At 37.0% G+C, this 60,948-nt stretch overlaps 5 protein-coding genes, 1 long non-coding RNA gene and 1 pseudogene across 12 annotated transcripts; 2 read left to right on the top strand and 5 right to left on the bottom strand.

Moving 5' to 3' along the window:
- Positions 1-632: 632 nt before the first annotated feature.
- LOC113360735 (MATH domain and coiled-coil domain-containing protein At3g58370-like) lies at positions 633-6,649 on the bottom strand. Its single transcript, XM_026604208.1, has 15 exons — positions 6,646-6,649; positions 6,397-6,415; positions 6,141-6,176; positions 5,956-6,057; positions 5,740-5,871; positions 5,494-5,633; positions 5,221-5,387; positions 4,980-5,092; positions 4,421-4,752; positions 3,961-4,237; positions 3,236-3,373; positions 2,356-3,112; positions 1,638-2,275; positions 1,432-1,536; positions 633-1,280 (listed from the first exon to the last, which is right to left on the bottom strand). Exons 1-10 carry the CDS (start codon positions 6,647-6,649, stop codon positions 4,203-4,205), a joined length of 1,080 nt encoding a protein of 359 aa, XP_026459993.1. The 3' UTR covers positions 633-1,280; positions 1,432-1,536; positions 1,638-2,275; positions 2,356-3,112; positions 3,236-3,373; positions 3,961-4,202.
- Positions 6,650-7,362: 713 nt separating this feature from the next.
- On the top strand, positions 7,363-9,646 carry LOC113316593. Its single transcript, XR_003343001.1, has 4 exons — positions 7,363-7,501; positions 8,906-8,994; positions 9,098-9,146; positions 9,270-9,646. It is a non-coding gene; the product is annotated as an uncharacterized LOC113316593 (long non-coding RNA).
- A 192-nt stretch (positions 9,647-9,838) lies between these two features.
- LOC113316566 lies at positions 9,839-14,416 on the bottom strand. Of its 3 annotated transcripts, none has more exons than XM_026564729.1 (12): positions 14,259-14,416; positions 14,010-14,075; positions 13,852-13,934; positions 13,615-13,756; positions 13,304-13,446; positions 13,063-13,223; positions 12,851-12,954; positions 11,576-12,416; positions 11,372-11,491; positions 11,074-11,292; positions 10,756-10,951; positions 9,839-10,243 (listed from the first exon to the last, which is right to left on the bottom strand). In XM_026564729.1, the coding sequence occupies exons 3-12, from the start codon at positions 13,856-13,858 to the stop codon at positions 10,110-10,112; spliced, it is 2,067 nt and encodes a 688-aa protein (XP_026420514.1). In that variant the 5' UTR covers positions 13,859-13,934; positions 14,010-14,075; positions 14,259-14,416; the 3' UTR covers positions 9,839-10,109. The 3 variants fall into 3 exon arrangements, with proteins under 3 accessions (XP_026420514.1, XP_026420509.1, XP_026420522.1); XM_026564724.1 differs by having other exon boundaries at positions 14,263-14,416; XM_026564737.1 differs by having other exon boundaries at positions 13,852-13,910; positions 14,263-14,416.
- Positions 14,417-16,166: 1,750 nt separating this feature from the next.
- LOC113316581 (BRCA1-associated RING domain protein 1-like) lies at positions 16,167-19,861 on the bottom strand. 2 transcript variants are annotated; one of them, XM_026564746.1, is made up of 13 exons: positions 19,737-19,861; positions 19,498-19,595; positions 19,288-19,420; positions 19,050-19,195; positions 18,792-18,958; positions 18,560-18,691; positions 18,248-18,348; positions 17,974-18,160; positions 17,741-17,847; positions 17,355-17,430; positions 17,091-17,256; positions 16,845-16,963; positions 16,167-16,653 (listed from the first exon to the last, which is right to left on the bottom strand). In XM_026564746.1, exons 2-13 carry the CDS (start codon positions 19,502-19,504, stop codon positions 16,321-16,323), a joined length of 1,674 nt encoding a protein of 557 aa, XP_026420531.1. In that variant the 5' UTR covers positions 19,505-19,595; positions 19,737-19,861; the 3' UTR covers positions 16,167-16,320. The 2 variants fall into 2 exon arrangements, with proteins under 2 accessions (XP_026420531.1, XP_026420536.1); XM_026564751.1 differs by having other exon boundaries at positions 19,288-19,417.
- A 420-nt stretch (positions 19,862-20,281) lies between these two features.
- Positions 20,282-25,038, bottom strand: LOC113316548. Of its 4 annotated transcripts, none has more exons than XM_026564714.1 (11): positions 24,617-25,038; positions 24,413-24,453; positions 24,258-24,330; positions 24,027-24,156; positions 23,782-23,921; positions 23,535-23,701; positions 23,307-23,425; positions 22,141-23,066; positions 21,100-21,809; positions 20,867-20,995; positions 20,282-20,782 (listed from the first exon to the last, which is right to left on the bottom strand). In XM_026564714.1, the coding sequence occupies exons 3-11, from the start codon at positions 24,262-24,264 to the stop codon at positions 20,399-20,401; spliced, it is 2,712 nt and encodes a 903-aa protein (XP_026420499.1). In that variant the 5' UTR covers positions 24,265-24,330; positions 24,413-24,453; positions 24,617-25,038; the 3' UTR covers positions 20,282-20,398. The 4 variants fall into 4 exon arrangements, with proteins under 4 accessions (XP_026420499.1, XP_026420506.1, XP_026420494.1 ...); XM_026564721.1 differs by lacking the exon at positions 24,413-24,453 and adding an exon at positions 24,498-24,582 and having other exon boundaries at positions 24,669-25,038; XM_026564709.1 differs by having other exon boundaries at positions 24,669-25,038.
- Positions 25,039-30,963: 5,925 nt separating this feature from the next.
- On the top strand, positions 30,964-32,419 carry LOC113360728. The gene is made up of 2 exons (XM_026604199.1): positions 30,964-31,424; positions 31,795-32,419. The coding sequence occupies exons 1-2, from the start codon at positions 30,964-30,966 to the stop codon at positions 32,417-32,419; spliced, it is 1,086 nt and encodes a 361-aa protein (XP_026459984.1).
- A 22,610-nt stretch (positions 32,420-55,029) lies between these two features.
- Positions 55,030-60,948, bottom strand: part of LOC113337227 — a 9,470-nt pseudogene continuing 3,551 nt past the window's right edge.

The following is a 60,948-nucleotide window of genomic DNA, read 5'->3' as shown; positions in this document are numbered from 1 at the left end:
GGCTATTGTTTTTGCTTTTTTTATTGTGTGTTAGTTCCCATATGGAAGACAAGTCAAAGGGGAAAAATAAACTGATTTCCTCAGGCCATAGCTTAGAGAGGTTCAAGAACCTACAAAATGTGTAATATTTCATCCAAATCATTATACCCCCGGTACTTACGCACGAGGTAGAGTTGCAGGATCTACACAAGGAAAAGGGCATCCATGGACAAGAGAGGCATCATTATCCCAGATGATTCAGCTAAGTAATTACTCAAAGCAAAATCCCATGCTCTACTCCGCATTATCCTTGAACTGCGATTTCATGATATCCATCACGTAATTAATTACACTTCAGAATATTTTCGATACTGAAATTAAAATAAAAATTAGTGACCATTCAAATGGGTATTAATTAATTGTAATTAAAAGAAAATATGATTCTATATTCATATTGAGTTTATTATTTAGATCTCTTACTTTTTTTTTACCATCAACCATGTATATAAAATGTCGCAAGCTGATTGAAATATGTGTTTCCTTCTTCTTCTTCTTTCTTGTCATGTTCAAGATGGATCATTTCAAACCTTACGATCAAAAGTTATTATGAAGACATGTGAAAGTGCATCAATTGGCAGAATGAAGACTAGAGGTAGATGTTAATTTGTACCTTTTATTAACGTGTTTTGGTTAATAGTTTCATCTTCACAAACTGCAAATTCTTACATTCAACAACATAAACCGAGAATGATAAGTAAGCAAAATTCTTTTTTGTCCCTTTTCTTTTGAAGTGAAAAGTTTAGATCGACAATGAAAAGGAAAAAAGAAACTGGAAGAGATTACGCCTAGGCGTACAAGGGGGGGAGGCGGAAGCTCATGCAACTTGATTGATCGACGTTTACTCAAAATTTGTGATTCCTATCTTTCAATCCCAGCCAACATTCCCAGCATTTGTGTGCGATTGTGGATGGCGGTTAACAAAAAGACAGTACTTTGCACGAGAATCTCAATAAGGAATCATAAAGGTATCCATGAATAAGTGAGGTATCATCATCAATAACGTTTGAACTTTTCACCTGGCTTCATCATCCCTGAAGATTCAGCTAGGTCAAAGGCTTGGTTTACTTGATCCTTCGCCCACTTACCGTAATATTGCTTGGCCCGCTTGAGCTGCGATTTCAGACTCTCGACATTACCTTCCAGCTGAAACTGCACATCCGCATGTTGTAGGGCTTGAGCCTGGTTCAAACTTTCAACCTCTTGAATATGGGCATTCGCAACGGCCAGCTGTTCTCGGATACCTACAGAAAGTTAGAGGGGAAGTAAAGGTCGATAAAAGGATAATTGGGGAAAGGGCGACTATCAGCGGAACCAAAATACCTACCACAAAAATCAAACTTGCTGAACTTATCATTTTGGTTCTATATATAATAATATACTCAACATCATTACCTTCCAGTTGAAGCTGCAAATCCGCCTGTTGTCGGGCTTTATCTTGGTTCAAACTTTCAAGCTCTTGAATGCGGGTGATCGGGGAGGTCAGCTGCTCTTGAACACCTGCAAAGGAAGAGGGGGAGCAAAGATTGATAAGAACGATAAACAGAGACAGGGCGACTATTCAGCACAACCAAACTACCTTCCGCACAAATCAAACTTACTGAAGTCATCCTTGAAGGCTCTATGTGTAATATACTGAGCAATTCTCCATAAGTTTCGCTGGACCCATGCTCGGTGTGCAGGGATCGATAGTCCTCACCAAACCTCATACATAATGCTTGAAGGTTCTTGAATTTTAAATGATTCATTTTTCTGTGCCAAGCTTAGACTTTTCCGCCCTGAGGATGTCAGGGGCAGCGGTAGTATTCTTTACCATAGTGTATTGGCTTTTCTAGACTGGCCCTAAGCGTATAAATAGTAGCCATAGCATTGCCATTAAAACATCTTCTAAGATCCACTAACTGGGACACAAGTTCTTGGGAATGTTTGTACGTACTGACATACAGTTTGGATTGAGTTTTGCTGCACAAGGGCTCGCACAAATTGAGTGATCCTGTTCTTAGCGAAAGCAAGGATTGTTTGGACTGGTTGACTTCGCGTTACAGGAAAAATGATGGAGGTGTACCCCCGATGACCACCAGAAGCATGACTTCATCAACCCACAAAACAGAGTGAGCAGTCTAGAAACACTTACCATTAGTGGCTTCGATTTGTTTAGCCAGCGCAGCGTCTGCACGATACTTGGATTCGGTGTGGTAAAACAGGTATAACTTATGAAGTGCTCCACAAACTTAGCATGCTGGGGTAGGAAAATAAAGGTTAGACGTAGAGGTAGGCGATGATCAACCTAAAAAGCGGCATAAATTCAGGATCACTTACGGAAGACAAGGCTGACTCGTTATCATATTCACGAACGTAGGACTCCATGTCAGCTAAACATGGGGGAGGAGCGCAACCTATGGTTGAGTGGAGCCCGTCACTTGCTTCAGAATCAAGAATGCTGGAATTCACAAAAGGAGTAGTGGGAGCAGTAGTCTCTTCTATAACCCTTGTGGCATCACCCTCAGGCAAGGACGCAACACTCGTAGCAACAGGTGGGTTGGCTGAACAATGAACGGGAGGAATGAATGCATCCCCCTTCGCAGGATTCACAATATCCTTCTCATTCAAACCCATGTCACCGCTGGTGGTTGAGGTGTCAAGATTTTGCAGAGCATCGTCAACATTTGGGATCTCCACATCTTCAGTATCCTCACTAGAAGACCCCACACCCAATGTATCAGGCTGAGACCTTTTTGCACTTGTATGCTGCGACAAGGCAATTCCTAAACATGTTTAGACACAAAAAAGGGGGGAACGTATATATAATACTTCAAAAAATAATTCTTTATTGACATTCTCCCTCATTTTCCTTCCAATATGAGTGGTAGTTGTGACCCACATCTGTTACTCAGTCATCTCTTTGAACCTTCGTTTGTACCTCGTCCTGAACTTCCTGCTCAACAACATCATTTTGTTGAGGCTGACCTTGTTCTGCTTCACACAGTAGTTGATCCTGTTCTTGTAGCTGCGTTCTCAAGATATTCAGTATTTGTTTTTCTGCTTCCGAGTATGCTTGACAGAAACTCTCAGATATCTGCAAACATGGGCATGCATATGTAAGTTGAATTGCAACGTCCTCTAAACTATCCAGTGCACTTGAGATACACTTTAGTTAAAACCCAAAAAGCATTAACTAAGTTGTGTCTATTATTTTTACCTCAAAATCCGTAAGACCCATGAAATCTGTCTCTATGGCAGAGGAAATATCATGGAGGTTCCACCTAGCAAGTCTAGGAAGTCCCTCGACTATCGGCGTCTTCTCAATGCCGCTCTTAATATGTTCAGCAAACCAGATCTGAAAATACAATATAAGTTGGTCAGTTTTTGTTATGATAATTTCATGATACCAATAATTCAATCTTTTTTCTAAGAATAAAAATAACACCAATAGATATATTACGCATCCAGTAACTTGTGACGTATCTTTATCTTTATGCTCGTTTATGCTTGCCATCAAGTGATCATGAATTAAATCTGGCCATGATAAGCTGTTTGTCTTCTTGGGACTATCAAAAAGTTTAAGATATTTCTCATTCAACCTACTCGCTTCACGAGCTGTGAAGAACAAGGTTTTACACATAAATAGTTCAATCAACTTTACTAGATCTTCATTTTTCTCACCAGATTTCACTAGCCTAACAATGTTATTTTCCAACAATACTTTCCTGATTACTCCTGAAGAACCAAAGTAAGTAATGTAAAATTCACTTCGTGAGTACGTTTTATCCAATTTTGTTAGGTGTTCCTCCTTTCCTCTTCCTTCCATTTGCGGCATTCCAAATATCACAGCAAGTTGTTCCGATGTTGATCTCAATTTATATTCCTTCCCTCTATAGTGAAACACAAAATAATGCTCATTCATTCCGGGGTCCTTTCACGTACCATTTTAGCATTTTGTTGCAAGCATCTGCCGACTTGGACCAGTGACTTCTAGAATGGGTTTTGCAAGGATTTCCGTCAGTTTCTCTAGCTTCATGGAATGCCATAAAAATATTCCCAAACGGAGAATCCTGTATCATTTCCAACTGTTGTTTACTGAAACTCAACTTTTCTTTTTTATAAATTCTCTTTATCAGTGACCATAGGGGAGTGAAAGCTGCTCTAAAAGGTTTCTTGACTTTCATTTACGGTGATATTAGTATTACCACTCTTGTTTCCCCTGAATCAAAAACAAAATATAAGAGAGCAGTTAAATTGAAAGTCTACCCATAAGTTTAATACACAAGTGCAATTCTGTGTGCCCAAGAATTAACACCACGAAATTCATTTTCAAACATGAAGGTAGGTAACTACGTGAAATGAAATAATTGAAAGTCTTCATAACAAGAAAAGAGAAATGCACCTTCATTTGCTTTAGAAGCTTTTTTCTTTAGAGTCATTTTTGCTTTTTTGGCAGGTTGGTTCTCGAAGTTACTTTTTTCTGATGATGGGCACCCATCTACAATATTATTCTTATTCTCCTTGCCATTTTCTGCAACTCTTTTTCCATCTAAGACTTTTCCACTTCCTGCAGCATTTATTCCTTCTGCTGCAGCTCTTTTCCTTTTACTATAACTTTGGACTGCTCCCTGCCACTTTTCTATAACTTGTTTTCCATGTTGGGTTGCTTCCTCGCCACTTTCTATAACTTGTTCCCCTTCTTTCTTCTTAGTTCTATCAATAGACGGCCGCTTTCTACAACGAACAAATAATTACATTAAAATTACAACGGTTTTCTTCCAAATTGAATGTTTATAGCTGAAATTTTAGTTTGCAGTTTTAAGTCGAGAACATCTGAAATACTACATGGCCATTGCGCCTTTATAAGATACACAATTTTATTAAAATATATCACAACTCACAAGATCTTAAATCTTTGGAATCAAAATATTTCAGTGGAAGCCAGTAGTATGAAACAATACCTTAGAACAGATGAAGAATTGTCCTCCTCCAGCTCCTTTCTCTTCTTGGTTTTCTCATGTGGAGACTTCGTACCAGAATGGCCGGATTCCATGAGTTCCATGGGCACCGACTCCTGAATCACAAATCAGCAAATGCAATAGTAAATTAAGGCGCAATTTAGAGATATATGCTTTGATAGAATTATGGAGGCTAGCTAATTTATGTCATAATTATTGGTTTTGGGAACTACAAGCTACCAACCTCGATAGAATCTTGTTTTGGAAACGAACACAATTCGACTTCAATGATGCAAGCATCATTAACAATGTACCCATTAATAGGATCGGAAAGTTCATTGAACCGTATAAACTCATCAAAACCCCAATCATTTTCCTCTTTTGTGAATTGGAGAATCTGTCCTTCTGTATCTATATAAGAATACCCGAGGACAAAAACTTAGAACCTATACATAGATGTTATCCATCTGTATCTATATATACGAATAAGAATACACACAGACTAAAATTGATGTACCTTTTTTTAGTGTGTTATTGGTTTGACCAACAAGAGCCAAACTGAATTTTGCATATCGGGAGTTCGTACAGTCGACAGCAACCACATAGACTGATAAGTAATCATCCGCATTGCTTCCCCTACGAAAAGCTAGCAATCTCCTACCACAACATGATATCAAGATTAGTATCCATCAAAGCAGAAATTGTAACATAGAAATAGTAGTACTGCAGAAAAGGGGTTTGGCCACAAAGTTGTTTGATATACCATTTACGACGACCTACGGTGAATGTAGGCGAGAAATGATCTTCCTGGTTCAATTCAGAAACTTTCTCAATCACCCATTTGAATTTGGAAGATGAAGGGAAGTTGTTCTTCACTGCATATGCCCATTTGAGACTGCAACACAAACAATTAAGAATCAACTAAAACACCAAGTTTACAAAACCAGCAAATTTGCAAAAGAAAAAGGCTAAATTCTACCTTCCATTGAAGTCGCCCAAAAGTAGAACCTCAATGGGGACTGGGGAGAAGTGCAATTTCACACTAGATACCACCAAGGCTGACCTGAATACCGCCAATAAACTGGTAATCAGGACAACAAATTAACAACAGAGATGAAAATTTGCAAGTAACAAAAAGAAAAAAAAAAAAAAAAACTTTTATACCTTTGATCCCACTTGATTGCAATATCTTGAAGAACCCTAGCTAGAAACAAAAGTAAACACATAAAAGAAGAGATTTATAAGAAACCCACTCTTGAGAAGATGATGAAAAAGGATAAATCTTTGTTTCTGGCTCAAAATAGAATTGGGGCAATTTCATTCACAGGACAAATCAAACTGCAACAAAAATGATCTCTTAGAAAACCAGCATTAGCTCCTCCTGATGATTATCTTAAAAAGAATGTACCTTCTTACTCACCTTAAAGTTGAACGATATTCTTAGTTTCCATCGTCACTGAGAAGAAGAAAAATCAAAAGAACTCTTATTAACTACTCAATAATAACTACAGATAGGGACAGAAGCTGGTAAGATGTCACTGCTCAATAACCAAAGCGTTTGAGAAGAAATGAGAAGGCGGAATGGACAATGCCACAAAGGTTTTGGTTTGAGGGTACTTCTTTTTCTTAAGGATGCTAATAAGGGGTACAAATTTGCTCGGGGGCATACCCATCCTTCACCGATGGTTCTTTTTATCTTTTATAACTCCAATTGGCACCCCCACTATTAGTAATCTTGCATTTTAATGTGTATAAAAAAACGAAAAGGTCACATAAATTTTTATAATCCGGTGGATACCACTTAAGAAAAATTATTTTCCCGATTGAAAACGAATAAGACAGAAGTTAATTCGAATTAAATGTTTTTACATCTTTTGAGATTGACTTTTATATAAACATTCTACTATTAACCAATTAACCAGACTTTAAAGGAATAGATATTTACACTAAAAAGACAAGCACCCATACTAGTAGCCATGGAATGCACCAAAATTTCTCACCAAGCAAAATGGCACCCTATTAAGAAACAAATTAGCTAGTAGCTAGCAACACGAATATGAAGACGTGAAGTTATATTTGCATGCCGTATCGCTGGTCTCTAAATATCTCTAGCTACCACATGATTTTTTCCATTAATTTGAGTATCAAAAATTATAAGTATATCTAGCTAGTGCAATGAAAAAGAGCTTTGACAAAATAATTCAGAAAATGGGCTATATAGCCAAAAAAGTGAGTTTTCTGGGCCATATAGACAGTTAGAATTCGGCCTGGATCAAATAGCCAATGAAATCTTTTTAGTGTGGAGAGACTAAACTACCCTTTCTATCACTGCTACGTAACATTTTTTCTCGTCTTCTCCGCCTCCACATAACCAGAACTAAAAAAACCATTACCATCTCTCTCTCCATCAGCGTCTGCAACGTATCCTTCTTCTTCATTCTTCACAGAAACACCACCACAACCAATTCACAGCGACACCATGACCACTCGACGTCTTTGTTTATTTTGGAAACTAACAACAAGAGGTAATTCATCTGATTTTGGTAAAGGCGGTATAGCATTAGGGTTCTTATGTTTGATTTGAATTCGTTAAACGAGAATTGACTACTTGTTAATTGCATGTTTGATTTAGGATTTTTTATTTTCTGAAAACTCCCGGTGTTGTATGAACTTTTCTCAATTCAATCTCTTCTGGTTGAATCCCCTTGGAAAAGATGTTAAAAGACTTTACCCTAAGAAACCCTAATCATCAATACCTATTTATCTTTGAATTCTGGATATAATTTCTGATTGTTTCTGTCATGATGAGTTTCAACGGCGCCTCCTTTGGAAGTAAATTTCTTTATCGATATTCTATTTCTCATCTTCACTTTATGCTGGTAGGATGGGGTAATGTTGAAATCAGCAAAGATGTGATGTGATTGGGGAATTTTTGGTTGGATTAAAATCAGTTGAAATGCCATTAATCAATTGTTAAATTTCTTAACCTTAATTGTGTTTTTGATTGTAATTGATTTCAAATTTGGTGTAACTGGATTTTAGTTGGTTATTGTAATGAATTTAAAGTTTATGTTGTGGATGAAAATGGTTTGCATCTGGTTATGTGTATTGTATGGTTTGCATCTGGTTATCGAAGTCATGCCGCAACAAGTGTTTGTAAGAAATGCCCAAGTGTGTTTTTATGGCTAAATGCTTAAGGATGTAACTGGTTTTCATCTAGAACTAAGATAGGATGTAACTGGTTTTCATATGATACATGCATATTTGAAGTTTTAATAAAGATGATAATAAGGAGGATGTAACTGGTTTTCATCTAGCATAAAAATAGGATGTAACTGGTTTTCGTGTTATTTTATTTTGTTATTTGTTCGCGCCCTAGTTTTCATGTTATTTGACGTAATTAAGTATCTTTATACTAGGATGAAAACCAGTTTCATCCAGGTTTAATTTGTGGTGTATATTTTTCAGCATCTTTATACTAGGATGAAAACCAGTTTCATCCAGGTTTAATATAATATAAACTAGGATGAAACCAGTTTCATTTAGATTTAATTTGTGTTGTATATAATTTCAGCATGTTTAAAGTAAGATGAAAATGGTTTTCATCCAGGTTTAGTATAGTAAAAACTAGAATGATATCAGTTCTATTTAGGTTTAATTTTTGGTGTATATTATTTCAGCACTTTTAAACTAGGATGAAACTGGTTTCATCCAGGTTTAATGTGTGAGTACGTGTTTAAGTAGTAGTAGTGTGTTTACTAACCAACAATCTCATTTTATAGTGCAGCAGTTTCATAGTGCTAGTCTTAGTGCATCTGAACTTGTACATATCAGGTTCTTGACATCTTTTAGTTTTGTTTCAATCCCAATTTATACCTTATGCTTATCAATCGGTTACTTATAGATTTTAGTGCAACATATTAAAACAGCACTTCCAAAGTTGAAGTCACGCATAAATTCTTCACCAATGGTCGTGGCGAAGGAGCATGCTAGCTATGGGGAAATAACAGAATCAAAAGTATGTATTAAATTTCCTTTTGAATCGGCTGCATTTTAAATGTCTTGCAATTTGATCAAATCCGAGTAGTTCCACTGACCGTTGATTCACTAATTATCTGCAGGCTGGCCAGGGAGCACTTTTACTAAAAATTCTTTCAAAATTTTTTGAGGGTAAAATATATGTTTCCATAACCTTTTATCTTGTTATCAGAAAGCTAATTTCATATGTATCCTAATCATATCAGGTCAACCACAGGAGTGATTAACTGTGTATGAACTCCTTTTTTTTTCCAGTATATTTGAAGAATCGATTAGAGGAGATGATTTAAGTGTATAACCATGTATCTGGAAGTGATTATGGGTATCTGGAAGTGTATAACAATCGTCGTAGTTTTCATGTTAGCTTGTTGTACAAGCTCTGTTTTGCTTGTACAACAAAATAGAGCAAAAACAGAGCAATTAACTCTGTTTTTTACTCTTTTTTATGTACTCTGTTTTATGTGTGTATCTGTGTTACATACTCTATTTTTTCCTTTGTTTTATGTACTCTGTTTTTTGCTCTGATTTAGTACTCTGTTTTTTGCTCTGATTTAGTAATCTGTTTTGCTTGCAATTAACTCGTAAAACAGAGCAAAAACAGAGCAATTAATTATTATTATTATTTTTTTGTACTCTGTTTTTTTGTTTTTTGTTGTTGTACTATGTTCTTAAACAACCCAGTAAACATTTGTAGAAGATAGGGACATATTGGTCTGTTCCAATTAATTAATAAAAAAATTCTGGGTGAAATATCCATTTTGGCTAAATGAACAGTATTTTTCTGTTTTTTGGCTAAATGAACAGTATCTAAACCTAAGAATATATTTCACCCAAGGATTTGTTGCAATTGGTCTTTTTGACCAATTTTGTGCAAAATAATTAGTTGATTCCCCAGAGTAAAGTGGGAGGATGCCCAAGTCCTGGTGCCCAACTGAACGCTGACCAGATCAGAACCTACAAGATATGGAATATTTCATCCAAAATCATTTCGAATGTGATTAACAAAAGGACGACTGCTTTGGACAAGATAGAGGAGGGGTTACTCAAAAAAAAAAGATCAGGTCCTCAACAACGTTTTGCACTTTTCACCAGGCTTCATAATCCCTCAGCCAGCTTGATAATTTCCTGGGCCCTCTCCGCTTTAGTGGCGAGCTGTAGGGATTGAGCGCGGTTTAGGCTTTCCAGCTCTTGAATCCTAGCATTCGCAATGGCCAGATGCTCTTGGACACCTACACAAACAAAAGGGCAAGTAAAAGAATGATAGTTTAGCGCAACCAAACTGCCTTGCACGCAAATCGAAGTTACTGAACTCATCCTTCGAGGTTCTATATAAAATTATACAGTACTATCTACATTTCTTAGTTAGTTTCCAAGTACCTATGCTCTGTACGCAATGATTGGTACTAGTCCTCGCCAAGCCTAATATGAATGTTCTGGATTTTCTTCAAAATGATTTGTTTTTCTGTGGCACTCTTAGATGTTGCGGCATTGGTAGTATTCTTTGTTATAGTGTTGGCCTTTTCTAGACTGGCCCTATGTGTATAAATAATAGCCTCAGCGTTGTCACTAAAACGTCTCTTAAGATCACTTAAGGAATTTTCCACACGGGGAATTTAGTACAGACTATCATGAAGGTTTCTAATTGAGTGATTTTGCTCTATAGGCAAAATCAAGGATTGTTCGGACTCGCATTGACTTCATCAACTCACAAAAGAAAAGTGAGCAATCTAGAAACACTTACTACTATTAGCGGCTTCAATTTGTTTAGCCAGCGCAGCATCTGCCTCCTCACGAGTGACCAATCCCTGCATCCGCGACTTAAGATCGTGAACCTCTGACACCAGCAAATCCTTCTCCCTCTCAAGATCCTTGGATTTGTTACGGTAAAGCAGGTACAAGTCGTACAACTTAGGGCAATGCTCCAAAAATTTAGCAACCTGTGAAAAAAAAGAACTAGTCAAAGGTAGAGGTTGCGGTGCTCAACATAAAACGAAGCATAAACTCTGAGCAAATTCCTGAGTTTATGGCAATGCTCAACTTAGGGAAATGCTCCACTTACAGATGAGAAGGTAGACTCCTGAGCAAATTCCTGAAAGAAAGCCTCTATCTCGGCTAAACCCATGGTCGTCGAACAGAAGTCATCCCTGGCTTCAGAATCAAGAACACCTGAGTTCACAAGAGGAGCGTCGACAACATTTGGGATCTCCAGATCTTCAGAATCCTTACTAGAAGACTGGACATCCAATCTATCAGGACAAGACCTTTTCACACTTGTATCCTGCGACAAGGAAGTTTCAATACATGTTTAGGTAACAAACAGGGGATCATATATACTACGTGAAAATATTATTCTTTACCTCAACATTCTGGTCACCAGGGGCAGGCTTTCGCTTCATATGAACAAGAGGAGTCGTCCAAGCGGGATCATCACCATCTGTGTCAGTCCCATCAGTATCATCCGGAACAGTTACAGAAGTCTACGCAGAGCAGCAAACAAGCAAAACAGTCACAAGAAGGAAGCATGAGCGGATTACAAAGGGTAACAAAAGGGACGAACCTACCACTTCACCACTAGCAACCATGTTTAGAGTCCATGGCTCGTAAGGAGGATAGAATTTCTCAAAGCTGGTGCGGGGATCTCCAGAAGTTAACCAGCCCATCACCCAAGGACCCTTAATACGCAAGGGAGTGCGGAACCACTTTTCGTCATGATCAAGTCGCACCATACCAAACCGCTTTTTCCTCTTGTACTCAGGAAGGAGCTCGGCTTTACCGGAGAAATCCTGATCCTGGCTATATGGGATGCGGCGAGGGCCGACACACCAAGGAAACCGGCTCCTCCCCGTTGTGTTATCAGCCCAAGTCCAGTTGAAGTTGGTAGCCGTGTAATCCTCGCGACGAAACTTCGGAACTTTAGATGTTATCCCAGTGCAGCCCTTACTACGTTTGCGGCATTCCCGTAGAAAGCGAAAGAAATTGCCGTTGTACTGAAAAATGCCCCTCTTATCAGCACGTTGACTCAACACCTCGTAATAAAAAGGATTTTCCGGGTTGTACAGAGGTAAACGTAGACCCGCCTCCAACTGACCGACCGCAATCAATAGGTTGTCTTTGTTGCAAGGAAAATTCTTGACAAGTGCGTCAGTCAGCTTATCTTCTCCTTCGATGAACTCCACCTCGAATCTTTCATCAAGATGATACCTCTCTTTAATTTCACTAATGGAATACTTCCGGTAACCATCTGATTCCTTGAACGTCTTGGGTGTAACTGAAACTGCAGCAGAAACAAGAGGACTCGGCTTGGGTGTAACAGGAACTGCAGTAGAAACATGAGGAATTGGCTGACCGTCGATTCTAGACTCGGAAGATTCTGGAACACCTCCATTTTTATCCCAGTTAGACCTGGAAGGAGATGAAGAAATATTAGAAGTGAAAAGGGTAGAAAGGTTACGGAAGGAGTAAACAGATAAGGAGGGTGACGGACACATTGAAACATTTTTTCTAACTCCTAGAGGTAAATTTAACCTTTTAATGCACGGGATCGTCCTAGCATTCACAAGTACAAATAGATCACTACTTACTGTAAATTGAGTGTATGTAGAGTCTAACCTTCATAAACGAATGTTCTAGAAATAGATCACTAATTATTGTTCTACAAACGTATTTAAAACTGAAAAATGTATAGTTGTTAGTGGACGTGCAACAAAGAAGAAAAGGTAACACCACGGTACATATAACGCCAAGAGCAAATACTGATATTTGGAGTACTTAGCCTTGAAATCAAAATCTGATAAACATGGTATACTAATGGGAAAGCCAGTAGTGTGAAACATTACCTTTGAACAGCTGAAGAATTTCCCTTCACTAGCATCTTTCCATTCTCGGTTTCCTCGTGTGCAAACTTCATACCAGAATGGCCGGATTCCATGGGCAACAACTCCTGAATCAAAAAATCAACCAAGACAACAGTAAATTTATTTGTTCACAATATATCGAGGCTAGCTAATTTATATCATAACTATAGATTTGGGAACAACAGGCTACCAACCTTAACATAATCTTGTTTCGAAAACGAACACAATTCTACTTCAATAGTGCAAGCATCATTAACCATGTACCCATTGCTAGGGTCGGTAAGTTCGTTGAACCGTATAAACTCATCAAACCCCCAATTATTTTCCTCTTTTGTGAAATGGACCATCCAGCCTTCTGATAAGAATACATACAAACTAAAATCTTAGAACCTATACATAGAAGTTATCCACCCATCTGATAATAACACTGCTTACCTTTTTTGAATGTGTTATTGGTTTGATCACCAACAACAGCCAAACTACATTTTGTATATCGGGAATTTGTACACTCGACCGCAACCACGTAGACCGATATGTAATCATCCACATTGCTTCCCTTACGAAAAGCCGCCAATTGCCTAATTAACACAATAGTATCCATCACCAACAACAGCCAAACTGCATTTTGTATATCGGGAATTTGTACACTCGACCGCAACCACATAGACCATTGCTTCCCTTACACAAAATGTGCTTAACATAGAAATAGAAAATTAGGGGTTTAGTCACAAAGTTGATTGGTATACCATTTACAAGGACCTACGGCGAATGTAGGCGAGAAATGATTGCCCTGGTTAAATTCAGAAACATTTTGTATCCTCCAAATGAATTTGGAAGATGAAGGTACCCATGAAGGGAATTCATTCTTAACTGCATGCCCATTTTGTTCTGCAACACAAACAAACAATGAAGAAATATAACTAAAATGCTGAATTGACAAAACAAAACCAGCATATTTGCACAAGAAAAAGACTAAATTCTACCTTCCATTAGTAGAAGAACCTCAATGGGGAAAACTGCAATTCCACACTAGCAACCAAGGCTGAATTGAAACGCCACCAATTAACTGGTAATCAGGACAAGAAATTAACAAATGGGTGTAACAAATTTGAAAAAAAAAAAAAAGAAAAAAAAATTATACCTTTGATCCCCACACTTACTGCAATATCTTGAAGAACCCTAGCTAGCAGAGTTTCTGGAATGGGTACTGCGGAAAGAATGAAAAACACAAAAAAAAATAAAAAAAGAATTATAATAATCACATTTCAAAAACAACCCAGTCTTGAGAAGATGATCAAAAAGGATAAATCTTTGTTTTTGGCTGAAAACAGAATTGGGGCAAATTCATTCAAACTGCAACAAAATAATCTGCAGAGGGATCTCTTCTTACTCACACTGAAGCTGTAAAATATCAAGCAAGATGGAATTTCAGTAGAAACACCTAATGAAACTCTCTAGTCTCTAAAATTCAAATGAACTCTGAACTACTCAGTAAATACAGAGACAGAGGTTGGAAAGATGGTTTCACACTTCGAGAGTTTGACAGCTCAAAAGTAATTTTTCAACTCTGCTTGAGAACTGTTTGGATGGACATATAAAAGTATTTTTTCTGCTTTAACAAGTTAAAAAATCAAAAATTAGGGTGGAAATAAAAATTTATTTCTGACTTCTAGAATTGAATGGTGTTTAATTTTTCACCTCTGGTTGAGAAGTGTTTGGACTTTGGATGCACGTTTAAAAGTAATTTTTCTACTTCAACAACTTAAGAAATCAAAATTTTCTACTTCGACAAGTTAAGAAATCAAAAGTTAGGTTAAAAATAAAATTTTATTTCCGATTTCTAGGATTGGGTGGTGCTTAATAAAAATATTTGTTCCGCGTTATTTACATGGAAACAATGTAGCTAAGATGCCATAGTGAGGTTGTCGTGACACCGACATCTTTTAGCTTCAAATAAGTTATAGCTAACGGAAATGACACATTATAGTGCTTAGCCTTATGATATCCAACACCCTCCGACTCCTTTTATCCAGATATCACTTAAGACGTAATTTTTCGGCTTTTATAGATGCACGTTGAAAAGATAGTTTTATAATTTTTAGAAGTTAAATTGGTAAATATTATTTCAAAACGACTTTTAGAAACATAAAATTTAGTTTTTGTGAAGAAAATATTTTTGTTTCTGAGTTCTGAAACTAAATTCTGCTTTTGGAGAAGCAGAAATACTACTACTACCAACTCCCGAACAGAGAAAAAGTTAATATAGGTACAAAATTTCATATTGATTTCTAAACAAAAAAAAAAAATTAACATTTTATGAAGCGAATTAGTTTTGCTTCTGACTTTTATGATTAGTTTCTACTTCTAGAAAAAGCAAAAACACTTCTTCTTTCGGCACTTTTTGATAGATACTACAGACCATGGATAGGCTTCTAACTGTGCTTATGAGGATGCCAATTTGTTAGGTAGTGTACTAAAATCTATAAAAGACAAAACATCTCTCACCAATAAGTTGGTACCCTTCCAAGAAAATCAATAGCATTACCATATATTTTGTTTTGTTATCCCAAACCCATGTATACACAAGAATGAGATCACGAAAATATAAAGTAATGTATCTATTTTCCACGTGTATTCATGGTTATCCAAATAGCACTAGAACATGACCGCGTAGCCACTACACAACCATTATCACCAATTTGACATATACTCTGGCTAATTTGGGTATACCCCGACCGCACCAGTATCAACACGACAATAACCATCAAATATTTGCAGTTTTGCAATTAGATACATGCATTAGTGCTCTTATTTATAAATAAGAAAATTATTCTGTTAAATAGCGCGTCTAGATCCAAGGACTAAAAGTTAGAAACAGAATTATTCTAAATAAAAAATTGACTTATCTGATTTGAAACTGACTTTTAACTTTTCCTACTTTCAAAAATCAAACAGTAACTTATGTGCACACATCCAAACACTGGTCACGGGTCTTTGTATAGAGTTCAAGACTATAATTATTCATCGTAGAATCACATTAATGGGGGATACCAAAGTAATCAGCATGATGCAACTGAGCGAAGTGACCGAAGAGAAATAGAGAGAGATCTGACAGTAAATCCATTAACCAAGATTACACTCCAAAAAGTGATCATTTTAAGACTAAAAAAAAGTACCATGACTAGGCCATAGGGGGAGGGCTAGGCCTAGATGCAATAAAAAAAAAAAAAAAAAAAAAACACAGTTGGGGACGGCAATATTCAAGACTCCTGTAAATGGACCAGAGAAACCCCCATGGTAGACTGCAAACCAACAGAACTATGCGCATAAACCAGGAAGAGATATATTACCATTTTACGACAGCATACAGTAAGTAAAATGAGAAAAATAACAGCTTCCGTAAAATTTTCCTGTAATTTTTTTTACACTACCAACATTCATCAATTTACAGGTCATGTCAGTCGAGGAAGTGGTTCTAACTTTAATGCTGCTAGTGATTCTAATATCCATGTATGCCCGATAACAACAGATCTAGATTGCTTGGCAAGATCTTCTGCTTCTCTGCGCTTTTCCAGAAGAACCGTAAATGACACTTCCTCATCAAAGTCGTAAACAATCAAGGTCGTTGAAGAACAATCTCCTTCATCATCACTCCGTGAGAGTAAAGAATTTTTTGTCAATACTCTAGCTCCGGCATAAACGACTAGTCCTTCAAGGGTTTTTTTATATAAAGGAACAAACTCGCCAGTGAAATAGAAGTGTAGGCCATTGAACAGTTTTGGCGCCTGCACAAAAAATATCAACCTTCACAGAATGCTCGTGGTCAAGTTACCATAAGTAAGGGAGGATGAACCAGAATGCCATAATTTTTAATATGTTTCAATTGGCTGCGATTTTTGTTTTGACCTATGAACCCGTAACTAGAACAGAAAAAATTTCAGAAATCTCTTTATGGTCTGAGTAAGAAATTAGTTACCCCTTTACTGGCTCGAAGTCTACCATTCCGTGGCCCATCACGACATCCATCAATATCAAGTTCAACTTCATAAGGCTCTTCATCGACAAGATCCATATCTTCTGTGCATGCTTTGATCCCTGTATAGCAACACAAATTGCATCCACACAACGGAATAAAAAATGTGGAAAAAGTAAAATTATGCATGCTTCATTGTTAAACTGGCATTAATATAGTAAGGACAAGAATGTAACTAGGAGAACTTACAATCTATGTTGAGAACCCATTTCCCATCTAAGATGGCCTTGAGGAATCTAAAAGTGCGGCGGCAAGCACCCTTCTCATCAGTAGATGCAATCAAATGGGTCACATCTGGCTTCATGTTTTCAGAAATGGTTACACCGGATATTTTAGCAAAGTTGGCCAACAGATGCTGTATGATCATGAAAAGAACATCAAAAGCAGTTTTAAGAATGTCAACCATGGGGAAATTTGGATGGGGATGAAACACCAAATTGTGTATATATGCACCTTCTCTTCTGCTGAAAGGGAAGACCCGCAGAGAACCAGTTTACTAGTAGCACTAGCTGTTGCTTGCCAACTCTTTCTGTAAATCAACAGATCATATAATCTCAGTAAACAATAGATAAGCCACCACATCGAATTTGCAACAAACAAAAAAAGTGAATTCGCCAACTCTTATCTATTTAATTCACTTTCTGTTTTCAGAACATATGCACTCTAATGTCTTTTTTGTAGATAAATTAGTCTAACAAAAGTTCAATTTGACAAGCATGAGTGTACCAACTCGAGATAAAGTGATTGAATCTTATTACTAGATCACAAGATCTTAACCTTTGGAATCAAAATTCGATAAACATGGTATACTAGTGGAAGCTGATAATATGAAACTATACCTGTGAACTGCTGAAGAATTGTCCTGTGCTAGCTTGTTTCCCTTTTTTGTTTTCTCATGTGGAAATTTCATATCAGAATGGCTGGGACATAAAATTAGATAACCTTCCTGTTACCAGGCAATGCCACATAAAAGAAGTTAGCTTCGTGCCTAGGAAAGGCATAATCAAGTAGTTTAATTACTTCACACGAGGAAAAAATTGGCGCACAAATCAATATAAGGATGCATGCTTACATTATACCACCGGCAATCGGAAGTCCCGAATGCACAAGGAAAATGATATGTATTCTTGCAGGACTGCTCGAAGCATCCAAGAGCTGCGCCCTTTAACCCGCAACAACTACATTTGAGCTTAGAACCCCTTACCACCTCCAGCTCCAAGTTCTTAAGAGTCTCACCAACATAATACACTTGAGGCGCCCTACATCCCCGAACATGATTTTATAATCCAATAGAATTGATCTAAGATGAAATTCAAGAAAGATTAAACAAGAACATCAAAACTTACCACATTAAGCATTTATGGTGAACATGTATGACATTTGGTCCAGATACCTTATCCTCCTCTACTTCTTTTCCATTGGCAAAACGCAACATTGACCCAGAATCCTGGATGTGCGTAGCCATACAGAAACGTGGAAAATTAATTAGTAAATGAGAGGGTATTCTTTAGACATGAATCAGTACTTAAGGAATGTAAAGAAACATCTCTTCTGAATTGACAAGACAGAGATGAACATTATGGTTGACAAGTCCAAGCCTCCTTTGCTACTCTACATATATGTATTCATTTCAAGGTCAGCAAAAGAAATAAACATACCTCCGATACTTTAGAGGTTTGGCAAAATGCACAGATAAATGCTGAGGCGTTATCCAGACATGAAGTACTAGCTACTAAGGTAATTGGATCTTTCTCCTCATCGGATTCCATGATTTCATCGGGCAATAGCTTCTGAATCACAAAATCAACAAATACAACAGTTCATTTATTCATAACATATTGAGGCTAGTTTGGATCATAATTATCGGTTTAGGGACAATAAGCTACCAACCTCTTTAGATTCTTGTGTGGAGGCTATAAATAATTCAGCTTCTATAATACAAACATCATTCACGATATACCCATTGTTAGCATCTTTGAGTTCCTTTAACTGTATGAACTCATCAAAACCCCAATCATTTTCATCGTCGGTGAACTGGAACACCTCGCCTTCTGTATCTATATATACAAGTGCACAAGAGCACCAATTTAGAACCTACAGGAATTATCCATTGTGTATGTATGCGTGTATATAAATAACGCTTCGCACCTTTTCTCAACGTGTTCTCGTTATTAGTTTGATCTATCACAGCCAAACTGAATTTTGCATATCGCGAATTCTTACATTCGACAGCAACCACATAGACCGATAAGTAATCGTTGACGTTGCATTTCCTATGAAAAGCCACTAATCGCCTAATACAATGATATCAGATCCTGAGTGTTGATTAAAGCAGAAATTGTAAAATAGATACAATACTAGTACAGAAAAGGGTTGATTGACATACCATTTATGAGGACCTATAATGAAAATTGGAGAGAAATGATTTTCCTCATCCAATTTAGACACATTCTCAATCCTCCATCTGAATGTGGAAGACGAAGCTACGTCGTTGCCGTTAATTGGATTCTGATTCTCTACTGCAACAAACAATTGACGAAATAACTAAAACAATCGCAAAACCAGCAAAGATTAAAATCAAAGCAAGAACTATTACCTTCCATTAGAGGCAAAACTGAAGCTTTTTGCCCCAGAGAAATAAATGAAGGATTAATTTCAGAAGGGGTCAAGATTAAGTCTTTGACAACTTTATACCTATAAAACACACAGATTTGAGCGATTAATTACTCTTTCGTGTGAAATTTGATGATGGGGCTTGATTTTTTTACTGCAGAAACACATAATTTCCTAATTTCAATCTCAAATTCTCAAGGGAAAAAAAAACAAAAAATTTACCTGAAGAAATCCAACTTGAGAAGACTGGAAGCTATTGTTGGCTGCAACTTCAAATTTTAATCAATCAGAAATGGATAAAAGAGTGAATGAGTGAGAGAGAGATAAAAAAAGAAAGAAAATAGCTTTACTCAGACAAATCCCTTCTGATAAGGACCCAAAAAGGTTTTAACATTTATGACCTTTCAGGACAGGGAGTGGAATTTTTTTCTTTTTTTTTGCGGGAATGAAAATATTGTCCGCGCCAAAACCTATTGAGGTCCCGCCAAATGAATGTGAATAGTGAATTATCGTATCGGATGCCCGGGGTACCGATCTTTTCAAGGACTCGCCGTTGTGTTGATTGAGACCGGTTCTGGTTAAGTTAAGACGGAGGCAACATATTAAAGGTCACAGTATCAATTCCTAGCGAGAGCTTTATCTTAAAGCATTTTACCAATGCAAGTTACCACATTCCCAGGCTCGAAATCTCAACTTTATGCAAATGGATTGTAGTAATCACCTATTCAGAAGGAGCTGTAATGAAAAATTCTTGAAGAGGAAGAAGATGCACAAAAAACTGGAGGGAATTCTTGTTAATGGTGTCACTGAAATCTTACAGAATTTGGTTCCTTTCATAATACAAAACATTCCGTTAACAAACAGTTGTTTTTTCTTTCTAGAAACTAGTACGAACTCATTTTGCTTTTCTTTTTCTTCTCATCTGGGTAAGCTTGAAAGTATAACTCATTCAAGAGTTCTTCAACTTCATAATGCACAGTTTTCGCATTCGACTTCTTCATTTCCTTCTTATCCCACTTTTTCTTTATTGACATTCTCAGATCATCATATTTCTTTTCGAGTACGAGTAGCTCGTCTTGATCAACATTTGCAACTCCTCCATCTCCTTGCAGCGTTGTTGATTGTACCTCTTCCTGCATAACAACAACTTCATTTTGTTGTTCCGCTTCACAAGGCAGTAGTTCATCTTGCTGCGGTTGCTGCATTCTCGTGCTATTCAATATTTGTTTTTCTGAGTCGGAGTATGCTTCAATGAAATTCTCAGATATCTGCACATGTAGGCACAGTTGTGTAAGTGCAATTGCAACGTACTCTACATGATCCAGTGCTACAATTGTAACTATTACTCTTACCTCAAGACTCTCGAAATCTGTTTGTATAGCATTGGAAATATCCTTGAGGTTCCACCTAGCAAGTCTAGGAAGTCCTTGAGCAATCGGGGTTTTCTGAACCCCGCTCTTTATATGCTCGGCGAACAAGATCTGATAACACAAAACAATGTGGTCAGTTTATGTTCTAATACTTAATTTCAAGTATTCTATCTTTTTATCGTATTGAATTATCAAAATAAAAATTCTAAGCTCACCAACAGATATACTACGCATCCATTCACTCTAGATTTATCATCTTTATGCTCATCAATGCTTTCCATTAAGTGATCATGAATCAAATCTGGCCACGACAAGCTGTTCTTCTCAGGACTACCAAGGAGTTTAAGATGTTGTTTATTCAACCTATACCCTTCTTGAGTTGTGAAGAACAAAGTTTGGCACATGTATGCTCCAATCAGCCTTACCAGATCTTCATTCTTCTCACCAGATTTCACTAACCTTACAATGTGATTCTCCAACATAAGTTTCGTTATTGTTGTTGAACTTGCAAAGTAAGTAGTTTCTAAGTACGACTTATCAAATGTTGTTACGAATTCCTCCCTTCCTTCCAAATGTGGCATTCCAAATATCACGGCGAGTTTTTCGGATGTCGATATCAATTTATATTCTTTCCCTCTATGCTCAAACACAAAATAATGCTCTTTCTTTCCAGGTCCTCTGACGTACCATTTCAGCATTTTGTTGCAAGCATCTGGTGTCTTGTGCCAATGATATTTAGAATGAGTATCTCTTGTTTCATGGACTGCCATAAAAATATTCCCAAATGGATAACTCTGTATCACTTTCAACTGTTCTTTGCTGAAACTCAACTTTTCAGTTTCGTAAATTCTCTTTATGAGGGACCATAAACAGGTGAACCCTGCTCTGAATGTCCCTTTTTTCGATGGTTGTGATAGTACCTTCCCTGCATCAAAAACAAAGTGTAAGAAAGCAGTTAAAATGAAAGTTTATACTCTTAATTTTGCACTCCAGCATAAGTGATCTAGACAGCAAATACGATTGAACCAATACTCATTAAACATACTCAAACATAAGACATTGTAGTTCTGGTGCACTCAAACATAATTGTTCTGGTAGACATATAATCGAACCAAAAACCCACTAAAATATCTCACATACACAATAAGCATGTTCAATTCTAGTGCACTCAAGCATAAACACCATGATATTCAATGAAACAACGTATTTTCTAAAAACATGCAGGTAAGTAATCATGTGAATTGAAAGTGACGCACCTTTATTTGCTTTAGAAACTTTTTTCTTTAGAGTCTTTTTTGCTTTTTTTGCAGGTTGTTTCTCGGACTCTCTATTTTCTGATGACGTACTCTCTTCTATGATCCTCGTATTCTCCTTACCATTTTCAGCAGCTTCTTTTCCATTAAGGATTTCACCACTTCCTGCAGCTTTTTCTTCTTTCCCCGCAATCCTTCTACTAAACCTTCGGCTTTCTCCCGGCCACTTTTCTATAACTTGTTTTCCATGTTTGATTGTTTCTTTGCCACACTCTATAACTTGTTCTCCATCTTGGGTAGCTTCCTTGCCACTTTTTATAGCTTTAGAAACTTTTTTCTTTGTAGTCTTTTTGGCACTTTTTGCAGGTTGCTTCTCGGATTCACTATTTTCTGATGACGTGCTCTCATCTATGGTCATTTTATTCTCCTTACCAATTTCTGCAACTTCTTTTCCATTTAGGATTCCACCACTTCCTGCAGCTTTTTCTTCTTCCCGCGCAGCCCTTAACCTTCTACTAAACCTTCGGCCTTCTCCCAGCCACTTTCCTGTAACTCCATGTTTGACTGCTTCCTCGCCACTGTCTATAACTTGTTCTCCATCTTGGATAGCTTCCTTGCCACTGTCTATAACTTGTTCTGCATCTTCGGTAGCTTCCTCGCCACTGTCTATAACTTGTTCTGCATCTTCGGTAGCTTCCTCGCCACTGTCTATAACTTGATCCACATCTTGGCTAGCTTCCCCGCCACTGTCTATAACTTGATCCGCATCTTGGGTAGCTTCCCCGCCACTCTCTATAACTAGTTCTCCTTCTTGGATAGCTTCCTCGCCACTCTCTATAACCTGTTCTTCATCTTGGATAGCTTCCTCGCCACTTTCTATAGCTTTTTCTTCTTCTTTCGGCTTAGCTCTATCAACTGCAGGCCGCTTTCTACAATGAACAAAAAGAAAAATTTGAAGTCATTTCTTAATTACATAAAAATTACTCAAACAATTTACTTCAAATAGCTGACAATTCTAGTATTCAGTTGAAATTAAGAACATCTAAAATACTACACGGTCATTGCAACTTTTATAAATTTTATCTATTTATATCACAAGATCTTAATCTTTGGAATCAAAATCTGATAGTCATGGTATATTAGTGGAAGCGGGTAGTATGAAACTACACCTTGGAACAGATGAAACATTGTCCTCCTCTAGCTCCTTTCTCTTCTTGGTTTTCTCATATGGAAACTCCATACCAGAATGGTGAGATTCTACTTCTATGAACTCCACGGGCACCAACTCCTGAATGACAAAATCAACAAATGCAATAGTAAAATTAATTTGTCCATACCATATCGAGGCTAGCTAATTTATGTCATAATTATTGGTTTGGGAACTACAAGCTACCAACCTCTTTGGAATCTTGTTTTGAAAACGAACACAGTTCGACTTCAATAATGCAAGCATCATTAACAATGTATCCATTGGTAGGATGGGTAAGTTCATTGAACCGTATAAACTCATCAAAACCCCAATTATTTTCCTCTTTTGTGAAATGGAGTATCTGGCCTTCCGTATCTATATATAAGCATACACACAAACTAAAATTTAGAACCTATACATAGATGTTACCATCTGATAATAATAGCACAATGTACCTTTCTTGAATGTATTATTGGCTTGACCAACAACAGACAAACTGAATTTCGCATATCGGGATTCCGTCCACCCGTCAGCAACTACGTAGACCGATAAGTAATCATCCACATTGCTCCCCCTGCGGACAGCCAGCAATCGCCTACCCGATACGGTATCAAGATTAGTATCCATCAAAGCAGAAAATGTACCCAACACATAGTAGTGCAGAAAATTAGGGGTTTTATCACAAAGTTGATTGATATACCATTTACAATGACCTACGAAGAACGTAGGCGAGAAATGATCTTCCTGGTTCAATTCAGAAACTTTCTCAATCCTCCATTTGAATTTGGAAGATGAAGGGATGTAGTCCTTAAGTGCATCCCCATTTAGTACTGCAAAAAACAATGAAGAAATATAACTAAAACACTGAATTGACAAAACAAAACCAGCATATTTGCACAAGAAAAAGACTAATCAAAGTAGAGATTACTACCTTCCATTAGAGGCAAAAGTCGAACCACACTGAGGAGAACTGCAATTCCACACTAGATACCACCAACGCTGACCTGAATACCACCAATTAAACTGGTAATCAAGACAACAAGTTAACAAATGAGATAAAAACTGAAAAATTTGCAACTTTATTACCTTTGATCCCCACTTGGTTGCAATATCTTGAAGAACCCTAGCTAGAAACAAAAGTAAGAAAAAGAGAGATTTATAAGAAACCCACTCTTCAAAAGATGATGAAAAAGGATAAATCTTTGTTTCTGGCTCAAAATAGAATTGGGGCAAATTCATTCACAGAAAAAATCAAACTGCAACAAAAAAATAAGTTGTCTTAGACAATACCAGCAGCATTAGCTCTTGATAAATGTTCTAAAAGGGATATCTTCTTACTCACCTTAAAGTTGAATTTGAAATTCTTTACTTTCCCATAACTACTGAGCAGTACTAGAAACACCAGAACTCTCTCTACACAATTAAATGAACCCTAACTACTCAAGAATTAACTACAGGGAGTCGGGACAAAAGATGTTACTACTGAATAACCAAAGGGTATGAGAAATGAGAAGTTGGAGAGATCAATCCAGTGCCATGGACAATGTTTTTTGTTTTGAGGGTACCTTTACAATGTGTCCAATAAGTCGCATAATTTAACATTATTGTAACAAATTACACATAAATATGTAACATTATAATACTGATTTTGGAATTTGGACAGAAGAAAACAAACGTAATCGTCGTCATGAGTTTAGTCAGAGAAGGAGATAGAAGTGACTAGTGCATATATCTATTAACCGAGATCACACTCCAAAGTCCAGAGTGATCTTTTCTTTGATAATAAGGAAAGGGCTAGCTAGCCTAATAGTCTTCATTGGAAATATAAATTTTAATTAATCTTTATTTAATGGCCTTCTTTAATCAATACTTCCAGTATTTATTTATTTATTATTGAAGCAAAGTGCAACTAGTATTGATTCGTAGGTCATATAATTACTCGTATCTCCCTCCAAAGGTGTTTCCAAACAACATGGCAGAGTTGGGCTGAGTTTAATCATGGTCCAAGATTCAAGCTTCTTGTTGGATCCACATCACCACAACTCAATGCCTAGCCGTAGTGGTAATCCAACTTACTGCCTCCATATGCCATTCGAACAGGCGCGGTGCGCCATTTCTAATGGCTTTACCTTGGAATATGCGTATACGCCATTTTTAATGGCGTATTGATTGTGTTGATTGGTCAATACACCATTCCTAATGGCGTGCCGGGATTGTTACACAGTAACACGCGTAGCAACATAACTCCCCCTTCTCTTTTCTTCCTCTACCAAACCCCTATTTTACATGAATGGATTGGTGATGATTTAGTTTTTTTTTGCGGATAATCTTACAAGGGTTTGTTCTAGTTGCTGTGAAGAATCTTTTGGTGGTATTTTGGGAGATTTTCATCAACAAATAAAGATTAGGTATGAAATTTAAGTTTTGATTGATTTTGTGTTTTTGATTTTAGTCATAAACGATTGATTTCGATCCTATTGAATGTATAAACTTGATTATGTTGTCATGGAGCAATAGGACAATGTTTGAATTGATTTGAAAATTTGGAATATGAATTTAGGGTGTTGGATATTTGGGTTTTATTTAGGTGACACACAAATTGTTTGATTGATTCATTCTTTAATGATTGTAGTTGAATGATTTAATTGTGTGTTGGAAGGGTTCATGAATTTGTTATTTGTATTTGATGACAACATTTTTTTGGAGCATTTGGTCATGAGTTTGAGGATTAAGTTTATTTAAGTTGATGTGGAGATGATTACATGGGTGAATTTGATGTTGTTAATATGAATATGTTTGATGTTTTTATATGAGCATCGTTCATACCTTACTGTAATGTGAATTTGATTGTGGTAATATAGGTTGGTTGTGCATAGATTAATATATGTGTATGTTTGTTTGTTATTCAAATGTCGATTGTGCTTATTGTTTGCTTTATTAGATAATGGAGCATATCGATTTGTCTAGGTTTGAGAAATTATCCGAAATAACTCAACATAACGGACGTTTACAGCATAAATGTGAGGACTTAAGTAAGAAACATTTTAAATTTAGGAGTAGTTGGACTATGGTAAATGATTTTTACAACATAATGGTTAATGACAACCCTCGTGCACTGCTCCCTCTTCATATGTGTGGCTTTTCTTCCATATTTCAATTTAATTTTAAGTATGGGGATAATGGATTAGTTGAAGCTTTACTTGAGAGGTGGTGGAAGAAGAGTAAAACCTTTCATTTCCGTGAGTTTGAGATAGGTTTGACCCCTGTAGATTTTTTTCAGTTGACTGGTATTCCAATCGGAGGAGGTAAGCCAATCCCAGAATTACCTAACAAAACCCTCACGTCACAAGAAATCGAAGGTCTAGATGATAACTATTTCAGTAGTGTGTTAGATAATTTGGGAGATAGAAAAATTCAGGAAAAGAAAAGTGGAGATTATGACTCAAAGGCATGTACCATCCGTATTTCTCACATGGCTAATTACATTTTAAGTAGGAATCCTCCGGCTGTCAACACCGATAAAAGTTTTGTGGGTATAACTCTTTGTAAGCCCTCACGAGACGAAACCCGTCCTCTGGGGTCACTATGGGGCTTAAAGGTTTGTTTCACATGTTAAGTGCAACCGTGATTCCTACGAAAGTGAGTTAGGTTTTTAGTTTGCAATGTACCCTTCTTTCTTTTTGTCAATGGATTTGAGAATCCGAATAAACTTTTAATAAATTGGTGGTGTGTCCAACCCAACTAGTTGGTTGTTTTGTTAAGTAGTAGATATGGATATATTTTTTTTCCTTTACGGGTGAAGGAGACTTGTGATACTTATTATAATTTGTTTTCTTTTCTGTACTTTGTAAAGAGTGTACGTCTGTGGACTACGATGGGTTGAAAATAATTGAATGCTTTAAACATCGAACACGCTTATGACATGGTGGGGCATAACATTAGGCGTCCCCTACGTAACCACATTAGGTGTTCCCTACGCTTATTACACAATACTCAATAATGCCGACATGCTATGTCACCTCCCATGGTACATCATTGGTAATACCATTTGTCGTTTTTTCAACGAATCTTTCTTTTACAACTGTGAACTAATATGTAATTCGCGGACCTCTTTAATTTGAAAATCTTGGTTATGTCCCTACTTACTAAATAAATACCACTGCATGTTATGTAAACCCAACCGCCGAATGCAAAGCTTTAATCCAAAAAAGCTTGCAGTTTCACATTTTATTCCTACCGCATTAATAACTAGAGATGCCTCGATTTTCAATGTGTAGATACAAAATACCGCACACTAGTCAAACATGCGAAATAATGATCATCAAGACCAAGCGATGAGAATCACATAAGCTTATCTAAATGACGTATCACATGACGTCAGCTTAATCACGAGTAAATTGTGAAGAACCGTGTGATGTTATAGAGTCTGTGCGATAAGAGTCAATGTAAGTGTGCATTAATAACCCACACCAAATCCGAAAATAAAGGTTTTCTAGATGTCATCCACTATGTAAATCTCTATATAAAGAGTCGAGCTATCTTGTTTGAGGAGAGACTTTTTGGAGATGGTAGACAAGATATTTAGGAGAGAGAAAGATTATTTGCTTCCCAAGTTAGAGTTTGCTTGTTACTTTGTATCCCATTTGAAGATCTTAATAAATATTCTTGGGGTTTTCATGGAGGTTACTTAGATTGATTTGCAGATTTTAGTAAGGGTGTAGTTGTAGGATTTCCCGCAACTACATTTTGGCGCTAGAAATCAGCTTGGAATGATGAATCCTATTGGTTAGAAGATATTCATAATCTTGGAAACAATTGGAAGTTTGAATCTAAATCTCTGAAAGTGTTTTTATCTTTAAAAAACAGAGAAATTGTTACAGAAAAGCAAGATGGTGAGACAAACTGCAACAGAACCAGCAACAACAATTAGGAGGAGTAGAAGGATAACTGGGAGAAGAAGGAGTGAAATCGCCGGATCCTCAAGGATGGGAGAAACAAATAATAGAGGACAAGAAGTTCATACTCAAATCCAAAATGAGCTAGTACAAGAGAACATTATTGATTACGACAGGGTAAGCATTCATACCGCAAATACGGATTCAACAGAAGAGGAAGAACAAAGAACTGGAGCTCCAGGATTAATCGAATGGAATGAAGAAGATATAACAATCGCGGAACTCCGACAAAGGTTGTTAGGAGAAAGAAGGAGAGAAGATGAAGAACGTGAGATTTTGATGCGACAGAATCACGATTTCAGAGAAGAGAATATAAGATTGCAAGGGGGAGATCAAGAAGCACCACCCGTGCAAGCTCAAGATCAAGAACCAGTAAGAGCTCATCAAGACGTAGCCAATCTAATAGAAGAGAAATTAGGCAAGAACAACCTATGGACAATATTGTCGAAAATCCTTATGAAGATGATAACATACAAGGACAACGCGGTGGACATGGCATAGAGAAACAACTGAATAATGATCGATACATACCGCATGATAACAATTATCGCGTACAAGAATATCGTAGAGGAGACCGGCGTGAACAACATGGCGAACGTTATCACATATATGATGAACAGGATGATGAAAATAACGCTGAGCAAGAAAAAATTACGTTGCAAGGAAGAAAAATGTTAAGAAATCAACGTGATCGAGAAGAGAAAGCTGAAAGGAATAATGTTGCACATGAACACGCAAGGAATGAAAGAGAAAGACGAAAAAGAAGGAGAGAGGAGGTTGAAGAGAGAGATACAAGAGGTTGTACGTCAAAACAGGCATGATAACAAAGTAAGAAAAGCAAGGTTAAAAAGACCAGTACAACAATATACGGATCAAATCATGAATGAAGAAATACTCAGAGAATTAGCAGAGATGAGGAAAATGATGAAGGCGCGAAGAGATGGTGGTAGGCGACAACTAGATGAAGCAATAGAAGAAATGGGAAGAACACCATTTGCTACACAAATACAGTGTGCGGTTATACCACCTAAGTGCAATCTCCCGACGTTCACTAACATCTTTGATGGAAGCATATGTGCGGTGCAACATATGAGAGCCTACAACAGATCTCTCTTACAGTGGGAAGCAAATGATGCGGTACTCTGTAAATATTTCCCTGTCAGTCTAACTGGAGACGCTTTGCAATGGTTTGAAGGTTTACCAATGGGTACCATTTGTTCATTCCACCATTTACAGAACTTCTTTTTAGGAAATTACATTAGCAATAACATGCTTAAACCGGGAATTGAAAAGGTGTTCAGTTTACGCAGAAGGATCAATGAGAGCTTGCCCAGTCTAACTACATGTTGGAGGAGCATGTGTAGTGAGATGGTCGAACGATTAAATGAGAGAAACCTTATATTAGCCTTTATAAATGCATTTTTTCCTACAGATTTATTGTACACACGGATCTTCAGGACAAAAGATGCAATAACTATGGCAGAATTACGTGAGTTTGAAGAAGAATACATAGCCCTCGAAGAAAAACAAATGGAAATGGAGTCCTACCCAGTTGTGATAACAAATTCAAATGAGGGAAATACCCTGCTTCCAAGAACAACAAGTGTTATTGCAAGTACATCTCATGGGAGTAAAGGAAAGTAGACAGTGGAAGAAGAACAAAAAATAGTAGCTATGGGAAGTAGGGATCAAGAAGAATTTGAAAGAGAAAGACAAATCAATAATCGGGGAGAAAACAATAAGATTTAGAGGCTCGACTATAGGAGTGAAATATCGCACATTCATTATGTATGCGAAGTAAAGGTCATATACCTTAAGCGAAGACCATCACACATGTTAAAATTAGGATGACGTGTTTAATGATGTCAGCATAGTCACAAGTAAAGTGTAACGATCTGTGTGAAGGTGTAACGTGTGCGAAGTTGAGTGAATATACATGAGCGTTTGTAACGCACAGTGATTCCGAAAATAAGGGATCTATTAGCTGTCATCCACTATGTAGTACCCTATATAAGGGGAAGGAAACTGTGTATTGAGGAAGAGATCTGAGGTGAGTATTAGACAAGAAACTAAGAGAGAGAAAGTTTATTTGGAGAGCAAGTAAAGTCATTGTATTATCTTGTAACCATTTATAGAACTTAATAAATAATAAAAGATTTTCATTATGATTACTTAGAATCTTGTCTAAATTCATATGGGATGTGGTTGTAGGATTTCCTGCAACTACATTTTGAAGCTAGAAACAGCTTGGAGTGGTATATCCTGTTGGTAAATCTGTTTAAAAATCAAGTTTCCAGAATTAAAAAACATATAACTTTTCTTTCAGGTTTATTTGAGATTTTCATCATTACATCTTTTCAATCCTTTTCAAAATAATTTTTCATTTGATAATACAAGAAAGTGGAAATGGTAAGAATTAGACCTACTGTTGAGCAAGCGGCAGTAGCCAGAAGAAGTAAAAGAATTGTCAAACGAAGAAGAGGTGAAATTCGTGAGCAATTAGAGGAAGGAGAAAGAACAAATCAAAGAAATGATGTTCCGAATGGATTACAGCGTACACAAGAGCAGAATAATGATATTGATTATGATAGAGTGAGTATTTATACTACATATACGAACTCTACCGAAGATGAAAGACAGAGAACTGGAGATGAAGGAAGGATTGAAGGAAATGAATAAAATATGACACTTGAAGAACTTAGACAAAGATTGATTGCTGAGCGACAAAGAGAAGATGAAGAGCGTGCGAATTTGATACGACAAAATGATGATTTAAGAGAAAAGAATCTCAGATTGCACGAACAAAGATCAAGAAGTGTTACGCGATCAAGATCAAGAACCAGCAGAAGTTCATCAATACAAAGTCGATCAAATCGAAGAAATGCCAGGCGAGAACAAACATTAGATAATATCGATGAGAATTTGCAAGAAGATGATAATCTACAAGATCAACGCAACGAGAGACACACAGTAAATGACCGATACGAACAACCACATGAGCGTCGTCGCAGACAAGAAGATCAAAGGAACAATAGACTTCAAGATGCAACCGAACGTCATCGTACTCGTTACGCATCAGATAATGATGGAGAACATGATCCGGAACAAGGGAGAATTATATTACATGGTAGACAAATGTTGAGGTACCAATATGCACGCGAACAATAGGAAGAGAGAAACAACGCTGTGCGCGAACGTACGAGATTTGAACGAGAAAGACGTAGAAGAAGAAGAGAAGAAACTGAAGAAAGAGAGATTGAAGAGGCTATACGTCAGAATAATCATGAGAATAGATTAAGACAAGCCAGATTAAAAAGGCCTATGCAACAAGATTTAGACCAAACTATGAGCGAAGAAATTCTCAAGGAAATGGCTGAATTGAGAGAAATGATGACTACGCGAAAAAATGGTGGAAGAAGGCAGTTAGAGGAAGCAGCAGAGGAAGCTGGAAAAACACCTTTTGCGAGGCAAATTCAAATTAAAATAATACCGCAATTTACATGTATTCACTAGTATGTTTGATGGTAGTACATGTGCAGTACAACATATAAAAGCCTATAGCCGATCTTTATTGCAGTGGGAAGAAAATGATGCGGTGCTGTGTAAATATTTTCCTTCAAGATTGACTGGAGAAGCCTTGCAGTGGTTTGAGGGATTACCAGTAGGAACAATTATATCATTTCGTCATCTACAGAACGTCTTCTTAGGACAATATATCAGTAATAATATGTCAAGACCAGGAATTGAGACGGCCTTTGGACTTCGGAGAAGGGTCAATGAAATTTTGCGTCATCTAACAACACGTTGGAGAACCATGTGTAGTGAAATGGAAAGACGAGTAGATGAACGATTTTTTATACTAGCCTTTGTCAATGCTCTTTTTCCTACAGATTTATTATATACACAGATTTTCAGGATAAAAGACACCATCACAATGTCGGAGTTGCGTGAATTTCAAGAAGAGTATATTGCACTTGAGGAGAAGCAGAGAGACATGGAATCTTATCCAGTTGCAATGCCTAATGCAAACACTGGGAATGCAATTTTACTCCCAAGGATGACAAATGTTGTTGCGAGTACAACGCAAGGAAATCAAGGAAAGAAGAATACAGAGATGGAAACTGGTAGCCATGGGTAGTGCAGACTAGGAGGAATTTGAAAGAGAATATAAAGAAGCGCAATCCCAAGCTAGAGGAAGAAATAATAAGATTCAAAGAATGGATAACCCCATGGAAGGTTATGGAGTTCAACAACCATATAATAATAGAAGACAAGGGAATAGAAAGGTGATATGGGAACAAATAATCTTGCCAAAGTTGAATACTACAGTAGACAAAGTCTGGGAAGCTATTATACTAATGGAAGAAATTCCTGAACCACACAATGTAGGAGATGAGCCACCACCAGACAGAAGGAGCAAAGAATTCTGTGTATATCATCGCTTTCATGGTCACACAACAAATAATTGCATAAATGTGAGGAAAATCATACTGAGAATGATTGAGCAAGGAAAACTGAACCATTTCTTAGTACAGCAGCCACCGAATCTACCACCACTACCACCAGGAGGAAATACATATGGTGAGGAGAAAGGAAAAAATACATTTGTAATTGAAGTAGGTGCGAAGGCAAAGAACCTATATTGCAATTCGATTATACATTCTTTCAAAAATATAAAAGATTTTCATGACAACATCTTAAGCCGTGTGTATGCGAGAGATAATGATGGAAGAGAAATTCTTAACCTTGCGAAGATATCGCCATTAAAGGATTGGAAAAAACAGGCCATTTCGTTCAGTGCGGAAGAAACACCAGGAGGAGGAAAATTACATGAATGTCCATTAGTGGTTAAGTTGGAAATTAATCCGAAAGCAAAAATAAATGATGACGATGAAGAAGAAGATGAAGAGAATACATGGGCTATAAATAGAATACTCATAGATCCTAGGAGTTCTGTTGATATTCTCTTTTATCATACATACAAGACTATGGGTGGAAGGAATAGCGAGTTAATTCCTTCAACTTACAAAATTTATGGATTCAATGGCGCTGCGAACAAGCCAAAAGGAGAAGTCAAAATGAGAATTCCACTGCGAAGTCTGCCAACAGAAGTCGTATTTTGTGTTGTTGATGTTGAATCACCATATAATGCTCTGATTGGGAGACCATGGTTGCATAGTATCTTGGGTGTGGCTTCGACATTTCACCAATGCATAAAATTTCCTTTACCTCAAGGTCTAGGCATAATAAGAGGAGATACAAATGAAGGTAGAAATTGTCAGGAAATTGATATTGATAAGTGCGAAGAGCGAGAATACAAACGAAGAAATTGGAAGCAACATGCTAAGGATAGTCAAAGGGGGTGAAAGATTAATGGTGGATGTAGTGTCTAAATCTGGGAAGATAGAAATGAAGAGTATTGAAGCAGAATATTCTGCGAATAATAACATCAAGCGAGTAAGGAAGATTACTTCTAAAGAAGGAGAGCGAGTGCAGAGCCAAAAGTTGTGTTCTCAGAAGAAAAGTACCATGTGCGATGATACTCGCACAGGGGAAATTGAAGATATTATGCGAAAAAATGTTTTGAGAAGCATCGATGAACTTAAAGAAACACAAAAGATGACAAGAGCAGAAGAGTAATATGAATATCTTTCTTCATGTATGAGAAATCAGTAAGAATTCTATGTACTAGAGTTATATAACTCACAAATAAGAATGGAATGAAAATTTTCTATTTTCATAAGATGATATCATATCAAGAAAAAAGGCAAATGTAAGACCTTAAAGTAAGACCTTAGTACAAGGCAACAAAGTATATAATCATAGAAGAGAGGTACCCAACTGTGGCGTGCAACCTAGTTCGCAAAAATGCAAGAGGCAACAAGTAAGACCTATCGCACGTCACATTTGGGGAAACCTGATAAACATGACTCAAGGGAAAGCTACATCGAACCTGGAACTTGAGTCATGGAGATTTGGGGTGAGAAAAAAAAAACGAAAAATCCCATCCAGGAGAGGTGCCTTAAATTTCCAGTCTAAGCTCATTACCTTAGATTGAGAGACCAAGGTAAGAAAGTCTCTCCTAAGGAGTGCAGAAACTCGATCAGGGCGCCGAGGTAAACGGTTGAGTCAAGAGTCCCCGGGGCGTCTAAAGCGTACCTTGCCACTCTTGACAAGTCCTGACTATGATGCACTCGGTCCGAAGATACCCCACTTAGGGTGCGGTCTCGTAACCATAAACCTTATCGGTGGAGGGATAAGAGGCTGCAAAATCAACTGGTTGTTGTATTACCGGATGGGAGGTAAGCTTCCTTGAAGGGGAAACCAGGGGGAATATAAGGACGACACCCTCCATTAGGGAGCTGAATTGTGTCAAAAGACGTAAATGTCATGAAGCTTTTTACTCACGGGAGTATTAAGGCTTGTCATATTTACGCACAAGATAAACCTGAAGAGGCAATAATACGAGAACAAGATACACTAGTAGAAACCTTCACATAGGCCACGTTTTTTGGTTTACAGCCCAGCCACGTTTCGGGTTATTTGTGTGGCTACTGGTCATCAGTATAACTATAGCCACGTTTTGTGTTACCATGTAGCCATAGTGCACCATTTGGTCATGGGTTTAATCCTAAACCCATCAACTGTATCCATAGGGTATCATTTGGTCATAGTTTTCAGTCTAATCCCATCACATGTATCCATAGATGCGTATATGGCCACATTAAATAATTATGTATGTGTCGAAAGTGTAGGATAGCAATAGACACACCTATTAATCCGTGGCGGAAAAAGGATTTATTTAGTCCATAATATATGGTTTATTAGACACGCATGTACTGATGAATTGACACATTTTATCAAACATGACAAAACATTGACATATGGTTACACCATTTCTTTTTTTCGTATGTGTGTGTGTGTGTGGGGGGGGGAGGATTATGATATGGCTATACGAAAAACAAATTGTGACCATAGCGTCGGATCCATTAGACACATGAGATTGAATTTTAACTTTTAAAGTACTAGCCATGGTTGTTACTGAGTCTTTTCTTGGGATAATGTTTATGCTTGTTCACTGCAATACAGAAACCTCAAACTCTGGTGTATAGAAGGACATATTACAAGTGATTGTGTCCATAGTTTATCATGCTAGGTTTGAAGTCAGAACCCTCCCAGAGCTTCTTGGTTCATAGTTTGTATGCTGGTATGCCATATTTGAAGTTCGAATCGACACTGAGCTTCATATTTATTGACTTCGATGATGTATCATGCTAAGTTTGAAGTCAGAACCCTCCCAGAGCTTCTTGGTTCATAGTTTGTATGCCGGTATACCATACTTGAAGTTTGAATCGATACTGAGCTTCATATTTATCAATTTCGATGATGCATCATGTTAAGTTTGAAGTCAGAACCCTCCCGGAGCTTCTTGGTTCATAGTTTGTATGTTGTTATACCATATTTGAAGTTCAAATCGACACTGAGCTTCATATTTACCGATTTCGATGATGTGTCCTGCTAAGTTTGAAGTCAGAACCCTCTTGGAGCTTCTTGGTTCATAGTTTGTATGCCGGTATACCATATTTGAAGTTCAAAACGACACTGAGCTTCATATTTACCGATTTCGATGATGTATCCTGCTAAGTTTGAAGTCATAACCCTCCTGGAGCTTCTTGGTTCATAGTTTGTGTGTCGTTATACCGAATTCGAAGTTCGAATCGACACTGAGCTTCATATTTATTGATTTCGATGAGGTATCATGCTAAGTTTGAAGTCAGAACCCTCCCAGAGTTTCTTGGTTCATAGTTTGTATGCCGGTATACCATATTTGAAGTTTGAATCGACACTGAGCTTCATATTTTTCAATTTCGATGATGTATCATGTTAAGTTTAAAGTCAGAACCCTCCTGGAGCTTCTTGGTTCATAGTTTGTATGTCGTTATACCATATTTGAAGTTCGAATCGACACTGAGCTTCATATATATCGATTTGGATGATGTATCCTTCTAAGTTTGAAGTCAGAACCCACCTGAAGCTTCTTGGTTTATATTTTATACGTCGTTATACCACATTTGAAGTTCATGACCAGTATGACTAGTCAAAATTACCTCAAGACCTATGTGACTAGTCGAAATTCAAACCGAAACATAAAGAAAAAGCACAAAAGCACAAAGAGAAAGCACAAAGAAAATACACTTTCTTATTTTTTCTGCTTCATTCCCATATATGTTTGGAATTTTTTTTATAATTTAAGGTCATAATAATATCTTAAATGTATTGATATATTTTTTGGATTTTTTTCATACGGAAAGTTGATAATAAAATCGAATGCACAAGTTTGAACTAGCACAAAGAGAAACACACAAGCTTCTCAATCCGTATGAGCATCTTAAAGCGAATCTACACCGTCCCTTAATTTCTGCAATTCGTATGAACATCCTAAAGAGAATCTACACCGTCCAAGACGGAGGGTTCAGATTATTCAGGAGGAATCCAAGTTATCATCATTCTAACGTGGCCGATGTTTATAGGCCGATCATCAAACAGTTGATACATAAAAATACATGGAAAATTAAAAACTTATGAAAACCTTTTTCACGTCTCTCTCTATATCCCTCCTAATCTAGATTTTCCTCCGCCTCTAGGGAATATCGAAGATGCCTAACTTTGCAAAAACCCTAACAGCCAAACCCTAACAGCCAAACCCTCTAATTTCTGTAAGTTCAAATCCAAAAACTCTTACCTTTGCATCGCAAAAACTAAATCCACTGAAACTCTAATCAAAGCGCAACTGGAGGTACTGATTTACGTTTTTCATCTCCTGCAAATCAAACAAACAAGCGACCTTTAGGGTTAGTTATTCCCTACCGTTCTTCACGTCTCCTACAAATATCAATCGATTTACATCTTATTATTGTTTCCTTTGTGTAGATTCATAAGAAATAAGAAGAAGAGAATCCCTAACTTCACCAACTAAAGAGGAAGAAGTGATGAAACCCTAACTTCTATATTCAAATTGGGTTCCTATTCTTCCTTCACGAAGTCAATTTTCATATGTTCTGTTGATACAGGTTTAGTATTTCTTAATTTTTTTTTTACAATCCCTAGTTTAATTTTGGCATCAATTCTTTTAAAGATTTTGTTTTTCTCCGTTTTTAAGAAAAAAAACCTCCATTGAATTTCCACTTAATTTTTTTTTCAATTTCATTACTAGACAAATTCTAAGATTTTGGTAAGTTAATTTCTTACATTTGTTGTTTAATTCATGTGTTTTACAAAAAAATTTTTTTGCTGATTTGGATTTTGGTTCTGTTAATGGATATTGAGCTTCCACAAGTAATACATTAGGACCAATCGATTATGATTAAATTACTCTAGTAATCCATGTGGAAGAGGAAGATGTTATTGCTGTATCTTGTTCAAAAGGGCGCTATTATTCTTTGTAAACCAATGAATTCTGGTTTTTGAACTCATTGTCGTCTTTTGAGGTACTAGGATCAACTTTAATATATGGAAGTAGCTATTTCTGTTGATTCAAGTTATTTTAATTGCGGAATACCTCACTTTGATTGGTTGCTGTTTTTGTGGCTTGTATATGTTCACAATTAATTTCTCCAGTATGCTCAAGATATTTTCTAAGTTTTGTGTAATTCATCTCCTTGCAGTGTTCTATTTTAAAATTGTATAGTTCTGAATGTGTTGTATCTTGATGCCTCTATGTTTTTTTTATGCTTTTTATGTTTTTTTTATTCTCATGGTTTAATTCTTCTTGCAAATGCAGGTTACTTCTGGGCTGGGGTGCAAAAACAATCCCAAGCACAATAGAAGATGCTTAATTAACAGGCTGAAGCTAGAAGCTCTTCTTGCAACAATCATATGAGCTAATCCAAGTCTAAGGGGACTGAATCTATTGTATGTCAATGGTTCTCAGTCTAGTGCTAAATGGACTACCACTCTTATAATAGTAGATTGTACATTTGATTCAAGTCTTTTGCATTTCTATGCTTGTAAGTTTGTTAATAGGTCTTAACCTTGGTTGATGTCCTCCTGGCATTTTTCTCATGTTAAAGGAGTGGTCAGTTCATATAACCACCTCTTAGCTTAATGTACTACCCTTTATCATTCAAATAATAAATATAAATAATATGTTTCAATGTCATTTTCGTTTGCACAATGTACATTTTTTTATATTTTTTTGGACGAATGCAATTCTTAAGCCATGGCGGTAAATGTTACCCGTAACTGTAAGTTGTCATTTGGCCACGTTAATATGTATTCTGTCAATTTATATGATAGCAATGGCTATGGTTAAAACGAACCTATGTGGATTAAAGGTACACATTAGCCACGTTGAAAGCCTATTGTGTGTCCGTAAGGAATTTATTAACAATTTTCCGTGTCCAAAAAGTAAATAATAGCTACTTTGAAAACGTTTTGCGTGTTTTTATAAAGTTTATCGTCATGGTGTTCCAAGTTCAGTGTAGCTATAGGTCACAAATTGACCATGATAAAATGAATTTTGCGTGTCCGATTGATGACAAAGGCCACGGCTATAATAAAATTCACGTGACTTTAAGGTAAATTTTAGCCACATATAATTAAATTGTGTGTCTATAAGGATCCTATGGCCATGGTGATAGTGAAAATTCTTAACTACAAAAAAAATATTGAGTACCATATAGACACGATTTTAGAGTTATGGCCATGGTAAATCATATTTTATAGCCACTCAAAGTTTATGTAGCCATAGGGATACCTTTTTGTCTTGGCACCTGATGCCACATTTTTGGAGTGAAAAAAATCCATGACCAAAAGCCTATGGACACGGTAATGAAGTGTGACCAATGCGACTTTTTGTACTAGTGATAAGGCGAGATCAATGGGTCGATATACTACAATATAAAGACTTCTTACGATTTCGTCGCACAAGAACAAAGAAAATTTTGGGCAAGATAAGACCTTTAGTTAGGAAGGAAAAATAAGACCTCACGAGAAAAGCACGATATAAGTTAACTTTGTTTTGCAGGAGTCAATAGAAATAAGTTACCTGCGAAGTGTTTCGCATGATACAAAATGTGATTGAAGTAGAAAGTGACATTATATTCATCAGCCTATCAATCTGTGACAACTAGCAGGGGCAAGAATGGAAATGCAAATGTAAAAAGAGTGTTATTTTCCCCATTTGACAGTCTTATGCATGTGCGAAAAAGATATAACTTTGATATTTGTGAATGCGAATATAAGTTAAAGGGAACTAATAATTAAGGGATGAAAGTTAACATTTTAGAGGTATATAATAAAGAAGAAATTCTATAAGAAATGAAGATATACAAGAGGCAGAAAAAGAATTTACATCAAGTGAAAAATAACTAATTATCTTCATCATTATGTTCGGCCTCAGAGTTACTTTCTTCTTCATACTATTCATATTCCTCTTCACTATCAATAATATCAAGAACAACTTCGTTGGAAGGAACATCTGCGAATTTATATTTAGAGAGAGGAATGCCATTATCAGCACAGACTTTCTTAACTGTTGCATCACGAGCGTGAATGGCATCCTTACCATTATTTGAAACAGTGAGGATATAATTCTTCTTTAACTGCCGATACTTGGAGTTGCGAGAAGATAACTCCATTGATAACTTCTCGGTTTCTTCAAGACGTATATTTTCTTTAGCAGCAAGTTGTGTCTTTAACTCTTCAATCTTCTCCAGATAATTATTTTCTTTATCTGCGAAATATAAACAAAATGGTTAGGCTTAAAAGAGATGTCATCTTCAAGAAATGACAAATATGAAAGAAAAAGCAAGTGACCTTCGTGATTGGAAATAATGTCTTTAACCATCGCAGAATGTTCAGATTGAAGGCTCACATTTACGGCTAAATTTTCCCTAGCATCATTCAGAACTCTAGCAGCCCAACTAAATTCAGCTTCACTTTCTATGAGAAGTCGAGAATGGATTAAGTTTCTTTCCTCAATGAGTGCGTACTTTTCGCTCAAAGCTAAATCACGTTCATTTTGAACTTTAAGGATAGTTTATTGGAATTTTTCTAATGCTTTCGCACCCTTGAGGAGACTTCATCTTTTTCTTGAAATAGCAATTGGTCCTACAAATAATATATTAGAGAGAGTCTAGTCCAGTTGACCTAGTCAATTGTCTGTTTGGTCCTATTTGGTAATATAAATTATAGCTTGGTCCTAGAAATTATGGTTTGGTCCTACGATGACGTCATGGATGATGTAATTGTCATCTTATAGTGGCAGAAATACCCTTTTAGATTAGGACCATATATATAGTCAAAAAGTAAGAGAGAAGAAATCATTCTCAGATTTACTTTCTCTCTCCTATATTTTCAGATCTAGAATTTCTCTCTCTTTTTTTTTCTTTTTTATTTTCTTCCTGCTAGTGATGATGAAGATGAATATGATGATGAATGATTCTATCTTCTCTCTATTTTTTTCTCTATTACCGATGAAGAAGATGAACGATGATGATGATGAATACGATGAAGTTTTTTTTTTTTTTTGATGTTTTGCTTCTGTTTTGATGATGAAGACAGTGAGGATGAAGATTTTGCTGCTATTTATGATGATGATGAACCTTTATCATCTTCACATGCTTGGGTAAGTTTCGGATCTACAAAAAAAGATGAAGATGACAGAGTTAATTTCTGGAATGAACTCTGGTTTGTGATGAATATTTTGATGTTTTTTCGTCTGTTGTTGCTGCTGATGATGGAGAGGATGAAGATGATGAAGATGAGTTGCTATTGCTGATGAAGAAGATAAAGATGACGGAGTTCATTTCAGGAATGAACTCTGGTTTGTGATGAAGATTTTAATGTGTTTTCTTGATGGAACAAAATCATCTTCTACTACTGTTGTTGTTGTCAAAGATAGATCTGCTATTGTTGAAGATTTAATTAGGTTTTTGTTTTTCTTGATGTTTGTTGCGATTGGTGATGAAGACGAAGACGAACTCAAGATAGATTTGTTGTTGTTGAAGATTTAATTAGGTTTTTTGGTTTTCTTGATGTTGCTGCGATTGGAGATGATGATGAAGATGAACTCGTCAAACCCTAGAAATCTGTTGCTGCTGTTGAAGATGAAGATTTATGCATTTTGTAGTTGTTGTTGCTGCTTAAGATGAACTTCATTCCTGGAATGAACTTCATTACTGAAATGAACTTCATTTTAGGAATGAACTCTGCTGTTGATGAACATAATCGTTTATATAGGTTTTTATCAGGAGTTCATTCTAGAAATGGACTCTGGTTTATATAGGTTTTTAGCAGGAGTTCATTCCAGAAATGAACTCTGGTTTATATAGGTTTTTATCAGGAGTTCATTCCAGAAATGAACTCTGGTTTATATAGGTTTTTATCAGGAGTTCATTCCAGAAATGAACTCTGGTTTGTTCTTAATAATGAAATTTTTGTAGAATTTTAATGAAATAATGAAGTTCGTTCATATGTGATTTAATTTGGTTTTTATTAGGTTTTCATTTGTAAGAATGAACTTCGATGGTTCATCACACAGAATGAACTGCTGCAAAAAAATAAGTAAAAATTAACACAGAGGGGTATTTTTGTCTGTTTTATATTTTTAAATAATCATGGATCAAACAGTAAAGGCGTTTTGCAAAAGGACCAAACAGACATAGGCCCACCTAAAAAAGGACCAAACGATATTTTTCCCATGAGTTTATTTTTCCTTTCTTCCAAAAGTTGAATTGTCTCCTTATTTTCATGAAGACGGCGTTTGAAGTTATTAAGTGTAGTTAGTAAGGGTCTATGATCCATTCTAAGAGAAGTATACTTCAACCTTAATTCTTCCAGGTTGAGGTTCTCAAATCCTTCGGTTGGATAATTTTTTAAAGAAGAATTAAGATGTTCTAAAAGGGTTTCCTCGTCAGAAAAGATAGATACTTCATCGGAAAGGTTATAAATATCTGCGAATATAAAGAAATGAGGAATGCTAATTATCATGTAAAACAAGGAGAATGAAAAAATCAAAGATTACATACCAATAATTTCATCATTTCTTTCTCGAGCTTTGCGAAGTAATTCAACGTTGGTAGAATTTCCAGCTTTAAGTTTGGTATTTTCTTTTCCCAAGCTGAGAAGTTTCCTTTGATAATCCGAAGAAACCGCATATGATAAACGAGATACCTGTAAAAGTATAAGAAAGATGTTATGTGTCGTAAAGGAATATTAGAAAGAATATAAGAGAAAATATGAAGGTACAGATATTACCAAAGAGCCAATCACATATTGGAATCTTGGGTTTACAGCAGAAGCATCTCCACGAAGAGATGGATCATCCAAAATAGGAACGTCGCAGATTTTCGAGACCATACCAAAAGTGGCGTTGTAGATCACCATCATTGAGAGCCGACATAGGATCAGAAAAAGGTTGGATAATTCTTTCATTGAAGAAGATATTGATGGATCTTCAGAAGCAAGAATATCATCAACACTGGATTCAGAACTTGAAGAAGGGTAGAATTCTTTACGCTTCCTGGAAAGATCAGAAGAAGAAGTTTTGGACCCAGATTAGATGCGAGTTTCTTGGTTCGTTTCTTGGTTTTCCCAGCATCCTTAGTACCCGAAGCTTCAACCTATGCGAATAATCAAGATAAGAAATAGAGGCAACAATATTGTTTAAGTTAAGAAAGGAAATGTTTCTTACTTCATTATTCTGCGAAGATGATGCATTGTGCGACGTTTTGGCCTTCTTAGCAGCCTGAAATCAGAAGAGTAGGAAAGTAAGAAATAAAAATAACAAGGTTATGCGAAATTAGGAAATATATGCGTCGTTGACGTAGAATCACCTTATAATGCTCTAATAGGAAGACCATGGTTGCATGGAATTTTAGGAGTGGCTTCAACTTTCCACCAATGCATAAAATTCCCTCTACCTCACGGTGTTGGAGTAATAAGAGGAGATCCAAATGAAGGAAAAACTTGCCATGACATTATTATTGACAAATGTGAAGAACACACAAGTAAGAGAAGAAATTGGAAGCAGCAGATACAAGATAGCAAGAGAAGTGAGCAATTAATGGTAGATGTTGTGAGTAAGGAAAGTGAGATGAGAACAACTTCAACAAAGGCAACAACAATCGCACAAGAAAGCGAATGTGTTAGCTTGAGTAAATTCAAAAAATGAGATTTAGTATTGAGACAAATACCACCTTATTAGAAAAACAATAAGAGACACATGGAGAACATCTGGGAAGGGCCATACAGAATCAGGAAAGTAGTTGTAAATGGGATGTATGAGTTAGTAGAAGAGAAGGAAGGAGCACCATATGATGAACTATGGAACCAAAAGCTCTTGCAGAAATATGATCGATGTGACAATGGTAGTACATAGGAAAATGAAGAACGTATGCGAGAAAATCTACTAAAAAGCATATGCGAAATCAATGAAGTGCATAAAGTGAAAGACACAGACAAGCCATGTGGGAGAATAAACAAAAAGAAGAAGATGAAAGCATTGTATTGATCAGGAGTATGATTAAAAATAAAAATTTCTATTTCTTTTCGATGATGAGGGCAAAAATAAGACCTTATGATAAGACCTTAATAGAAGGCTACAGAAGTAAAAACCTCTAATTAGGGAGGCTAGGTATATAATTATGGCGTTCACCCTAGTTCGCATATAGCAAGAGGCAACAATAAGACCTAACGCACGTCATATTAGAAAAACCTAGTTAGCATGGCTCAGGTGAAAGCTACACCGACCCTGGAGCCTGAGTCATGGAGATTTGGGGTGAAACAAAAACCCATCCAGTAGAGCGCCTTAATTGAAAAATTAGGGTAAGAATCTCTCTACTAATAAGTGCAGAAACTCGATCAAGGCGTCGAGGTATACGGTTGAGTCAAGAGTGTCTGGGACGTCTAGAGCGTACCTGGCCGCTCTTGATAAGTCTTGACTATAATGCACTCGGTCCGAAGAAACCCCACTTACGGTGCGACCTTGTAATCATAATCCATATCGGCGAAGGGATAAGAGGCCGCGAAAACAACTGATTGTTGCATCACCGGATGAGAGGAGCCCACCCTAACCCGGTAGGGGTACGCTTCCTTGAAGGGGCAGTCAAGGGGAATATAAGGACGACACCCTCCATTAGGGAGATGAATTGTGTCAAAGACGCAAATATCATGAGGATTTTTACTCACATGGAGTATCAAGGCTTGTCGTATTTGTGCAATAATAAAACATGTAGAGGAAACAATGCCATATAACGATAAGACGAGATCAATTGGTTATTGTATGAAAGTGTAAAAACTGCCTGCGATCTCGTCGCAAAACAATGAAATCAAACTTGAGGCAAATAAGACCTTTACTTAGGAAGTATAAATAAGACCTAATGAGAAATTAAAACATAAACTTATATTATTTTGTAGGCAAGAGAAATCAGACGCACAAATTCAATAGCGTAAAGAAAAACCAAAGGAAAAGTTTCTACAGTCAGAGGCATCGCGAAGACATATGCATGTGCATGATCCAATCATCTTGAAGAGATTAACAGAGGCAATAATGGGAATGCAAGCATATATAAAGTGTTAGTCGCCTCCATATGATAGACTCACGCACATGTTAATGCACATTGGATTAACTCTGAAAGGTCACAGGTTAGAAAGAACAATACTTCAACTTCTACAAATACAGGTGCAAGACAAGGAGAATTTACAATGAAAAAGCTTCAAATGCTTAGGAGTTTACACATAAGAAGTTTAATATACAAGAAATTGGTAAAAGATTTACAAGTGCAAAGAAAGATCAACTATTTTTCATTCATTCCTTCTTCATTGATCTTGTCAATCTCAGAATCATTGTCCTCCTCCTCAATCTCCTCTTACTCATATTCTCCTTCACTGTCAGAAATGTCAGAATCTTTTTCATTTGGAGGGACTTCAGCGAATTTATAAGTTGAAGGATGAATGCCATGATCTACACAAGCTTTCTTAATAGCTGCATCACGAACGCGAACATCATCATTACTCAAGTTGGAAAAGGTTGTAATAAGCCTTCTCTTGAGCCAACGATACTTAGAATCACGAGCGGCAATCTTTGCTTCCAGATTCTCAATCTTCTCACGGGATTCTTTCTCATCCCCTGCTAAGAAAAGACATGAAGGTTAAAAAATACGCGATAACCTTCATCAAGAAATAACAAGGGAATAAGAATTATAAACAACCTTCTTTCTTAGAAAGGATATCTCTAACCAAGGCAGCATGATCAGACTCAAGACTAACATTTACAACCAAATCATTTCTAGCATTATCTAAGACCCTAGCAGCCCATTCAAATTCAACATCATTCTTTATAAGAAGTCTGGAACGGATCAGATTTCCTCAGTTAACAAGTGCGTCTTTTTCGCTTAAAGCTAGATCACGCTCTATTCGAACTTGAAGAATAGTTTCTTGAAATTGCTTCAAATCTTTGGCACCTCTAAGAGAAACTTCATCCTTTTCAGTAATAAGGGTACTAATCCTAGCTTCTAGATCTTTAATCCTTTCTTTGGATTCCAAGAAGCGACGTTTAAAACGATTACTAGTAGATAAAGCACTTCTGTGATCAATATTAAGAAGTTGGTACTTCGCCTTGAGTTCTTCCAAGGAAAGGGATCTTAGTTTGTCATCAACAAAGTTATTAAGAGAGGCATTAAGATACTCATGGAGAATATCATCACCAACAGGAGGATGAAGGGAGCGAAATAAAGAAGATGCCTCGTCAGTTAGACTGTAAATCTCTGCAAGAGTAGAAAATTACAAAAAGAACAAAAGATACAAGCATAAATATTAGCAGAAAAAAGGTGAAGAATTACGCACCAACTAATTGATCATTCCTCTTCTGAAGGTCGGAGATGTGGCCCTTATAAGTAGAAACTTCAGCTTCTAATTTATCACTCTTCTTGCGAAGATCAGATGCGTCATTCTCATGAGCAGAAACTTGGGTCTTGAGTTTAATGTTCTCAGCCTCAAGCTTGCGGAGTTTTCTCTGATAATCTGAAGAAACCGCATAGGACATGCCAGCCATCTGTGAGGAAAAAGGATGAATATAAGAGTGTATACCATGAAAATATCATCAAAGAGAATGCGAAAGAATAGAAATTACCAAAGACACAAATGAATACTTGAGACTTAGACTCAAAACTGAGGAAGTTCCGCGAAGTGATTCATCGTCCAAAGTAGGAGCATCGCAGATTTTTACAATGGCCTTGCAGGTGCGAGTGAGTGGCTCGTTTCCAATTGCACACATGGAGTCAGAAAAGATACCAGAGAGTTGCTCCATAGAAGATGCAATGGAAGGATCTTCAGTGAGAAGAATGTCATCTTCATCACTAGAGTGAGAGCTTGAGGGAGAAGGGGAAGGCGCTTTCCGTTTCCTTGAAGGATTCTTAGAAGAAGATTTAGAAGCAGTCTTCTTGTTGAAAACCATACCTTTACCTTTAGAAACTATAGTTTCGCGAAAGCCACTGACGTCTTCAACTTCAACCTTCGCACACATATGAAGATAAGAAACAGAGGCAACAATATTGTTAAAACATGAGAGAAGGTATTTCTTACGTCATCAGTGATCGAACGTAGTGCTTCCAACGTACTTTGTCTCCTATGAGTCCTTAGATCCTTCTTCAATTTGGAAATCTGAAATAAGTAAAGGTTCGTAAGACGAGAAATGGGGTGGTTAATAAAAAGAAAATAAGCGAAGTTATGAATAACATACCACAACTTCTCTCCCAGTCCATTTGAATTCCCAAGGATTGTAAGCGGGAAAATCCTCAGGAGCGGAATTAATTGATCCATCAGCATAAAGACCGGCAATATAAGGACCTTTCAGGATGATAGGGAAAACATTCCAGCGCTCGTCCTTCGAATATCGTGCAAAATTGTTAGTGGAATCATGAAAATCAACATCTAGCATGATCCTACTCTCTTCTGTGAAACCGTCTCTCCTTTGCAAACAAACACCCCAACGAGATGACTCATTCTTCATAATAACAACCTTATAGTGAGCGAAGAAATTCTCTACCGTATACTCCTCGCGGTTAATCTCTATATCCGCATATTCAGTTTTTCTAACCCTTTTGGGATAGAGGGACTCTAACCCAGCTGTACGCCGAGCATACTCTACCATAATTCTGATACTATCACCGCTCAATTGGAAGATTGCACGCGAAAATCTCGCATCTGAAAGAATCTTATAAAATAAAGGAATTTGGGAATTATAAAGAGGGATAGGAAGGCCAGCGAGAATCTTCCCCATTGAGACGATGATCTTCTGGTCATTCCAATTATCGAGTGAAAACCACTTGGGGTTGAACAGATAATGAAAAACCTCTATCTTGAAATTCTTCTTGAATCCTTTCGAACTCCCTTTGAACTTTCCATCCTGCTTGGAGAACCATTTTAAGAGTATGGGAATGAGAATAAATAAAGGTGATAAGAAGGGGAAAAGTTGATGATTAACTCGAAAACAGAAGAACAACGGAGAAATTTCAAATTGTTTAGAACAGCAGAAGAAGAAAATAATAGTTGCAGAGAGAAAAAGAAAAAAAAAAGAGAAGGAGAAGAAGATCGAGAGTAAATAAAGGATTTACTCTCGATTCCCAAGATAATTACCCCATTAATGTGATGATTGAAAGTGAACAAATAATGGGAGGCGGTTACGAGAGACGTGTCAGATAATGAGTGGTTGAGAAGACACGTGTAAGTTGTCATGCCTAAATTAGGGAGTTATGTCGGCAAAGAAGAATACGAAAAGATGAACGGGTGCGGCAATAAAAATTGAAGTTTCTCATATCACACTCTTTTCCAAAGAAACAACATGAGAAGAGGCAAAATGTAGATACAAAATACCGTACACTAGTCAAATATGCGAAATAATGATCATCAATACCAAGCGATGACAATCACATACAACTTATCTAAATGACGCATCACATGACATCAGCTTGATCACGAGTAAAGTGTGAAGAACCGTGCGATGTTATAGAGTCTGTGCGATAAGAGTCAATGTAAGTGTGCGTTAATAACGCACACCAAATCCGAAAATAAAGGTTTTCTTAGTTGTCATCCACTATGTAAATCTCTATATAAAGAGCCGAGCGATCTTGTTTGAGGAGAGACTTTTTGGAGAGGGTAGACAAGATATTTAGGAGAGAGAAAGATTATTTGCTTCCCAAGTTAGAGTTTGCTTGTTACTTTGTATCCCATTTGAAGATCTTAATAAATATTCTTGTGGTTTTCATGGAGTTTACTTAGATTGATTTGTAGATTTTAGTAAGGGTGTAGTTGTAGGATTTCCTGCAACTACACAATGGAGGAAGATAACGCACTTGTAATGAGTTACTGTAGGGTTTTAGATTTGTATCCCATTTCAGAAAACCCGACAACTGGGAGACAGTTTTGGACTCAAGTTGTTGCAGATTTTAGTACTTTTATTGGGAGCGATAGCCATGCGTCGACAACGTATCCATCACCACATTTGCACGCTTAAGAGGTATTGTAGTCTTTTCAGACATTACCTTGTTCTTGCAAACGGTGATCGTGCAATGGCAATGGCGATGTATGAAGTGGAACAACCACGAGCTTTTACACATTTCGTTGTTAACAGATTATTTGGTACTCGCCTATAAAAGCAAGTTACGTTGTTGTCTAATTTATTTAATTTTTAACTTTTTGCAATGTCTTAGTATAATCAAAGGTTTTGTTGGTGTACCTCTATGTAAGCCCACACGAGACACAGACTCGTCCTCTGGGGTCATCCGGGGGTTTAAAGACTTGTTGCACATGCTAAGTGTAACCGTGATTCCTACGAAAGTGAGCTAGGTTTTGAATTATTATTTATGATGTACTAAGATGTTTATAATAAAAATCGTCATTAAAACGGTTGTTCGTTACATCATAGAAATTAAAAATCAAGACATTACATGCAATCATTACCTTTGCACCCATTATTGAACTAAATCATATGACCACACTTAACATCATCGAGATAAAAAATGAACACATTACAACATAATCATAAACATAGTAGAACACTAAACATACTAGCACACTTAACATCATAAACCACTCTTCTCCAAACTAAAACAGACAATAAAACTTAAAACCACAAGTTACATCACCAACTTCACCTTCAATGATCCGTAGCATAACGAGATCTATTCGGTCTATTCCACAGTCTTACATGCTGAACATTTACAGAAATGTTTCCCAAAGGTACTATTTTCTTTTGAGCGGTGGAGTTTCATAAAAAACCTGCAGTCCAGGGTCGAACAAGAAGCAATTTTTTCGTTTTCTATCTTAATTTTACCCTTTTTCTTCAAGTTTTTGCAAAGTTCATCGATCTGTTCATCTTCCTTGGCTTTTATTGCACCTGACAACAATTGCGGTTCTTCACAACAGTTTTCATACATACACCTCAAATAATGTATCTTATCCCTAGGCGACTCCATTACCATCTTAATTCCAGTACAATTTTTCTGGGGACACTTCGTGTAATATACCCCGATTTCGGCAGTGGTTCACCGATGAAATATAAGTAATGATTTGTCCTTCCCTAACACCGAGGCTTTTTCAGCACAATTGGCTCCAGAGTTGGCAGAAAACTCTGCAGTTAAGCGTGCTCGGGCGGGAGTAATCCAGGGATGGGTGACCATCCGGGAAGTCTTTGTTGGATTATCGCAGCGATGCCCGTTGAAAACCCCACACTGCCGGATATCCGCAGTGGATAAGTGGGGACAGTATCGGTGGAGGTACGGGTCATTACAAATGGTATCAGAGCCGACGACGGGTCACCTACCGAGGGTGGGAAGGTACGCTGGACGAGGTTGGTCTAGGTACTTCTCATGAGGGTTAGGGAACGTCGGATATCTGGGCTTGAAAATATATTCCGGAGCCGAGGACGGCTTCAATTTAAGGTGGTGGTACTGTAATATACCCCGATTTCGGTAGTGGTTCGCCAATGAAGTGGTGGTATTGTAATATACCCCTATTTCGGCAGTGGTTCGCCGATGAAATATAAGTAATGATTTGTCCTTCCCTAACACCGAGGTCTTTTCGACAAAATTAGTTCCAGAGTTGGCAGAAAACTCTGTAGTTCAGCATGCTCGAGCAGGAGTAATCCAGAGATGGGTGACCATCCAGGAAGTTTCTGTTGGATTACCGCAGCGATGCCCGTTGAAAACCCCACACTTCCGGATATCCGCATTGGATAAGTGGGGATACTATCAGTGGAGGGACGGGTCATTACAAATGGTATCAAAGCCGACGACGGGTCACCTGCCGAGGGTGGGAAGGTACGATGGACGGGGTTGGTCCAGGTGCTTCTCATGAGGGGCAGGGAACGTCTGGGCTTGCAAATATATTCTGGAGCCGAGGACGGCTCCAATTTAAGGTGGTGGTATTGTAATACCCCGATTTCGGCAGTGGTTCTCCGATGAAATGGAATATAAGTAATGATTTGTCCTTTCCTAACACCGAGGCCTTTTAAGCACAATTGGATCCAGAGTTGGCAGAAAATTCTGCAGGTAAGCGTGCTCGGGAAGGAGTAATCCAGGGATGGGTTACCTCCCGAGAAGTTGTTGTTGGATGACCGCAGCGATGCCCGTTAAAAACCCCACACTGCCGGATATACGCAGTGGCTAAGTGGGGACAGTATCAGTGGAGGGACGGATCATTACAAATGGTATCAGAGCCGGCGACGAGTCACCTACCGAGGGTTGGAAGGTACACTGGACGAGGTTGGCCCAGGTACTTCTCCTGAGGGGTAGGGAACGTCGGAGATCTGGGCTTGAAAATATATTCCGGAGCCGAGGACGACTCCAATTTAAGGTGGTGGTATTGTAATACACCACGATTTCGGCAGTGGTTCGCCGATGAAATATAAGTAATGATTTGTCCTTCCCTAACACCGAGGCCTTTTCAGCACAATTGGCTCCAGAGTTGGCAGAAAAATCTGTAGTTAAGCGTGCTCAGGCGGGAGTAATCCAGGGATGGGTGACCATCCGGGAAGTTTCTGTTGGATTACCGCAACGATGCCCGTTGAGAACCCCACACTGCCGGATATCCGCAGTGGATAAGTGGGGACAACATCGGTGGAGGGACGGGTCATTACACATCGAGTACATCCACAGGCATTGGAGAAAGCTATGATTATCATTGAAACATAATGGACAAATCTCTCTGGCTTCAACACAGACTATTTTCTTTCCTTTGCGATCAAAACTCATTTTTGAATTATTATTTCGAACCAAACTTTTTTTTGTTAAAGCTGTTAGTAAATATTTGGATATTCTCTTCTAACCTTACTGACGTTTTTATAGTCGGTGACAGAAACAACAGGGACGTTTATGAACAACGATGGCCTTTGATAAAAAGTTTCGGACGTTTGGGCCTAGTAGGGGTCATTTGTAAACAACAATTTTACCCCCTCAAAAAAGTTGTGGTCATTTACTTTTACCGTTTTTGTTGATTATTAGCTGTAAATTGGGTACATCAGAACAAGTGCGTACTCCGGACTATTGAAAATATTAAAAGGCATTTTTACTGTTACCGGATGTGTCGAATCTAGCCTATAAAGAGTTCATCATAAACATTACAAACAATATTATATTAAAGTTCTATATTTTCATTGGGATATAACTTTTATCCTTATGCTAATTATTTTTTCTAGTTTTACCATATTTGTATATACGAAGAAATGGCAACCAGGTACACTTCACAGGAAGACGAAGCTCTGACACGGGCTTACTGCAACGTTTCAAATGATCCAGACGTATTAACAAATGAGAAATCTAAGGAGTTTTGGATGTCTGTTGCGCAGGAGTTTACAGATATAATTGACAATCACAACCTTCGCACTTGGATTGTACAGATATAATTTGCGATCACAACACGCATTCCCTTACAGTGTGTCGAAGGGAGGACTCATCCCTTAATATCCTATAAAAAGAGTCATTTGTATAGATAATTACACACCACAAGTCTTAACACCTTATTTAATCTCTACATCTAATCTTTTGTTTCTATTCTGCAATATGGATCCTGCATCAACCCCTCAAGAGAAAAACGCATTTATAGCGTCTTGGATCGCAGTAACTACAATTCCAATTTTAGAACGAGCAAATACATATAAAGAAAACTTTTGGCAACTGGCACATAACCATTTTGTTGCAAACTTTTTGAATCCTGATCAAAGAACAACAGATGATATAAGACATCATGTTAAAAGAATACCGAGGCATGTTAGGATGTATGCTATCATCCAATTTAAGCTCCCCAGAAATATCACACCAGGTTCAAGTACAAATAATATCGTAAGTATTGTTTCCTTTCCTTCCTTATTTATAAAACATTAGTTTTGAGAACGTAATTAATGGTTTTATTATTGAGTGGATGTAGGAATGGATGGCGAAAACACGGTTCCGAAAGGAAAATGATATCAAATTTGAGTTTTATGAATGCTACCTTCTTTTGAAGGACGCCGTGGATGACTTCAAACCGTTGTCTCTATCAAGGCGCATGGGGTAATGTAATATCACCGTTGTTATTGGTTTTGTGGGTATACCTCTTGTAAACCCTCCCGAGAGACCACTCGGCCGCTAGGGACACCTACCGGTTTAAAGGCTTGTTGGGCATGTACTTTTAAACTTTTATATCGGATTCCAGTACGTGTACTAATTTTAAATTAATGAAATAAATTAAATTATGTTTCAAAGCGCTTAAATTCTTATTAGAGGTTGTATCCTAAAAATATCATTGGGGAAAAAAAACAGTCATCAACAGTAAAAAATTATCCTATTCTTTTTTCCTAATTTACTTATTCCGACAAGGTAAACTGTGAATGATAAATCAGGGAAGTGATTTAAAGTATCTGACATGTCGGTGTTTTATATTGGATTTCTCAACCAACTTGCAAAACAAGATAAGCCTTACACATCATCGCTACATGAAAGGACTGTTACATAAGGTCCTTTATAAAAACAATTGTTCGCCCACCAGAATTATAGTGCAAAGCATAAGATATTCAGATCCATCCAGTTACATCTGCTCCAGGAATCTTCCTTCTTCTCAACACTTCTATCCGGCAAGCACAACACACTTATAATGGCTCGGTATACCATCGAAGAGGATGTTACAATCACAAATGCGTGGGAAAGTGTTGTCACCCTTCTTGAGGTTGACCATCATTTGGTTCCGGATAATACGGTTTGGAACCGCATATTCGAAAATTACACACAACAATTCACAAACATTCATCAAAGAACATCAACAGCTATAAAGGGTAGGCTCGGAGTAATAAAAAAGGGGGTCAGGGTTTACGTACGTTAACAGAAAGAAGTTTATATTGCACAAAACATATCTCCTCTATGGACAATTGAGAGGCTTGTAAGTATATAATCTTTTTACCACTTGGTCGTATTCTTCACCAAGAAACAAATCAACTTATGACCTTTTTTTTTGTGTAGGACCGATATGCAAACGGGAAATACGCTCGGGATACAGGAAAATAATTCATGTTTTACCAATGCTACTTAATCATGAAGGCTAACTTCCCAGAACTAAACACGATACAACCACCACCAAATCCTCCTCAAGATGGAGAGGAAGAATAAAAAAACCGCATCAACGACATGGTTTTGTGGGTATACCTCTTTGTAAACCCTCACGAGACAAAACTCGTCCGTTATGGCCACATACAGGTTAAATGCTTGCCGCACATGCTCTGTAGTTCCACGCTTTTGGCGAAATTTATCTAAGTTTAGGATTTAATAATCGTCTAGAAATCTGTAATCATTCCATCCAAGTATTCCCAATCTCAAAATCACTTTATTCGGAATGTTGTATGTTTAACCAACGCTCACTGTGAGAAAATATACACAAAGAGAGAATGGTATAACATAAGAGTGTAAACGGGGTGTAGTCCAGAAAAGGTCAAACAAATATAAAACTGATACGCCATTTGTAATCCTGTGCCACACCATTCCTAATGGCGTACATGAGAATATAATCTTCGAATATTCCCTGATACGCCATTTCTAATGGCGTGTGATGCTTTTTTGGTACGCCATTTATGATGAGGTGGCGGGGTTTCATCCATATCGCATCCAAGCAAACTGAAGCAGAGGCTGGGAATCAAGCAAACAGTGGTACAATACACCACGGTTTTTGGTCCATATCTTGGATCTTGGATGCCCATAAGATCCAGCCTTAGCTAAGTGTTGCTAATCTCAAAGATTTTTTTTTTTATAGTGACAAATTACAGGGTCCATATTCTCCCATTTTTCAGCTTGCTATGTCACTCTTAGAGTTAACGCAAAATTTAATCTTTCTTTGATGAATATTTGTTGAGTACAAGTTTGGTCATATCTCACTCTTAGTTCTGGTTGACACAGGTGTTTCCAATGATTCTTTTATACTGGCCAAGATAGTGCGGCAGTTTAAGGTAGCCTAGCAGTTTGTTCCTGCAGCAAACTCAATGGTATTAAGGATTGAGAGAAATGAGATCGGGTGGACCTTCTAAGAGAATCATAGTTACAACTTAAAAACATTTTGGTGTTCTTGCTAATGACGGATTGATTCTCACAGATATTGGTTACGCTTGAGATTCCTCCAGAAAAAGGAAAGGAAAAATAATTGCTAATGACAACTAAGATCAAATGACCCTTGAAATCATTATAATAGACAGGGCTGCACCTGTAAGAATATAATAGATGGTCCTTTTTTGCCGAAGCTGTGGTATATAATCCTAACTTACAAAAATCAGAACCGGGTAAACAAGGAGATATACAGTGAGATTGCAGTGGCAGCTATTGGTATTATTAACTGGTATAAAGCATCCTGTGCTGATCCGCTTCCATTCAGCTCGCTGGTTTTCTCACTACCAGAACCCAATGTGACATTTACCGACTGTGAACCTGTATGCACAATAAATAATTTTAGTAACAGAAGAAGAGGTACCAAGTGAGATTCGATTGCACTAAGGATAGTACTGAATTGCTGATAAGCGCAAGAAATAAACATTATGGAATTTGAGGAAGCTAAACTTACAATCATAATTTACCCATCCAATGCGTTGGCGAGCCAGATCATAAACAATAATCTTATCTTTAAGAACAAGGTCTGTTAAGAGAGAAGAAACCGATATTAGATCGTTCTCATCAGAAGTACACCACCTTCTACTCAAAAACAACTAACTGGATGAAGCCTTTCCAGTTGAGTGAACTAACCTCCTAAAATTGTTATTCTTTGACCTAGCAAGTCCCCTTTTTGAAAGCCAACACACCATTCACCCTGTAAGAATAGATTTTCCGCAAATTCAGAAGGTGGCGGAACTCTAAGATTTTCACTAACATGAACAGCCACTATTTGCTATAGATCTAAGGTATTATAAATCATGCTGAAACACTCACTTGATGACCAGATGTCTGTACTAGATAATTTTCGGGCTTTAAAACCATAGTTGCACCTCCCGCAAAATTTAACATAACTGGAGGAAATGCTTCACTGACACTGAACATAAAATGGTTAAGGCACTCAAAACAGTAAATATGATGGAAAAATAAATAAATAAATAAATAAGGGTTCTCAAAAACGAACCTGGTTTGGGCTATAAAACATTGGTTTCCCTTTTTATCTACGAAAGGTTTTACGGATGGTTGAACAACAGCAACAAGCTGTACAGACGAGAAAAATATATATAATATAATCACTTTTTTTTTATATTGATCAGGAAAGAACAACTTGAATGAAATACTAATACTGATAACTTACGGCATTGACAAATGGATCGAACGCTCCTCCAGGTAAGTGTGCTAAAGTTGTTCCAGAATCAACAATGGTTCCTTGACCGTTTGAGAAAACAGCCGGATCAATAGGCACCAGTAGTCCATTGAGAGCAATACTTTGCAAATCCAAGTTATAGTGAGGCCTGCAGGAATGAAAAGAGGTATCAATCATACTTAACATTAAAATAACATGAATACAAACTAAACTCAAACTCCGAAATTTTTGGTCTAAATGAAATCAAAAACAGAAATCAACTTCATCGAAACATTCTCTAATGCAAAACGTGCACGGATGATGAAATTATTTCGGTAAACAGGAATATTAAGTAGGTTAAGAAGAGCATTACCGTGATGGAACAAGCGGACTATAAACAATACCCTCTGCCACAACTTCACCAAGAACTAATACACCACCCCCCTGTAGTTGCAAGAAATCCTACACTACATCCCTCATATGATTTCATTATTGATTAACTCACTTTTAGGTTTACACTCTTAATTTTATTGATTAGTTTCTGAATGTTCTTACAAGAAAGATAAAGAAGTCAAGAATGATCTCTGCTCTGAACTTTCTCTCTCCTATTTACTTGTTTCTTACTCAAAAAGATCCCCCTTCTTTACAACTCGAATGACTATTTATAAGGAATACATAGTGGATGACAGCTAATCTGTCCTTTATTTTCGGATATGATTTGCGACATTCTCGCAACCTTACAAATGTTAACTTCGCAAGCTCTCTAATTTTCGCAAGACTATCACATCTTTCTCATGTTCCTTGCTGACGTCGTTTCTGAAATTATTCTGCGACGCTATGGTGTTGTACCATTGATAATTTCGCTGAGACATAATTGTTGCGAGATTCTGATCCTACATCTTTCCTCTTCTCATATCTTCTCTGCAAAGTAGAGAATGATGTGAGAAATGCCGCAACTGCTTATCTTCTCATATTCTGCATTTATCACACGTATTCTTTCTTCCATTTATTTCTCGATGCGTCTTTTGTAACCGTTACTTTTTAACCGCTTAAATCTTTCCGTATTAACCGTGTTTATTTTCTCGAGGAAAAATTCCCTCTATATATATATATATATATATATATATATATATATATATATATATATATATATATATATTTCTTTTCACTCTCTTCTCCTTTCTTTTTATTCTCTCTGCAACTTCATCGTTCTTCTGCAAATTCCATTATTGCAACTTTTCTTCTTTCCTCTTCAATCTTTTTAAGTTCTTCTTCATATTCAAACTAGATCTTCATAGTTCGTGATCTTCTTCGAGACAATCTCCCTGCTATCATTTTTCATGGATTCATCAAGGGTAGTCTTCTCTTTTCTTCCTTATGAGTTTTGCTGAAATTGATATATTTGAAATTAATCTTGTTTATTGCCTTATTTGATGTTGCTTATGTGATTCCCATACTCTTGTTATTTCAGCAAAAGCGGTTGCAACACTAAATTTACAGTTCAGAACCCTAACAATCCCAAATCACAGCATAAGGTTGTCGCACATAAAAGAAAGTCTGCGAATGAGAAGGTAGTAAGAAACACTATCTTTTTCTAATAACAATATTGTTGCCTCTGTTTCTTATCTAGATTGTAATTCGCAGGGTGATAAAGATCTTCATAAACCTCACAAGAAATCTCGCCACCTCAAGAATGTTCCAACTTCCGTTCCCTTCCACCTACTCATTTCTTCCAAATCTCCTGCGACATCTTTGCAAGATAAACCTTTATCTCTAATTTGTGAAAATGCTGCCCCTGATTTCATTTCTTCCAAATCTCTTGCGACATCTTCGCAAGATAAACCTTTATCTCCAACTCGCGAAAATGCTGCCTCTGATTTCATTTCTCCAGTTGATCTTTTTATGATTGAAATTCCCCTTGTGGATCCTTCTGCGAATGAAACCTCTTCTCTTCCCATTGAGAGTGTTTCTCAACCTTCTATCTCTACTAGTTCTCTACCCAAGTCTCTTCCTCTGTCGAAAGAAACCGTGGAAGGGACAAATATTGCTTTCAAGGTTTTATCTGAGATTCTGGATGATGGCAAGAAGTCTTCTACTGACCCCATCAAGTCTAATGTTTGCGAAATTCTGAGCAAGCATTTGGGTTCTGACAAAGCTGCTTCGCAGACAGCTTTAGAAAAAGAATCTAATGCTCTTCGTCTTGAAAATCAGAAACTTCAGAACGTTTTGCTGGATCGTGACAATCTTCGAAAGAAGAATGATGAATTAAGAGGTATGATTTCCTTATCTATGTCTTTAATTTGCCTTTTCGATGGTTTTATCCTTCCCATGTTTAATTATCATTTAAATCCCTCTTTCGCATGTTAAGCATTAAACCAGAAACGAATAATGGAGAGATATCAATTTGAATCTGCTGTTGAAGAAGCCCGTGTTGATAAAGAAATCTTGATAGATCAATATAACCAATTAGATAACCTCTATTCATATTCTCTTGATCAAATAAATAATCTTACCAATGAAAATGCCCAATTAGTTCAAAGACAAGATCTATTAAGTAATGAAGTATCTCGTCTTTCTTATTCTTTAACCAAAGATAATTTAGTGATGGAAACTTTATCAGATGAGAATAAAACCTTATCTCAAGAGAAGCGAACTTATTTAAACAAGATGGCGATATCTTCGCAACAACTTAGTATTCTCCAAAAAGTATGTGCTGACCAAGAGAAATCTCTTTGCTCTTTGAGAAATGAACTTAAAGAAGTAACAGAATCATCTATCGCTGAAAGAGATACACTCATTCAAGGTAGAATAGCTTTAAGTGTGAAAGCAAATCATCTTAAAGAACAATATTCCAAATTAGAAGAATCTTATTCTTCTCTTGCAAAGAAAAATGCCTTCCTTGTTTCTAAAGAGAAAAATCTTCAGTCTCGACTTAAAGGTTTAGTTGGAGATAAATTTGATGACGCAATGGACCATTGGGAGAATAGTTGTCTATCCTTGATTCGACACCTTATTTCGTAAAAGGAAGGTAGTCATAAAAGTTTGACTGCCTTAATTATCTTTTCTTTGTCATATCTCTCTGAATTCCTTATCTTAACAAAATTTTGTATTCTATTTTTCACAGAGACTGGGAAGAATCTTCATTCTTCTATTTCTGATTTGGAGGCTAAATATTCTAAAATTCTCAGAGAGAATGCCTTGCTCGTCTCTACCCTTACTGGTTCTCGCGATCGAGCAGAAAGAAGACTTGATTATCTTGCTTGTCCAGTTCCTGGTAAAAATGGCCCCACAATATCTAAGCCCCATTTTCCAAAGGGCCAGACACTGGTTGAAGATGACAATGGTGCTCCTGGGGCATGTATTTTCTTTCCATGCCGCTGAAAATCTTCGCAACGTCTTGATATTTGTTTTGCATATTCATGCATGTATGGCCAATAATAACCTTGCATTTTTGCTCTATGTGCGAAAGATCTTCCTCCACTATGATTGCCAGCATCTCCACTATGTAACATTTTCAGCACCTTTTCTCCTTCCTCCCGTGTCAAACATCTGAGTGATGATCCACTAAAGGATTTTCGGTATAGCATCCCATCTCTTAATTCATAAGTCGTTGCTCGGCTTTTTAACTTGTGTGTTTCCAACCTATTTCTTGGTGTTTCTCCTTTCGCCAAATATGCATGAAGTTCCATTCTCCAGTCTGCGACATTGTTTATTTGTTCTTCTTTTTCATTATCTATCATCATCACATCCACATCTTCCTCTTATTTATTTATTGATGGTGACAGAAGTGTTTGTATTTTTATACATCTCGCAGTTGAATCTGTCATCATGCTTGAGATGAAAGCAAAAGCGTCTGCGAGTCTATTATCCTTTCTTGAAATGTGCCTCCATTTTATTTTTGGGATTTTCGCTGATAATTCTTCAACCAGCTTCTTGTATTTCTTCAAGGATGGTTCATTTGTAGTATACTCTCCTTTTATTTGGCGAATAACTAGCTGCGAATCACTAGTGATCCTGGTATTTTCTTGTTTCATTTCTATTGAGAATTTTAAAGCATGTATCACAGCTTCATATTCTGTTTCATTATTAGTGGATGCAAATTCCAATCTGAATGAAAAAGACATTTTTATTCCTTCTGGCGAAATTAAAACAATTCCAACTCCATTTCCTTCTCTATTTGATGATCCATCTACCAATATTTCCCATCTATTTGGTTCTGTTAATAAATATTTTGGATCTCCATGTTTTTCTTCTACATTCATCATTTCTTCTACTGCTTCATCTTCTTTTAAAGGAAATTCTGCCAAGAAATCCGCAACGACTTGTGATTTTGGTGAAGACAAAATTTCATATTTAATATCAAAGTGGCCTACTTGTGCATTCCATCTCTCTACCCTTCCTGATCTTTTAGAATTCTTCATCACTGATTCAATTGGTACTTTTGTTATTACCTTTATCTTGTGTGCTTGAAAGTATATGCGGAGCTTAAATGATGCATATACCAATGCTAAGATTAACTTTTCAATCTTTGAGTAATTCTTCTCAGCCGTATTAAAAGTTTTGCTAATGTAATAAATGGGTTTCTCCACTCCTGCGTCTACTCGCAATAATACTACACTTAATGCATGCGTCGTTGTCGCAAGGTAAATCAATAATTCTTCTCCTGGTTCTTCCTTTTGTAAAATAGTTATATTCATAAGATGTTCTTTGATTCCTTGAAAAGCTTTTTCACATTCATCACTCCATTTAAATTTTGCACCCTTTTTGAGTATATCGAAAAAATATTTGCATTTGTCTGATGATCGCGGATTGAATCTCCCCAGCGAAGCTAGAAGCCCATTCAACTTTTGTACATCTTTTATTGTTGCTGGTGTTAGCATGTCA

Source organism: Papaver somniferum, chromosome 1 (genome assembly GCF_003573695.1).
Source record: "Papaver somniferum cultivar HN1 chromosome 1, ASM357369v1, whole genome shotgun sequence".
In the NCBI taxonomy this organism is placed as follows: Eukaryota; Viridiplantae; Streptophyta; class Magnoliopsida; order Ranunculales; family Papaveraceae; genus Papaver; species Papaver somniferum.
The sequence above is the reverse complement of the archived record's forward strand: the minus strand, read 5'-3'. Positions and strand labels throughout refer to the sequence as shown.

Excerpts from the sequence above, each read along its gene's own strand:
- LOC113360735 (XM_026604208.1), bottom strand. Across the intron at positions 5,634-5,739 it reads ACCGTAGGTCGTCGTAAATG|GAGATTGCTAGCTTTTCGTA; the intron begins GTATATCAAACA and ends ATGTTGTGGTAG. Across the intron at positions 4,753-4,979 it reads AATTCTTCATCTGTTCTAAG|AAAGCGGCCGTCTATTGATA; the intron begins GTATTGTTTCAT and ends TGTTCGTTGTAG.
- LOC113316566 (XM_026564729.1), bottom strand. Across the intron at positions 13,447-13,614 it reads GCCGTAGGTCCTTGTAAATG|GCAATTGGCGGCTTTTCGTA; the intron begins GTATACCAATCA and ends TGTGTTAATTAG. Across the intron at positions 10,952-11,073 it reads AGGAGTCTACCTTCTCATCT|GTTGCTAAATTTTTGGAGCA; the intron begins GTAAGTGGAGCA and ends TTTTTTTCACAG.
- LOC113316581 (XM_026564746.1), bottom strand. Across the intron at positions 17,848-17,973 it reads CCGATTGCCGGTGGTATAAT|GAAGGTTATCTAATTTTATG; the intron begins GTAAGCATGCAT and ends GCCTGGTAACAG. Across the intron at positions 16,654-16,844 it reads GACTTCGAGCCAGTAAAGGG|GCGCCAAAACTGTTCAATGG; the intron begins GTAACTAATTTC and ends TTTTTTGTGCAG.
- LOC113316548 (XM_026564714.1), bottom strand. Across the intron at positions 23,702-23,781 it reads CAATAATACATTCAAGAAAG|ATACGGAAGGCCAGATACTC; the intron begins GTACATTGTGCT and ends GCTTATATATAG. Across the intron at positions 23,426-23,534 it reads CAAAACAAGATTCCAAAGAG|GAGTTGGTGCCCGTGGAGTT; the intron begins GTTGGTAGCTTG and ends TTTGTCATTCAG.
- LOC113360728 (XM_026604199.1), top strand. The coding sequence starts at position 30,964 with ATGACACTTGAAGAACTTAGACAAAGATTGATTGCTGAGCGACAAAGA. Across the intron at positions 31,425-31,794 it reads CATGGTAGACAAATGTTGAG|TATGTTTGATGGTAGTACAT; the intron begins GTACCAATATGC and ends TGTATTCACTAG.